The sequence below is a fragment of the Adiantum capillus-veneris genome, chromosome 22 (genome assembly GCF_014529385.1).
Source record: "Adiantum capillus-veneris isolate H3 chromosome 22, ASM1452938v2, whole genome shotgun sequence".
NCBI lineage: Eukaryota > Viridiplantae > Streptophyta > Polypodiopsida > Polypodiales > Pteridaceae > Adiantum > Adiantum capillus-veneris.
The window spans coordinates 111529456-111601544 of record NC_140952.1 but is presented as its reverse complement, the minus strand read 5'-3'; the positions used below and the strand labels follow the sequence as shown (position 1 = coordinate 111601544).

The window sequence follows — 72089 nt, the reverse complement described above, 5'->3', positions numbered from 1 at the left end:
ATGGTGGTGTGTTGTTTGCGTCCTAGCCGCTGAAGCTAGGTGGTGCCCCCTGTTTGCTTTACCATGACAGGCTCGAGGCGCGCCATTCGGTCCCCGGTGTTTTAGAGGCCGTCGGGGTTCGGGGTTCGCTTTGCTCCTGTCAATAGGAGACAAAGAGAGGCTGATGAAGAAGCTGAAAGACATAAGAGAGAGAGGCTACAGAGGGAAAAATTAGAGAAGCAGTAGCAGCAAGAAGAAGAAAGAGAGTTGTAAGAACCAAAAGCTGAGCAAGAAGAAGAATTCCAGCGAGACCCAAAAGCTCAGCAAACAACAGACACTGGGCAAAAGCAAGTGTACAAGTGCGCTAAATCACGATTTTATCAAGAGTAGGAGGCTCTATGCAGTTTTGTAACATTATGAGGAAAATTTGTAAATTGCCTTTCCAATGTTTGTAACTATTTCGATTGTCACTTCAAATAGTAATGATCAGATCCTGTACTATTCTTGTTTTGAAGACAATACTATGTGTACTATTGGCATCTTGAAAACATTGAATTTGTATACATTCTCGTTGGAAATCAGCAAAGGTATGCTAATTAGCATAACGTTGTCAAGAGTTTTTTGGAGCAAGGGATTGTGCATATGTACATACACATGCATGGTGCATCAAATAAAGGATTGCCCATTTTCCAGAGCCAGGTGGTTACGTGGGGCTCACATGTGTACAGGTAGGACAGTGTGTGCATAGTGCATCGATTTTCACTATCACCAGTACCAGTGTGTTTTTCCTATAATAATGAGGAGTTGGTAGCGCGTAAAACTTCTCAAGGAATCTATCCGCGGGCTGACGACATGAGGTAAGCAGGTGCGTCGGATGGCATCTAGTGGCGTCAGGAGGTCGAATGGGGTCAATACTTGCACGTGGATGAGTACGGACATGATGTGAGTGTTTTCTTGTGATAATTATGTAGAAAGGTCATCATGAGGACCATCTTTTGGGGCCACTTCACGTGGTGGCGGGATGCATTATTGAAAAAAGTTGAGTGCCAGGTGTGCGTATGGATGCAACAGGGTGACAACTATGCACTGCGAGGTCAGTTTTTGGCATGTTCGGGGTCCGTTTGAGGTCATCTAAAAGGCCAAGGGTGCCCAAGTAATAAAGTTAAGTGTGGAAACTGAAAAAACTGAGAGAAGACCAGAAAAAACGTGGAGAGAAGAGGAGGAACAACTGCAACTGTGTTTTTGGTGTTTTTGGAGCCTGTTTCGGCCCTAAACTGCTCATCCGAGGTCGGATTTGAGCACTTTAACATTGTAGAATGGGGTTTTGGGCCATTCCAGACGCGATGGGGCTGTCAATTTTTCCAAATTCCTCACTCTTTTTTTGCTATTTTGACTGTGTAAGTTTCTCCTATGAGCGAAGCTTCTGCTCCAATTTGTGATTGTATCTGGCAAGTTTTACCTATATTGTGTGAGCTATTTGCCCCATTGGTGTTGTCCCAAGCTCTATTGTATGTAAACATCAGAAATTATCCTCTTTTGAGCTGATTTTTTTGGGTGTGTGTGTGTGTGTCTCTCTGTGTGGAGTGGGCAAATGGCTAGTCTCTCTCCTCTCACTCCATAGGTGTGTTCCCTGTCTCGGCCAGGTGGGTTGTGTAAGCCGAGTGGTGCCCCATAGTGTGTAAGTAGATCATTCCAAGAGTGTGTGTTGGGTCTTTATAGAGGTGTTGTGTGTGTTTCCATCCCGCTCACATTCTTTTGGCGCCCCCACGGAGGATCTTCTTCGAGTACCTTCTGCTTCGAGCTTCAAGCTTCGAGATTCGAGATTACAGGTTACAGGTTACAAGTTACAGGGATAGGGACAGGTACAGGTGATTCACACAGGTACAGGTAGCTGGAGTAGAGTGATACACTGACAGTGGAAGTCACTTACAGTTGCCATGGGTATGCATCATTTGGCGCTTGTTTGAGCGCATTGTCTGCTGGTATTGTACATTACTTGTGGAAACTGCCATTGTACGCCTTTGTGGAGCCATATTTGGTTTTATTTGGCAGTCCCAACCATTTCTGAGACTTGACTATACGAGATTTGCATAAGCCTTCGTGTGAGGGTCGATAGCGTGAGGTTTTATTGAGCTGGGGGATTCTCAAATGTGGAGATCCTTTTGGTGATACAGGTAGTTGGAGCACCCTTTTCATGACCTTGCCATAGGCTATGTACTAGTGAGTCCTATTTGATGCTCGGGTTCTATTGTTGGCAGTTTATGCATACATATACAGTCTATATTTTGGGTTCCTACTGCTCTACTTCTGGGGAAACTCTGTCAAAATTTTTCCAAGTTATGATGGCTGGTTTTTTGGTCTTTTAAGCCATTTATGCTGTTATGTTGCTGAAATCTTGGCAACATCAGAGGATAAGACAAGTGTGCTTTCTTGGGAGTTGCATGGTTGACTTTAATGGATGATCAAAATGGCCCTTAATTCACTCCTTTTCATTTAACTCAGAGAATCCAGATAAATGTTCATGTGTCCAGGAAGATTTTTTTCCAGCAGCGCATAGTCTTTATGTTCGGGCCAAGAAGATTAAGAGAGATCCTGGAATGTCCTTTGCCTGTTGTAATTCCGATGATTAACTATGAAAACTCATTTGATGTGCACGTGTTTGTCCTTATCTAAAGACGAGCTCCATTGAAGTTTTTGGGGATTGGGTAGTGAAAAGTTTTGGGTTCTTGCACGTGTGTTCGAAGGGGTTCTCAAAGCATAGTAACTTAGGTAGCCATGGATTTCTCTTATCCGGAGTTTCATGGAAGAAGTGATGAAGATGTGGAAGACTTTTTGGAAAAGATGGAGGTTGCCTGCATAGCAACCAGATTCATGACCCTGTGTAGATGTTACGTCTTCTCCAGATTTGTTTGAAGAGTGATGCACGGGTTTGGTTCAAAGCATTTGAAGAGGAGTTACGTGTGGCTGATCCACTTGTGATCTTGAGTTGGGACAATCTAAGGCATGGATTGGAAGTGGAGTTTGTGAAGATAGAAGATCGTGACAAAGTGTGGCAAGAAGTAAAAGGTTTGGTGCAGAAGGAAGGTGAGCCAGTAGATGCATACATACGTAAGTTTTCATTGGCATGGGAGCAGATGTGCAAGGCCTTAGCACCACAAGTGTCCTCGCCTGACATGATGAAGAAGGATGGGTTCTTGGCTGGTCTTTGGGAGAATATACGTTGGAGAGAGTGGAGCTAAAGAAGCCTAGGACATATGAAGATGTACTAGAGGTAGCAAGGAACAAAGAGTGGAAGATGAGGAAAATGAGCCAGTTAGGGGTGGAGTCTTTGCCCATGAGGTCTGAATTTCAGCCTATGGACTCTTTACAAGGTCGCATGCCAGCGGTTCATCATGAACCAGTGGTTTCTGTTACTCCTCAAGTTATGCTAGGAGTGGTCACTATAGCAGTGCAAGATGATGGGCTAAGGAAAGACATGAGGCAAGTGGTAGATTTAATGAAGAATCTCAGCCTAAACATGCTAGGTCAAGTGGGAAATAATTGAGCTCGAGGGAGGTTTGCAAATCAGCCAGGAGGTGAAGAAAGACCTAGGAATGGTGTTGGACAAAGCAAATGGTAGGTTCTGGAGGCAAACGCCCACATCTTATAATTGCAAAGATTTGGGCCACATCAGCCTGCAATGTGATAAGCCACCAAGGATGGGGGGAGACATGTATCCATTGCCAAGACAGGTGACTGTGAGGCCGCACAATCAGACCACTCCCAATGTTGCTTAGGAGTGACACCCTCTTGTTGTAACCAGTCACAGTGTATCATGAAGCAGTGTTGCACAAACAACATGTCATGCACCTTGTCATTTGATATGAAGAAGTGGATGGTTTTGGCTACCTCCCCTGCGCTGCGGTAGTATGTTATGTGTAAAAAAATGGTTACTTGACTAGAGTGCCAATGCATTGACTGAATCTCATTTTGTTCCTTGAAGGCATAATTCTCTGCAAAATCAACAACTGACACGACGACATCATCCGAAAACCGAAGAAGGCAATCCTTCAATTGTTGTCCTTGCCATCAAGCCACATAATTATGAGTGATAAAGAGCTCCAACTTGGTCTTCAAGAGTTAAAGAAACTCCCAGCACTGCATTTCTTCGTGCAAAATATCTTTTCTTTTGTTACTATTTCCATGCTTGTCTTGAGCTTGTACATATGCAAATACTTTCACATTAATACTATTACCTGGCTTTGCTATCTCCAAGAAGTATAATTCCAACGTATTCACTCCACATGTTAAACACTCTCCCATCAGGCATTCCCTTCTATGGAAAACTGCATGTGCGGGCTTTGGACAGAGAACAGACTCCCACATATGTGTGACACCTTTGAAAGTGTGATGTGAAGCCAAGCAAACCTTGCTAATGTTCTCACCTAGGGCACAGATACTGCATATATAGTCACAACCTGCTCTATGCAGCCCAAAAGCACGAGACCGCATGTGGTTCAGTGTGTCCTTCAAAAAAGAAATTTGCACATGGTATTCGAAACAGCATGTGTATCTATCCTTCAGCCGCCTACAAAAGAATGGCTTCAACATCTCAAAAATTATCATGCCAATCTTGCAATCTGGATGTTTTTCCTTGAATCTACGAAATAACTCAACCTGCAACATCCAAATGATGATCAGTATTCAGATTGCTAACTAGGACATCCAACAATTTCATGAAAACAAATCGTAGTGACAATCAACCTCCTAATGTGCATGCAACAACGTATGTTAACTAGCATATATCTTGTGTTTACCAAGTAGCTCTGTATGCTAGGTAGAGCACAAGGCATGCTAACTAGCACAGACCATATGCTAACTAGCATACTCATTAGGACACCCATCATGTTGTTGAGCATAGTAGTGTTAACTAGCAAAAATTATGTTAATTAGCATACATCTTGTGCTGACTAGTTAGCTATGTATTCTAGGTAGAACACAAGGCATGCTAGCTAGCATACTCTATATGCTAACTAGCATACCCAGCCCAACTGCTAGTTCTAACTAGCATACTCCATATTCTAACTAGCATACCCAGCCCAGCTGCTAGTTCTAACTAGCATACTCCATATTCTAACTAGCATACTAGGTATGTTAACTAGCATACCATGTATGTTAATTAGCATACATATTGTGTTAACCAACTAGCTTTGTATGCTATTTAGGACCCAAGGCATGCTAACTAGCAGAGCCCATATGCTAACTAGCACAGTCTATATGCTAACTAGCATACTCCATATGCTAGATATCATAATCACTATGCTAACTAGTATACACATTAGAACACCCATCATGCTATCGAGCATACTAGGTGCTAACTAGCATAAATGATGTTAATTAGCATACATCTTGTGCTGACTAGATAACTTTATACGCTAGGTAGAACACAAGGCATGCTAACTAGCATACTCCTTATGCCAACCAACATACTCCATATGCTTACTAGCATGCCTAGCCCAACTGCTAGTTATAGATAACCTGCATAACCCTTGTATTAAATAGCATACCCATCAAGCTAGTGAGCATACTAGGTGTTAACTAGAAATAGTGGTGTTAACTTGCATACCTTTTGTGTTGACCAACTAACTCTGTATGCTATTTAGAATTGAAGGCCTGCTAACTAGCATACTCCGTATGCTACCTAGCAAACTCCATATGCTAACTAGCATAATCACTTTCTATTGGACAACGTATTTATCATGCAATTGAGCATACTAGGTATGTAACTAGCATACTATGTTTGTTAACTACCATACCAGGTATGTTAATTAGCATACATATTGTGTTAACCAACTAGCTTTGTATGCTATTTAGAACCCAAGACATGCTAACTATCATACTCCATATGCTAACTAGCAAAAGTCTAGAGATCAGTATGCTATTGATCAGCATATACAAGTTATTAAGCACTAGAGATACAATGCATAAAATGCATAAGTTATGATACAAGTATTTGATTGATCACCTAAGGCTCGTCTAAGAGGTGCACTGGGGGTGTTCTATGTACCTATTCCTCCCCATCCTCTTTCGATAAACATCCTTCTTGTTCGGTGAAACGCGAGTCTCCACTTTCCAAAATGTGTAGACAAATTCCTTAATTTCATCTGTGATAGGGCTATGACGGTGTTGCTTGTGACATGCAACCAATGAAAAAAGTCGACCATCAACATCGGGCTTCGCTTGTCATGATTTCGCCTTGGGCAAGGTGCGACAATTGACATTTAGAACCCTGGCAATTTTTGCAATAGGCATGTTTTCCTTTGAATTCAACATCATCTGCAATGTTGCATTCTTCAAAAACAACTCCTTATTGGAACCTAGATGCTTGACGGTATCCAGTGTGCTGCGGACATTGGAGACAATTGCGGTCTGTACAGTAGCCTCCTCCTAGAAAGACTCATCATGGATCGCCTGAACATGCGGATGCTGAGCAACAAGATTCCAAATTTCCCACTTTGCTTCTGTACTAAAACCTTCAATCCTACTCTTGAAATCTCTCACAATCTCGGGGGAGATTCTCTTTTTCTCCTCATCGCGTTGAGGGCATGATGTTGTCGCTCAAATTTCATTTGTTTCTGCTCCCATTGTTTCCTCTTTCTTACTCTCTCATATTCCCCGATTACAAAAAGATTTGGATCTTGGGAGTTGTAATTCATTGCCTGTAGTGGCTCTCTTCTGCTTTTTTGTGAGAACTATAGACGTGCATAATATGTTACTTACTTAAAATCACTTAAATGTATAGCTGTCAAAAGTTGATGTTGTAATACACACATACTATGAACAAATGCCCTCACAAAACTAAAGATGTGACCAAAAAAACCAATGACTTCCAGAGCTTAAGATCATCTCCATCTTTAAGTTTATCATGCTGGAGGGAATTAACCTCTTTATGGCTTTCAATGTTTAGGCTTCACACCTCATAACATTGGGTGGTGCTATTTTGTTGATGGCTTTGGTGCGCCATCTATAGTTTTGTAGCATGTGATTGAGTCTCACAATGTAAGTAAGTTGTGTTATCTATGGAGAGTCATCAAAGATTTTTCTTATAATTTATTCTTTGTATAGTTGTCATTAGATTATTAGAATGATATCATTTTGTACTTTATAACTTTGTGCTCACATAATCTGTTGTTTACTTACAGAGTCAACTTGTTTTGAGAGGACATGAGCAAGCAACCATGTGCAGAGATGGAAATCACCCTATTTTTGTTCCGTGAGGAACCTTTCACTACCGTGTTAAAAGATTTTGATAAGAATAGTAGGATTTTTGTAGAATCTTGAACCAATAGGTACTCTCTAGGAGCTCTTAGAAAAGCCATCCCTATAGTACTACTATCTTCCCAAGTGTCATAGACACACAAATACTCATGTATATGAATCTCTAGATGAGAAAGACAAATACTTGTAAGAGAAGCCTAACAGCAACAACATTGTCTCCATTTGTAATTATTTTTATGAGGCTGGATTCCTCTATAAATGCAATATAAATATTTCTTTTTGTTAAATGGTGTCGCACTGAGTGAGAGTATTTTATTTAGATTACTGGAGTTTCATACAGATTTGAGAAATATTGTTGATTTTTTTGGATATTCTGATTTGCCTGTAAGATGTTTGAAGTTTCAAGTCTTAATCATTCCACCATGAAGAAATTCATGCAATATTTTGATTTCAGTTTAATCACTAATGGTTATTCTTATTAAGTGGATCATAACCTTTGTCAAGATGTCCTCATTTGGGGATGTTGAATATATATCAATAGCAACATTTCAAAAGTTGAGAAAGCTAAATTCTTGCTTTCCAAAATGTTATTGCTTCCATACTATGCCTATGCCAAGCTTGACTTAGAGAAATGACAACTTGAGATGGAGGTGTAGATATATAGGGGTGACTTATTATTGATTCTTGTTTCATCATATATATATATATATATATATTATAAAAGCCTTTGAGTTTCCACCTTTTTGAGTAGTGTTGACAAGGTTTTGGTATCAAACCTTCTTAAATATCCCTATTCATTCACTATTGGTAGCTATTTATTTGGTATTGCTAAAGATCATACCAATAGCTATCACCTTGTGAAATTAATTGTTGAATTGCGGATTTGATTTTTACTATGTAGCTCATTTGGATAGAGAAAGTGTAAACATAAATTATAGATACATGCATTGTTAACATAGAAGATATGTATCACTCGAACCTATATAACTGCTAATCAAGGAACCTTTGGTCGGATACTATAACAATAGGGGTCACATGTGGTTTTAAATACCAAAGAAATGGCTTAACCAAAACATTCTCAAGAACACGAGGTGAACACAAGGAAGTAAAAATTGGCTCCTTGTTTGGTTGATTTCTAGTGCTAAATGTTCTGAGTGCACAAAATTTGTGAGGCCTTTGACCTTGGGAGTTCACTAAAGTATATGTAACATAACACATGTGTTCAACAGAAGGGAATTTATATTCTTGTAAAGTTACAGAAACATGTGTAGGTAAGGCCTATAAGGGCTACTTTCAATCCATTGTGGTGAACGCACATGATATAGGAAAATCTGACATAGTGAATACTCCGGACATCAAACACTACAACTCTATCTCATGGCCATACATTAAAACAAAGCCCCTATTTTTCATTTTGAAGCCCCAGGGACCCTCAACAAGAGGGACCACAAAGGCGCGTAGAATGCCCATCCAGGCACAAATAGGGACCAAGATATTTCCAAGAACAGGGGATGGACACAAGGAAGTAAAAAATGGTTGATAAGCATGATACAAGGTTTAGGTATCTGCCATTTGGGGGGGGGGGGGGGGGGGAGGGGTTGCTATGAACACATTAAACTGCACAGTTCTATGTCATGGCCATGCATTAACAAAAAGCTTGTACTTGTCATTTTAGGGGCCTAAGGACCCTCAACAAGAGGCCAGTTTGCGCGCCCTTGTGGCCCCTCTTGTTGAGGGTCCCTGGGCCCCTAAAATGACAAGTACAAGCTTTTTGTTAATGCATGGCATGATACAATGTTTAGCTATTTGCCATTGGGGGGGGGGGGGGGGGGGGGGGGGGGAGTTTGCTATGAATGTACATTAATTTGCCCAATTCTATCTCATGGCTATGCATAAAAAAAAATATTGTACTTGTCATTTTAGGGCCCCAGGGACCCTCAACATGAGGGGCCACAAGGGCGCGCAAATCAGCCATCCAAAAATTTTGGATGGCTGATTTGCGCGCCCTTGTGGCCCCTCATGTTGAGGGTCCCTGGGGCCCTAAAATGACAAGTACAAGGATTTTTTTTGGATGGCTGATTTGTGCGCCCTGGTGGCCCCTCATGTTGAGGGTCCCTGGGGCCCTAAAATGACAAGTACAAGATTTTTTTTTATGCATGGTCATAATTCAAGTGGTCAGTTTTGTTTTTATTATTTTAAGTGTTGAACTTTTAGGTTGTTTTCAAGAGCTTCTAGTGTTCAATTGGCTCCGAATCTGTCTGGGCTTGGCTCACATAAATTTGTTCATCTCGTCGCGCTCTTTGACCATTGTGTGATGCAAAAAAATCATATCCTACTCGGATTTTCCAAAAATCAACGTGCAAGTTGGCAAGTTCTTTAAAAATGATGTAAAACAGACATTTCTTACTTTTTCCTTAATCTACGGGCTCGAACGGGCATTAAAACCATGGAATCTGAAAATACTCAGAGAACCAATGTTTTTTATTGTGTTAAGGACTGCATTTCCTACATACAAAACTTTCTCAAAATCTCACCCAAACACCTTCAAAAGTGGCTTCCAAGGAGTGCCCTCGATCAAAAATTGAAACTGAAGGAAAACAATCAGAATGAACTCTTAGAATGTGTACAAAATTTAAAATAACCAAAATTTCCTTTTAAAAAAAGTTATTGCTAAAAATTTGAAAATAGACCACCCTTGGACTTCCTACAATGATAGAAATCAAAAGGTTCAAGGAGAGGTCTGGTGTCACAAGTGCATGGTAGGAATCTAATCGAGGCTTATTCCGTCAAGATCTCTTATACTTTATTATGTCTTCTCATGTACAATCTTACCAAACAAAAACAAACTTACACTTTAAATGACTACAAATTTTATTTAACTTATCAAACAATCTAAAATATGGTAGACCTAGAGTGCTCTTACACATCAACAAACAAAAAAGTCCAAATTTCTTCTCATTAACTTTGATAAACATACATCTGTGAACACTTTCCAAGGAGTAGTGCGGTCATAGTTCTTACATCCATTCCATGACATGGTATGCTCCTGGGGTGACCTATCACATAAAAATATCTTTGGTAGGAGTGCCCTCATGTTAGGAAAGAGTGTGTTGTTGCTGATGAAAAGTTTTTGCATTGTCCTACTAGGGATCTCTTCATGTCAGCATAATGATTTTTGGTGTAGTGGGAGCCACATTGCCGCTGAGGAGAGCTTTGTGCCATCGTAAAAGCTTCATGTTATGCCAGTTCCTTGAGCCATTCTTGCAAACAACGCCACTCAACTAGCATAGCAAGAGGTCACCTTGTAACAAAAACATGTATGAATTCAACATTTGCAAGCTATATAATGAAGACACTTGTTAAGTATATGTTGTACAAATTTGCAAGTATTTCTATCTAGCTGGGAATAAACAATACAAAAATATACATTATGATGAGACTACCACCCCTAATAAGCATGGATTTGAAGCACCTACCTGCAAGATGTAACAAAGAAGACTGTTTTAGAGGAAAAGTGGTGACACTTGGCCTCTCTAACCTGCAGCCTTTCACTATTTGTGCATAAAAGCAACCTTTGTGCCAAGCACTAGAAAACAAGTAGAGGCAACACCTTAGACTTCAAAGTTTATGATAAGAAGAACAGAATCAAAAGTAAGAAGTATATTGTTACCTTGCATAAAGGGGTGTTTTATTCAAATATGTGATGGTATTGGCAAGATATTGAAGAATCGTCAACATTCATCTCACCGATGGTACGACGTTCCTGGGATGACCTCTGCTCACCCTCGCGTGCGGCCTTCGGTGCAAATGTTGCGAACAAGCAAATATGTATGCATACGATTTGTGATGTCCTTGAGCACCATGGTAGCTGTTGCATGAGGAAGCAAAGGATGAAAAGAGAGAGGGGGAAGGGAGAGAGAGGAACATGGGAGAAGACAAGGGGGTAGTGGGGGAGGGTAGGGAGGGAGAGGGAGGAACATGGGAGGAGAGAAGGGGACAGTGGGGGAGAGGGAGAGAGGGGAGGAGGAGGAGAGAAGGGGCAGGGAGGGAGAGGAGAGGGAGAAAGAAGGGACGAGGAAGAGAGAAGAAAGGTTTTTTTTTTGGGGGGGAGTTTTTTTTAAAAAAAATGGACTTTTAGTGCTTGTAAGTTTAAAAGAATGTCAAAAAATACTTTTTTGATATGGATATATGTTGGGGGGCAGTTTTAAGTCAAAAATAAGTAAAAATAACTTTTTTTTTAAAAAGTCAAAATTTGGCTCTTAGTGATCCACGTTTTTTATGATGTGGCCACACCTCTTTACTCCCTTCACTTTCAAAAAGCTAGAGAGAGAAGGTGACCTCCTAGGTCCACATCCTACATGTGTCTAAAAAAAAGGCTAGAAAAGCCTACTCAAAACTAGCTTCTTGAATGCCCTTGTCCCCTTAACCCTGCACACCATTAGCCTTAATCCCTAAAAATTAGTATTCCTTACAAGGCCCATGCAAGGTTCATATTTCTCCTAATGAACTAGCATACCATCTCTGCTAACTAGCATACCTTCTATGCTAACTAGCATAACTAGGTTTGACAACTACCATACACAATATGCTAGACACCATACCCACTAAGATAACTAGCATACCTTCTATGCTAACTAGCATACACAGGGCTAGTGTAGGAATCAAGGCTAGGTAGTTGTTCCTTAACATTATCTTACCAGAACTCTGTGTGATTGGAGGTCCTTGCCCTATGTCCTTGCCACACCATTCAACTGGTATCCTCTGCTGGCAAGTGGATGCTCTACATTCGATCCCCAGGGAGCATGCAGCAACAAAGCAGATTCGGTGATAGGTATGCTCACATGGCATTTTGACCATTGCACTGATTTCATGTACTTCTAGTGGCAGACCACAGCCAGTACACACGTTGCTTGTTGTCCCATCTCGTTCCCCTCCTATACACTCTGTAAAAGTGTCCATAGCTATCTTGCATAGGGCAGTGGGGATGAAGGAGCCTTGTATCATCCTACTTATCTGCATGAGCAGCTGCAATTGACTATCGCAGGCGTGCACTTTCGCTTCCTGCACCTGCACTTTCGCTTCCTGCAATTGACTATCGCAGGCGTGCACCTCCACATTAATCTACAAACCAATCAAAATAGAGGCATGGTAAGTACATAGGATAGTTGTGTACATATTCAAAACATAAGGTTCAATCACAAAAACCATTGGCACTTACATGAAGACATGTTATGTCAATATCAACAGCAGTGGGGGTGTCCTCACTATGAGGAGACCCCAAACCATCCAATGTCTCCTTCAGTGTCTCGATCTTTACCTTGAGCTCTATTTCTCTCCTTGCATCCACACTGTCATTGAGGCCTAAACACCACAATTCATTCTCAGCATCATGAAGCTTATGTCTCATAGCAAGTACTACAGGGCTAACCATATCATGGCTTGCTTTCAGAACCCTCGCAGCTTCAAGCTCCTGACCCGCATTCTTGAGCTATTGTTTAGCATCCTGCAGTCGATTTCTGAGATGGTCATTTGTACTCATGATGTGCTGCAAATCAGAGAGCCCGAAATATGACATGCTTGCTGTCACTTTGTGAGAGCTGTTAATAGAGAGGGGTGTTGCCCTAGCAGTAGAAACAACGTTCGGAGCTACTTGGCCATCACAATCGTCCTTTGTTTCCGCGGAGCCCTCCTCTATTTTTTGACTTGAGGGGTGGGTATTACGCACCCTCCACTTTTCAACATGGGCATTGTAGTATCCTTTTTCTCGAAGGTCCTGCAAATGCTGGACAGCAAACTCAACCCAATTGAACTGCATGATTAAGCCACTGGACTGGATTGTTTTACAAAACCCTTCGCAAAAGCCGAATTAATTTCCATGTTGGTGGGGGGCTTCTGGTACACCCTGTAGTGCAGCTGAAGTACTTGGTCATACATGTCGCCATGAATGCTACTGCATTTGAAGCGATATTTGTTGCGATCCTTCACCTCTCTAAATACACTGAACCACTCCAAATATGTAATCTACTCCCACTTCACCAATTTGTGGTCATCACTGTCCATGGAGAGGCCATGGACAACATTAAACTCTTCTACTGTTACACAAAACTTTTCCTGTTGTGGGATGTTCATCTTGGGAGCTTTCCATCGGCCTGCACATCACATAGGATTATAAGATTAAAACCTTACAAAACCCCACTAGAATAGGGTTGCCAAGTAATTTATACACAGGCAATTGCATGGGCTCTCCTTAGATGCAATCATCTAAGCATGCACCTTGAATGCCTAAGGCAATGCACAAGCACCTGATCAGTGTGAGAGAATCCACAACTAGATTGTAGCCATGGGCTACTGCAAAAAAAGAATATAAGCTGAATGCATAGTCCTCTTTGTTGATTGCAACATATGCTTACCAACACAATTTTCTCATGGGTGAGAGGATTCACTAACAGATTAGTAGTCGGGGCATGCTGGAGAAATGTGTCATGCTTTCCTTGATTTACAACTTCCAAATGTGCCCCCCTCATTAGAGAGAGAGAGAGAGAGAGAGAGAGAGTACTTGAATCCTGCTTCCCCTCCCTGCATGCATGTACTTTGACATTGGGGATCCGTGGGAATTAGAAGCATTCAATCTTTTGCAGGGCGGAGGAGAAGCAACAGAACCTTTGCCCCTCGACTTCCTTCTCGGAGGAGTACTATCAAGATTCCTATCGGAGATGGCTGTTGAGCTATCCTCCACTTGGGCTGACTGCTGGCCTCTGACTGCAGACCTACTTGCAAGTCGCAATTGCTTTCCTCTCTCTCTGACCTGTGGCCCCTGCACTGTGCTTCCCTCCATGCTTCATGACTACACCACTACCTCAACGTAGCGACTGATCTTAACAGTTAGAGATTTTAAAAATATTACGATTCATTTCTTTGAATTCCAAGTATTACACTTTGTATATTTCATGATGGTGGCCCACACTATTGAAAAAACATGACTGTTCCATCATGTGTTATGCTTATAATATGTGCTTGTTGGCTATGTTAACTAGCACAAAAAGCGCGACACATTAACATGCTTTCACCCATTTCTTTGATCGGTCCTTCTTAGTCAAATTCACCTCTTGGTTCACGTGGTGGAGGAGATAGCTATATGTGGAGTAGTGCACACACGATGGGTGTTCTTCTTAGAGAGGTTTTTAAAGACTCTCAAAGATTTTGTGCCACTACGGTATCAACCAGAGGCATGTATGGCCAAAGGGTGGATTGTTCAAGAGGCATTTGCTTACATATCAGAGTATTTGGCACAAGTTGATCCTTCAATGCCTTGCATGTGGTCAGACGAGGAAGATTCAAGGATGACTTCACACATGACAAGTGGAAAGGGGAAACTACTTAACATGGATATGAATCTATCCCGAGTGGTCGATAGCTTTTGCATACTCAATGAAAAGATTATGACCAAGTGGGTGGACTTGTGGACAGTGGCAAAGTCCAGGCATTTGCAAGAGAGGGAAGCATGGAAACAAGCACATGGAGAAAGGAGGGCACCCCCAGTGCCTAGACACCTTGCATGTTTCCCATATCTCATTAGTGCAGAGTGGATCCATGAGAGAATGACCGAGGCAAAAGCGCGCAAAGAACACATCACCAACAAAGAATGGGAGTATGCACGAGGCTGCATACCAAAGGTAGAGTACTCATATACCTAAACCATATTGTCTCGCTATTTGTTGAAATTATCTTTAATATATATTTGATAAATTAATATATCTTTGTATTTTGTAGTGCATTTCCTTTAACTCTATGTGGTCAAAGGGTCGTCACTTTCGTACGCGCCACATTGACGAGCGTAGAACCACCATGAATTGTGCCATCATGGACAACTTTGACACAGACGATGATGAAGCCAGGTACTGTGGAACTATTGAAAGGATACTAAAGGTTAATTTTAGAACCTTTCATAGCTTCATCTTCGAGTGCAACTGGTTTGCAAATGTGTCTAGACGACATGAGAATGGCCTCTACATGGTGGACTCTAGTGTGCATCACACAGGGAGGTATGACAATTTAGTTTTACTGCGCAATCGTGAGCAGGTGAGTGACATGTACCTTTTTAATTCTTATTTATTTGTTGTAGCGTTAGTTATACCAATGTTACTCACTTTGAGCTTCTATTTTATAGGTCATCTATATCCCAACAATCCACCAACCAAAACTTTGGTTTGTAATTCCCGTAACACCTCGGGGGAGAATCATTTTTTCCACTAATGAAGTGGAGACTATCTTCAACCCTCTTTCACCTCCGACTTTGAATGAGGTGGAAACAAAGGAGAGGGAGGTCTATGAATCAAGTCCGGTGGCAGCAAGTCTTAGCGAGGATGATTGTCATGATGATAAAGATGATGAGATGGAGGATGACGAACTCGAAGATGATGAAGTTGGCAATGCATCCACAAACAAAAATTTCGTTTCTCTCTTTATTGATTTAGGATCCATGGGCTTAGAATTGGATGATGCTTCATGTAAAGATCTTTTGGAAGATGATTCATAAACATTTTGCAGTTATGAAGCTTTTTGATGATCGTGTAATCCATTCACCTCTGTCTCCCTCCTCTTCCTCTCTTTAGATTTGAGAATATGCTCAATTATGTCAATCGATTGACAATGATTATTTTAGTTGTAAACAAGGGTAATCTTACACTGGGTTCAGACGAGACTGGAGGAAGAAAGACTTTCTGCAGGTCTACCGCCGCCTCGTCTAAACGGTCTTGGAGGAAGAAGAACAAAAAACAGAGAGAGGTGGAGAGACGCCAACAACTCTTCCGAGGGGGGGTGCCGAAAGAAAAATGGCGGGCCCGGAGGAAGGTGATATCTACTGCAGCAAATAGGCTTTTGCCATGCAACTTAGACCCCCCGTGGGAAGCATTTCCACCATAGCGTCTGAACCGGGCCTTATATCCCCCACCTCCTTCTCCCCCCTATTTCTCTTTCTCTCTCTCTCTTTCTTTCTCTTCTTTTTTATATTTGAAAATTATATACAATACTCTTTAATTTTTATTGAGAGGAGGGAAACACCAAAATTTGAAGAAGGGGAGGGGGGGGGGGGGGGGGGGGGGGGGGGTAATCCAGAATTTGAAAGTTTAAGCGCTAAATTTGGGTAGCAGATATAACAACGGTAATGAACGCGATAATAACAGCGGTAATAATAGCGGATACAATCACGTTAATACTTTAAACACAAAAAACCCCCCTGCCCTCCTCTCTCTTGTTTCTCTCATTGAATTTACACCTTCTCTCAACAAAACGCGGTAAAACAGCATGGTAAACACTTGGAGATTTTCATAGTGTTGGTCTTTCTTGTACCAGTGCAGATCCACACTTGCGACCCCAGACGGGGGAGTTGCTGGAAAGACTATTAGGTGCCTCTGAGCCACTCACTTTGAGTGGCCAACCCCACTATTTTCACCTTCTCTTAATCAGTGCAACTCACATTTAGGGACTGCCTTTTCTTCAGGTTTAAGGTTTGACTAACCTTCCTCCTTGCAATTCATATGCAACCAGTTAATTGTTTACAACGTTATTTTGGATGAAAATCATTTTTTATGTTGTATATATTGGAAAAGGATCTTTGAGGCCTAATATACGTATAGGTCATTTGTATTACGAAATGTTCTATCAATCTGCAGGCTGGATAGGTAATATAAAGTCAAACTTTCTTGACTGGCATGATGACTTATTTATAGGAGTGGGAAGGACTTGTGGGCATTTGATATCTTCTGAATCAGATCCTTTAATGGAGTTTGGAATTATGGATGTGTTGGTGTGCTCACTAGGGACCAAGATTTTAATGCAACATGGGGAGTGGTTTAATTCAATAAGGCGTGATGAGTGTTGGATTCAAGAAATAAAGGGCTCTCAATAAAGTTAGGGGATTATATATGCTTGGGGCTCGGTAACATTTAGAAATCCTCTGCTAATCATGTTCTAGGGCCTTCACTATGCTAATAGCCTTGGTGCATCCAATTGTTAACCTCTCTCTGCCTGAGAAGATTACGATTTGTTAAAATCAATGGATCACATTTAAATTGGTTGTTCTTTTATTCAAGGGTTTTACTGGTTTTGTGGTTGGAATGGTCACAGCACCCCTAAAAGAAATAAAGGAAAAGGTCCTCCTACACCCAAATTGCACCCGAATGTAAGTCAGCAAGTCTTCCTCTATAAGGAGTTGAAGGTTGCTACCAACAATTTTTGACCTGACAGCTTCCTGAGAGAAGGAGACTTTGGGTGTGTGTTTAAGGGCTCGATCAACGAGGCTGCACATAATGGCACCATACTTATCACAGTTGCTGTGAAAGTGCTCAATTCAAATGGCCTTCAAGGTTATAAAGAATGGCTTGTATGTTTCTTTTCATAGACTCTCATGAGTAGTTTGCCATGATAAGTTTTCTCCATAGTTTGATTTCTTGTGGCTAGCCTTTTGTGTGTAGGCGGAAGTTTTCAAGTCTGATGTTGCTATTTCTTTTGCCATGTGTTTTGTACATATGTATTTGCTATTAGCATACACTGGCCTAGGGTATTTGAGTTACATGTGAAAATTTCTTACCATTGGTGCTCTCAAAGAGAAACAATGCTATTTCATCTGTATAAGCTCTTCAACAAAAGGTATCTAAGGCTATATCTTGAGATTTTCTTCATACACAGATTGGTCCTTTGTTTGAGGGTTTGGATGGAGGGCTTGTGGCAGTCTAATAAATGGAACTTTGTTTCTAATGTCAAAGGGATTCAAAAACTTGTACTTTTGAGAGGCGTCCATACCTCTATTTGTCCTTTATTTAAATGTTAATGTGGACGAAAAAAAAATTCGACCGTCTCATGTTGAGCATGACATTAAAATTTTGGCATGTTTATTTTTTGAAATTTCATGCTAGGAGAATATCCAAAATTTTTGGTTCTCATGAAAGTAGCAGGTTTTTCTTTCTACTTGTAAAATTCTTCTATGGGAAAACTGGTTTCTGGACTATTACAACAACTTTCATTACTCAATTAGGACGAATGTGAGTGCTCAAACCTTATAATGCATATTAAATTTATTTAAATTAATTTGTACATTAATAAAAGAAAATTTCATGCTTTAAAATTTCATTTGTTTAAAAGAAATTATGGTTTATGATGTGAAATTTCATTTTAAATTATGATTTTTTTTTTTGTTTATGAAAAATCTTGTTTTGAAGAAATTTTGTTTTGAATTATGTCATTTTTGAAATTATGCAATTGATGCGGTTTATTTTTTAGGTTAAGTTTAGGTTATAAGTTAAATTAGATTTGGTTAGGTTAGGTTATCTTATACGTTAGGTTATGTTAAGTTAAGCTATGTTAGTTTAGGTTATACATTAGGTTAGGTTACGTTAGGTTAGGTTAAGTTAATCTTTGTTAGGTTATGTTATATTAGGTTAGGTTAGGTTATCTTATACGTTAGGTTAGGTTAATTTCATTTACATTAGGTCAAGCTACAGTAGGTTAAGTTAGGTTAAGCTACATTAAGCTACGTTCGACAATACGGCAAGCCATCATATAAATAACAACACAATGGCGATCCATTCATCAATACGGCAAGCCATAAAGCTTACCCACAACGCGTATGCATTGTGGGCAAGCTCTGTGGCTTCCTATATTGCGAACGGCTCGCCATTGTGTTGTTTATATGTCCGCGAGCGGTTTTCAAGTCCTAAAATAGCTAAGTGGCCCTAAAAATAACACCATGGCGAGTCGTTTGGCAATATGGCAAGCCATAGAGCTTGCCCACAATGCATATGCGTTGTGGGCAGATCTATGGCTTGACATATTGCCAAACGGCTCGCCATTGTGTTTCTACATGTCTGCAAGTGGTTTTCAAATCCTAAAATAGCTAAGCGGTCCTAAAAACAACACAATGACAAGATTTTTAGAAATATGGCAAGCCATGGATCTTGCTTACAATGAATATGCATTGTGGGCAAGCTTTATGGCTTGCCATATTGCCAAACAGCTCGCCATGGTGTTGTCTATATGTTTGCGAGCGAATTTCAAGCGTTAAAATTGCCTGATGTCCGTAAAAACAACACAATGGCAATCCGTTTGGCAATACAAAAATCCATAAAGCTTACCCCCAAGGCATATGCATTGAGGGCAAGCTCTATGGCTTTCCATATTTCCAACAACTTGCCATTGTGTTGTTTTTATATCCGCAAGCGGTTTTCAAGCCCTAAAATAGCTAAGCAGCCCCAAAAACAACACAATGGCAAGTTATTTGGCAATAAGACAATCCATAGAACTTTTGCACAATTCATATGCATTGCATATGTATTGCCAAAAGGCTAGCCATTGTGTTTTCTATATGTCTGCCATCAATTTTCAAGCTTTAAAATTGCCTCGCGGCCCTAAAAACAACACAATGAAGATCTGTTTGGAAAAACGGAAAGCCATAGAGCTTGCCCACAATGCATATGCATTGTGGGCAAGCACTATGGCTTGTGTTATTGCCAACGGCTAGCCATTGTGTTCTCTATATATTTGCGAGCGATTTTCAAGCGTTAAAATTGCCTCGTGTCCCTAAAAACAACACAATGGCAATCCGTTTGGCAATAGGGCAAGCCATAAATCTTTCTCACAAGGCATATACATTGTGGGAAAGCTCTATGGCTTGCCATATTGCCAACGGCTCCCCATTGTGTTGTTTATGTGTCTGCGAGTGGTTTTCAGGCCAAAAATCGCTTCGCAACCTTAAAACAACACAATGGTGAGCTAAATCAGAAAGCCATAGAGCTTTCTGACATCGCATATGCATTGTGGGCAACCTGTATGGCTTGTCGTTTTGTTAAACTCGTGTACTTCTAAAAACGAAAACGGACTTCGGTTAGGTTAGGTTTAGGTTACATTAAATTAGGTTAGGTTTATGTTAGAGGTTAGGTTAGATTATGTGTTAGGTTAGAGCTAGCGTCAAATTAATAGTAGAAAAAATGCAATCAAACTTCAAAAGTGCACACAGACTTCAAGAACCTTAATATATAGTCATTGACCAATAAAGACAAGATTATTACCCTGTGGTACTAATCTATGTGCACCTCTAGACTGAGGTGTGTGGGGATTGGGCCTGGCTTCAGAATGTGAGGTTGTTAGAGCTAGCAGCAAATAGTTGAAAAATCGTAATCAGACTTCAAAATTGCACACAGACTTCAAGAACTTTAATATATAGTCATTGATCAATAAAGACGAGATTACTACCCTGTGGTCCTAATCTTCGTGCACCTCTAGACCGAGGTGCACGGGAATCTAGCCTGGCTAGAGAATGTAAGGTTGTCATGTATTGTCATGTACTTAGTAGCGTGTAGTTATAACAACTAGAGTGTTTTAATTATTTGTTGCATCATTGGTAGATAAAGTATGGACGATAGGATGGCGTGTCCTTGTGCGCATTGCAAGCATCAAATCTTTCGAAAATGAAAAATCTATGACCAACACATACGCAATCACGGTCTCTTTTCGATAGAGCAACTACAAGACCTGCGTTATCGATCTCATGGTCTAGATATTCAAGGTCAAATTTCGCAAGTAGATATTTCTCCAACTTCATCCCAGAGAAGACGATTTTCAAACGAGCAGCCATCGAATGAGTCCTGCCAACTAATATTTGATGCAGTATTTCAAGAAGTAGAGATGGAGCAGATGTTGGACGTGTTGTTGTCATTGATTGTCCCAAGAAGGTATAAAGCAAAGAACATGGACATCTATCTGGCACCACTTATAGAAGAGCTCCAAATCTTTTGGATAGAAATCGATGTGGTTGATATGTCCCAACCAATTGGACGAAGGAATGTACATGTGAAAGGAATTCTCATGTGGACCATGCACAACTGTCTAGGCTTCGGTGAGTGCTCAAGTAAGTGCCTTTAAAACCCTCACACACATTCTGATTCATGGCTATGCCAACGCTTTTATATTTTAGTTTTGTGATGTTTCAGGCTTGAGTTACTCGGGCAATCATGCATGTCCAAAATGTGGTCCTCGACTTGGCTTCCACCGCTTTGAGCATTTGAGCAAGATAGTTTACGAGGAGCATGGTAGATTTTTGCCTGACAGACATGAGCTACGTGGACCAAACATATGCAAACATGACATGCATCCAGTGAAAGCTAGCGATTGGAAAAACATGTGGCTGGAGAGGGGGATTGGATGCCACCTGGAATGAAAAGACTTTCTATTTTTCATGAACTCCCGTAGTGGAGTGACTGGCTAATTAATCATTTGTTGGACCCAATGCACATTTTCAAGAATGTGGGGGGGATCATATGGAAAATCATAATTGGAAAAAGGGAGAGTAAGGCCCAAAGACATGACCTGCATGTTGTCGGTCAAATGCCAGAGATGTGGCCTCGACTTAAACCCAATGGAAAGTTTGCTATACCAAAAGGTCCATGGGTTCTAAGTCATGCAGAAGAGCAACAAGTGAAGAAGACTATAGCTTCATTTAAGACTTCCATAGGGTGCATGCGATAGAAAATCTTAGTGGTCTTAAGTCCCACGATTGGCACAAATTTTTACAGTTCATCTTACCAATTGTCATAAAGGATTGTTTGACAGATGACATTAGAAGAACAATTTACAAAATCAGTGAGTTGGTACACTGGATCAATTCAAAAGAGATAAGAGAAGACAACATCGATGCAACACACTTAAATGCTATTGAAGCAGTGTGCATGGTGGAAAAGTAATTAATAACAAACATTCTTACCATCCAAATGCATGTACTTGTGCATGTGGTCGATGAAGTTGCAATTTTGTTGGGGTGGTCCATAGCAGGTGGATGTTATTCTTAGAGAGATTTATGAAGACTTTAAAGGGGTTTGTTTGTCAAAGGGCTCGTCCCAAAATTAGCATGGCCTAAGGATGGCTTTACAAAATTCTCTTGTCCTCATCAATGAATTTTTTGTCTCAATTGATCCAGAGATGCCCCGAATGTTGACTACTGAGGTCAACGTCAAGGTGAGAGGGGACGAGCCGTAGGGACAAGGAATTGTTAAGAAGATGGACATCACAATGCGAGAAAAGGTTATAAGATTTTGGCTTCTCAACTCAGACATCATGCAAAAGTGGCTAGAGAGGTACGAAGGGGAAAAGCAACAATGCTTGACAGATCGCCTTCAATTCAAGCGCAACCATGTCACTAGAAACCTTCCTTTTCCAGATCATCTTCAAAAATTGCCTGACTTTCCAAGTGGGTGGTGGTTAGATGTGACACTCTCAGAGGCAAAGAGGAATGGAGTGTTGATTACTGAAGAGGAATAGGAGATGTCAAGGGGTTTTGATTGGCATGTATATTTCACAACTTCCTTTTCAAGCTCCACATGAAGATTAGTTTGCTTTAATAACTTTTAGTCTGTTTCAATTTTGTGGTTGTAGTATCACAAATATGGAGCTTTGTGGTCGCATGGGAAACACTTTAGAGTGCAAAGGATCGACGAAAAAAGGGTCACTTTTGACAGTGTTGTTAGGGAAAACTTCATCCAAGAAAGTAGGAGTAGTGCCAAGGATAAGAATACAGAGACTAGCCAGCTTGAATACTTTAGCTACATCCAAGACATCTTGAAGATTAGCTTTAGAAAGTTTGATATGTTTATATTTGATGTCAAGTGGTTCAAAGTTATTACCAGCGGCCCTAATGCAACTGTGCATAAAGACAAGAGTGGATTGATTCAAGTGAACTCTAGGCGGATGTGGACAGATGCACGGGATACATTCGTACTTCCACAGGATTGTAAACAAGTTGTGTTCATACACAATCCACTATGGACAAAAAATGATGAGAATGATCTGTCTAAACCTTGTTGGCTCTATGTCATTCAAGTTGCTCCACGTAGCAAGCAAGTGTGTGAAGGATTGGACGTTGAGGTCGAAGAGGTGATTCATGAACAAAGCGCAGGACCGACTCCAACTTTAAGTTTAGATTTTGACGTGGATGTTAGCAGTGAGCAATTGTCTAAACCTAGAGATGAGGTGTCAAACACTGAAGCTGATGCGGAGAGCGACGAAGAAGTAGAGTTTGATGGCAAAGATGCAGAAGTACAGATTGAGATAGACATATTTGGTGCATCAGATCTTATAGAGGATGAGAGATTAACTAATGATTTTTGCTAGAAACTCTTTTGTAAAACTCTTTTTATTAGTCTACAATACACTTTAGATGTTGTCATTTATGTAGCAGTTTCGTTGATTTGTTATTTGTATTGATTAAGAATTTCTTCTGTAAACTAACGCATTTTGTGGGTGTTGTTTGTGTATGATTAGCCATGGCCAATGACGATGAGCCATACTCTCTTAGTTTTAGTTTTTCTATCACTCCAGGCGACATGTCACCCGAGCAGATCGCGATGGCACAACACCTTTGGGCAATAGGTCTCTCTAGACCTACTAGGACCAACCCTACGCCCGGGACTAGTGTAGTCCCTACACCAAGTGGTCCCACACCTTAGTCTAGTGTACCCCTACCAGGGATTTCATTAATGTAATCACGATCCAGTGATTACGTAAATAACTATAGTATTTACACAAAAAAATCACGTGATCATGTTAATTGTTAACGTGACTTGATTTTGACCTGCAAAAACCTATAGAGCCGAATAGCCCTCCGGGCTCTTTTATTTTCCCTGCGGTCCCCAACGGTCCCGCCTAGAATAATGAAAAAGCCTGGCGGGAGTAATTATATATAGTAAATAGTGTGCTAACCCCGGTCTTTTAGCTAGTCAAATCCTTGGGGAGTGTATTCGAGTGCCGGATATTTTCATCTCCTTGTGAATTGATCTAAGGTTACAGAGTCACTGGTCCTTTTTTTGGGCCGAACGTGATTCTTAATTCGGGAACCACCTCTAAAAAAATTTAATTCGTTTACCGACATAAAGGTACGAAACCAAAACAACTGAAAACTTGGAGAATTATGCTCATTGCGAAGAAGCCATTGGTCCAAATGAGGGATGTAATTGGTTTTAGAAGATGAGCATATGTAAATGACGAGTCGATAGTCAAGGGTCGGATGTCCTCTACTAGTGTACCGGGCATATAAAGATCCTTGAAGTCTTGCATTTGAGTTGATTTACAATATAAGAGCTATAATCCTTGATTGGGTTGAAATAGCTTTTATATATTGAATTGGTTGCATGGGTGGGCTACAATCCTTCACTGGGTACAAGTAGTGCCCAATTGGGTGATTATATTGAAGATTTATTTGCGTTAGTTCATGCATTGGTTTATACAAAGAGTGCATTATATATTACGATAGATTATTAGTGCATGAAATGACCAATCATATATTTTATTTCTTTCGTTTGTTTTCTTGTAGCAAATGAAATTAGATGTGTCTTATTGTTTGCAAATCAAAGTGGACATATAAATAATCATTATAATAATAATTGCATAGAGAGATTCATAGCATTGTTATAGTTATTACGCTATGTATAGACTACATTGCAATGTGTATGGTTGCTCACAATATAGGTAATTGATATGTGGATTGACTAGCGTGCATTGAAAATCTCATATTGTGCATCATGGTTACTTTCAAATTGAATGGTTTTTAAATTATAATATATATTGAAAATAAAAATATATTTCAAAACTGAACATCTTGTTCTTTTCTCTTTAGTTTTAATTTAATAGCAATGGAGAAAAATGTGGGCACAAGTGGTACGAAGAAGCCAAAGAATAAAAAAGCTCCTGGCAAAGAGTGGGATTATGCTCACAACATATGCGGCTGATATATGGAGTGGCAATGTAAATTTTGTCACACAACAAAATCTGGCGGTGCACCACGTATTAGGGATCATTTTCTGGGTAGCGCTAAAAACAGTTGTAAGAAATGTGAAGATTCTCAGGCACCTGCAGTTGCAAAGCGTTTGAGAGAAGAGCTCGCCAAAAAGGGTGGCAAGAGACGACAGATATATAGCTATGTGCCTTCGAGTCAAGAGTTCCCAGAGCCAAATATTAACTCCATAGATCCTGTAGTGACGCTAACTAACCTTGGAGAACAACCTGCACAAGGAGAGGAAATTCCAGGCAGTGTTCCTTTTAAACGTCACAATGAAGGTGGACTTTGTCAAATGCGTCAAAAATCATTACATCAAAGCTTTCGAGTACAGTCTCTAGAAGAAGCACAAACATCACTTGCCAAAGCAATATTCTTTACTGGAAGTGCTTTGGTCATGGTAGACAGCAATCATTGGAAGGCTGCTTGGAAGAAAATCGGTGAGTTTGGTCCAGGATTTTCAGCTCCTACTTATCACACGATAAGAAATGTTTTCTTGGACAAATTTTACATCGAAGTCAAAGAGCGTGTTGGCAAAATAATACTTGGAAATATTTCGCTTTCAGGATGTACGATTGTGAGTGATGGCTGGTCAAATGTTCAGAGAAGACCACTGATCAATGTAATGCTGGTTTGTCCAAGGGGAGAAACGTTTATAAAGGTGATTGATAGTTCTGGTGCAATTAAAAGTGGCAAATACATTTCTGAGGTCTTGATTAATGTAATCAAAGAAATTGGTGCTGAACAGGTGCTCAAGTTGTGATGGACAACGCAAAGAATTGTAAAAACGCTAGTAAATTAAAAAAGAAGTGCTTTTCACACATTTTTCCAATGGTTGTAATACGCACAGCTTGAACTTGGTGCTGAAAGATTGGTACACTAGCGAAGAAACCACATGGTTCGCCAAAATAATTGATACAGCACGTCAGGTTGTGAAATTTATCTTTAAATGGCAAAGAGTGCTCAATTTGTATAGGATGCGCATGTCAGTGATGCTGAAACTTCCTGCTGAAACTCGGTTCTGCACACACTTTTATACCTTGGAATCACTTCTTTGTAATAAATGTATTGTGATTGACACATTCAATTGCGTGGCCTTTGATGAATGCCAGCTTGAGCAAAAAGAAACAGTGAAAGATAAATTACATGTCTACGTGGCAATGTAGACAAGGTTGCTTGGTGGAGGAGTGTAATGGATGCATACCATGTAATGATGCTCGTTATGTTCGCGATCCGCAATCTTGATCAAAGGGCGACAAACTTGGGCAAAGTGTGGATGACATGGTGGTCAGTCCAACAGAGTCTTGAAAATCCTGAAGAGCTGAAAGAGTCTGTAGTAGAGAAGAAGTGGAGATTACCATTCTCTGGCAAACAATGGAAAATTTTGGCTAAGTATTTTCATGCAAGGTGGAAGAGCGCTCATAGTCCACTCCATAGCGTGGCTTACATACTCGATCCAGAGTATTGTAATTTAGATCTGATTTCCAATACAGAGGTGGTAGGCGATTTCTATCACGTGGTCAACACGTTCTACTTCAACGTTCAGGACCGAATTGATTGCATCAAAGAAATGAGTGCATTTAGATTAAAATAAGGTCCTTTTGCGAGTGATTTTGTACAGGTAATGGCAAAAGAGTAACCTACATGGAAGTGGTGAATGATGAATGGTGGAGAGCATTACTCTACCTTACGTCCTCTTGCAATGAAAGCATTTGCACAATGTGCAGCAAATTCAAGTTCAGAGAGAAACTGGAGTATGTACAAGTATGCTCACAGCACTATTCGCAACAGACTATTAGCAGACAGATAAGAGAAATTAGTGTATATGTATTGCAACGAAAAGATACTGAATCACATCAAAAGTGATGGATACGAGGAGGAAATGCCAACCTGGTTGTATGATTGTCAAAACAAAGATGAAGAAGATTTCAATGTTGGTGTATCTCAATGCACTATAGACAAAATAGAAGAGAATTTGATAATAGATGTGAAGGTTGAATTACAAGAAGAACCACAACACTCAGACTTAGAACCAGATAACAAATCAACTAATTCAATATAGCTTGAGAGTACAATGAGTATGTCAAAAACCATTGTAAAGACCTTGTATTCAAATGTGTTTTGAGTAATTACAATGCTTCATATTCTCGATAATACATAGTTTGTCGCGATATTACATAGTTTATCGATCTCAATTTTGTTGCCCCGAAGCAGCATCTTGCTCATCAAACAGATTTCTAATTGTGCTAGGGGTATCTGGGCGTGGTTGTTTGAATTTATATTCATTTGCCATGCCAAACATAATATATATTCCTTGTGGAATATCTTGTGAACAGATTGCACATCGACTACTGTTTTGCATCAAACGAATAAGACAAACTAAATGATAATAGTGACCACATGTCAATGTATAGTACCCACTCCATCCATCAAAATTCTTGTAGCAAACTGGACATTGGGAAGATGAGTATGAATTTGAAGTAGACGAGGGGACCAACTCCGGATGCAAGACAAGGTGGTTGATGTGTGTCCCTTGTACAAGTGTTGGATTCACTTGCTATGTCAGGTTTTGAACGTCCTGACTTAAGCGGTGAATGCTTTTCTCCATCCAGACTTGTGAGGGTTGCGGTGTCTGGGTGGCTATAGAAAGACGTGTTATTTCTGCATCTTTCTCTGCCAACTATGTCGAGTAAATATCCTTCTCTCTCTTTAACTGTAGGTCAGTGCCTTCCACTATCAATGCCAGCTCATCTCGGGTAAAAGTGACACAACTCTCCCTTAAATCATGAGTGGAAACAGTTGTCTCCTTTGACGAGAAGTCTACTGGTCACTGTTGCAAAAAGTGAACATATAACATTTTTGTAAAATATAGCGCACAATCTACATTGTGCAGGGGATGGCCATAAACCTCCAAATAAATCCTCTCAACGTTATCTTTGATCCATCATAGTTGCACTTTGAAACCTTCCACCTTCCTTTCTTGATCTCTACGTGCTCACAAGGCCATATTGTCTTGATCATGACCTTTGTTACTTCCTTATTGATCTCTTTCCACTGCATATGGTTTGGATTTTCCCACTTTGAGAGTCGGTGAGCAGTACGCGTTGCTTGTTGTGCCGACATGCCGTGTGCTAGAGACTTCATGCGCTGAAATGCATTAACAGCCGCTTGTTGTTGATCATCAGGCAATGATTGGGTGCCAATATCTTGTTCTTGATCGGCCATTTTCTCTTAGAGCTGCAGTCAATAGAGTGGCAAATATTCAATATCATTGGCAATTATATATTCTCACTGCGCGGAATCCACTAAATCAAACCACAACAAATGTGACTAATTGAACCACAAAGCAAATTTAAAATGACTAAAGATAATTGACTCAATTAGGTGAACCACTTCAAACCATATAATACACTTCAATAAAAAGAATACACTTGACAAGACATGTATATCATAGAAATGTTTAAATCGGATAAAATGATGGTGCAAGTTCAACAAGTGGACATTGGACAGTGTTAGGGTCTGTTTTTAAATGTTCTTTGAAAAATATCAACACGTCAGAAGCATTCCTTCTTTGGTCCCGCTCTTTTAACTTTTTCCAACAATCTACTTTAATTCAAATAGCCCTCATAACATCTTTGTCTGGGTGGTGAAAAACTTCTTCTGGAAAATATTTTTTTTGGGCTGCACTCCAAAAATCTGCCAGCATGTCGAATAGGTAGCCCAATGCATAAATGCAGCTCGCTTTTGTGTATGCATCTGCGCACGGTGGTTCGTATAGTTTGGGAGCAATCCATGGTCGCTTAGCCATATCGGCATTCTCTGCTCTCTGTGCATTCAAAACTGCTTCGTCCGACTGTGCGCTTGGAGATAGATAATTATGTGCTACCCACTTAGCAGGTGTTCTTAGCATCATACCCCAATCAATGATACCAACACGAGGTTTATTGGGCGAGTAAAGTCCAACATTACATTGAACGAGTGCAGGTCACTGTGCACTATACCAGCCAAGTGGGCAAGTGCAACGCCGTCGATTAAGGCATGACAAATTTCCGGCATCTTCTCGACCACTGCTTTGATCCGCACTGTGTCTATCTCGCTTACAGGGTTGTTTGCTACAGGAAATGACCTCCAGTCGTGTCGTAGCCTATGCATGTGTCGTCTAAACAATCCGTGAGCGAACGGTAAGCGGCACATCATGTCGTCCACGGTACCCCAATTGTAGTATGGGAATATCGTGATCCAAGGAGCTTCTATAATAAACTTAATGCACCTTACAATGGAGGGGTGAAGCATTTGTATTTCTTGCTCTATCTGAAAGCTGTCAAATTTCACCTCACTCCCTCTTTTGTAACATTTTCCCACATATGTAATGTGGTCTGGAAAAAATGAGATGCCTTTGATGGTGTACAATGTGCACACACCGAAGGAGCCTGCTCCAATCCTCATATATTCTACCAAGGCTTTGTGAGGGATGCCAACAAGATGAGCGCACTTTGCATTCAAAGCAGTGCGCATGATTGTGCCGATCGACCTCCCAAAGCTGCTTGCGCATCATGGGCCATCTTCAATCTCTTGGGTAAGGCTGCTTGGTCTTGCGCTTTCACATGCTTCATCTTTACCTTCTGTTCTTCCTACAATTTATCCCACAGCTCTAATTTTTACATGTCACAAGCAGGTGGGATATCTTCCTTTAAGTCTCTGCAACATACTTTCATATTGCCCAACACTGTCATGACCTTGTGGTGGGGGTCAAATTATCGTATCCCAGCTGGACTCAACAACTCGTATTGGCCTTCAAGTCGCAACCTGCGCTCTGTGTTCTCCCTAATAGCGTTAGTGATGTCTTTGATGTAGACATTGCTTTCATTAATCTGCTGTATGCGATCAGCTGCACATGATGAGATTGCTAAAAAACATTCTTTACGAACGACACGTTGTCATGCCGTGGCACGTGCATAATGGGAACGGAAGCTAAGCCCTATAATATTATGGATTTTATGTGTATGCCTTAAGTGTGCATAAGTATATGGATTTTCTATTTAGCATGCAAAAAATCTAGTCAAAGTCTGATGTGTCACTCTTGTTGGGAATGGGCTTTGTCCTATGATCCCATGCTTCTTTGTGAACCTCTTCTTGGAGCCATGATAAAATGAGCCTATAAAACATACCTTCTATCTACTAGGCATCCTAGGTGGCATATGACATGTGTAGCATGGTCAAAAGTGGCTTTAGTCATAGTATACCCCATGAGCTGTCATTCTACACATAGTAGGTGCACTTTGGAGTAATTATGGACCTAGAAAAATCCCTTAGAAAAATGGTTACGAGTTTGTTTGATGTCATCCATGATGTATGTCAAGCTCTCTCTCAATTTTTTATAAAGCTACTCTTGGAGGCTTGTGGTGGCAAGGATAAGATATTTGGAGAAAAATCTGGAAGAACCTCTAGATATTTCTTCAAGAGAAAGATCTAGAAGAACCTCTAGATATTTCTTGAAGAGAAAGATCTAGAAACTTTGAAGATAATTTCAAGATATTTTTAAAAAGGGAGATACTTGTCAACAAATCCCTTGGATATTTCTAAGCAAATATCTTCTTCAAGAGGCAACCTCACCTATAAATAAAGCCTCTTGCTCCTCACTTGGGCATGAAGCAAACCATCAAGCAATCAAGCGCTCAAGCAATCCCCATAATCAAGCCATCACCCAACCTCCCAGCCATCTCCTTGAGGAAAACTTTCTCTCAATTTCAGCCCAACACATCTTGAGCTTGCTACTTCATGCCTCAAGCTTTCTATCTCCTCACTTGTAATACTCATACACTCTATAAAACCTTCTTTCATCAATAAAGATGCATTGTTGATGGCTTGCAAACGGTGTTGGGGACTACTACGCATCATCTACTTCATCAAGTTGGCTACAATACCACAAGTCTTGAGGTGTGCTTCACTTCTTTGGATTAATCTTGTGTGGGTCTTTGTGTGTTGGTTGTCTCTCTTATCTCTTTCCTCCATTGTTTGACTGCTTTCTGCGCTTTCTTAGATGAATAACCCCAATGGTGTAACTTTTCAACCCTTTCACTTTGTGCAACATATTAGAATTAACGTTTGTATTAGCCATAAAATCCACTTCCAACAGAGAATTGTGTTACTCTTTGGGCGAGAAAGAATGCAAGAAATTATTCTTTCTCCACGTCCTCTTATTTTGCCACTACTAGACTACTCTAATTCTTTTGATGTGCACATATTTATTCTCCTCTAGGGGTTGAGTCTTGCTTTCTTAATATTACTATGAACCAAGAAGACTTGTACACACGGCTCACTCCTATCGCTAGGCAAAATATCTACATCTTTGTAAGCACTAAGTTACAATTTCAAAGAACCATTCGCAGTCTATTTGGAGCACAACGACTTGTTGTTATAAATGCATCAGTGAACCCTTTCATCTTACCTTTGATTAGATACGATCAAAGCCTTGATGTTTTCATCTTTGTTTTGTTTTGAGGGTTTCACGTGTGCGTATGTGTGTGTCTGCGTGTAAGATTCCAATGGCTACACACAATGTATTTGCTACAAACACTAAGCTTGCTTAAGTGAAAAGCTTCACAGTCTCCCCACAAACCCTCACAGCTAGAGGCCCAGCGCCTTCCTGGCAAGACCGCCAACTCTTTGACACACTTTTTGGTGAACCCGATTCGAAGTTTGTCAGGGTGAGTTAGTGGGGATCTGCAAGCTACTTCAACCATGGGTGATCATCATCTGCAGCAGCAAGGTATGCTTTTTGATCCCACTACAATGCAAATGTTTCAAGCATTTTCCTTGTTATGCAACAACAGCATGCTACAGAAAGACGAGAAGTGTCAGCAACCAAAGCTATTCAAGCAGTGGTGCACAAAATGGATCAGTTTAATGGGAAAGATGTGACAAAGTATGTTTGTGGCTATATAAAGGAGATAGAGTTGCATCGTGGTCCAGAAGATGAGATGCTCCAAAGCTTTGATCTTGTTGTGACTCCCGAGATTAGAGAGCATGTGAGAGGAATCAGGAATGAGCATGGAAGAAATTGGGAGGAGTTCAAGCTAGCGATGAAGGAGGATTATTTCATGGAGGACTCTGAGAGAGTAACAAAGAGAACTTTCTTGGAGTGGGTAGCCAAGCCGAAGGAGGGGCTCTCTCCAACACAGCTACTCAGGGAGCTTGATCGACGATATGATCAACTCACAAGGACAGAGAAGGCCACACTCGACTCTAAAAAGACAGAGCTCTTCCAACAAGAAATAGGAAAGGAGATCCAGGAGCAATTGGAGCTACTTCTTGAGGACAAATATGCTAAGCACGGATTGAAGACAGATTGGAACGAAGTTGAAGTTGCTGTTTCATTACTTGCCAAGCGCCAAAGGAGACGGGCTAAGATGGTTGTTAGTAGTGCACCATCTACCTCCGCAGCTTCTGAAAATATGGTGAAGCCTTCTTCCTTTATACTCCCAAAAGTTGATGACGTTGGAGAGGGGGAATGGGGGAACACTCCCATCATAAACACAAGGGCCTCTCTATAGCTCAGGGTATTCACAGCACCCCTATCCTCTCGGAAAACACCTTCAAACACACAACTCACACTAGCAGGCCACTGCCTGCTCGATTGCCACTGCTCACACACTCCACAAAACCACCACACAACGTACACCTGTTGCCATGGCCTGTATCCACCCTTACACACGCACATGGACACTCAATCTCACTCTCTCACTCAAAACACCATCGGTTCGGGGGGGGGGGCACACACTTCCACACAGCCAGCATCGAGGAGAACCATGAAAGCAGGAGAAAGAGAGGGGGGAAGGGGAAACAATAGCAAGGGAGGCAACAACGGCTCAATTACACTCCACCAAACACCTGTACAAACTCACACTGCCATCACCATGGCCATTTACACAAGAAAAATGCAAAGGGCTTTGACAGGCACACTCCTCTGTCCAAGAGCTCCACTTTTGACGCAATTTTGGCTTTTATGGGGTGGGGGGTTCAATTTGGGAAATTGCACTTTCATTGGTCCATGGGGAACCCTTTTTTGGTATCTCTTGGGAGGGGAGGCACCGCCTTATTCCATCTACTCTCTTTCTCTCTTTTGCACTTGGGGGGGGGGGGGGGGGGGGGGGGGGGGGGGGGGGGCATTAGCGACGTCGCTATTGCCCCCTAGCATTTTTTTATTTTTTATCTTTCATCCTTCATTTTTTACCCTTAAAGCCTCAACCTTATACAACACAATTGGCTTGATTTTGACTTATCCTCTCTACCCGACTCCTCCTTGGCCTTGGCCTCAACCTTTGCTCTTTCCTTTTGCCTGTCCAGCCTGGAAATGGCCCTCTTGCTCTTGCATTTTTGCTTTACCCACTTGGCCTTCCTTCAATTTTTGCTTGCCCGGATGGCCTCTGCCTTGGTTTGTCCTACCCCAAATGGTCCTTCGGACTTTGCTCAGCCCACTTGGCCTTCTCGGATTCTCTCTCCCTCTTCCCTTCACACTTAATGTCCGTGGGACACCCCACTTGGTTCACTTGGCCACTCGGCAATTCTCCTTCTCGGGCTCGCTTCCCCTGTTGTGAGACTTTCCCCTTACCTGAGGGGGGGAGGCAATAGCGATATCGCTATTGCCCCCTCTCTCTCCTTTAAAACTTCGGCGCCGTGGGAATTTCCCCCTACCGGGTGAGCATGCCACGTCATCACTGTCACCACAAGACCTTCCCGCGCGAGCGCGCCGCCTAGCCTCGCCGGCCACCGCCAAAACCGGCCCGTCTCCGCCCGCAACAGCGCCCACGGGAAGCCTACGCCCTACGCCATAGCCAAGGAGCTCCCAAGGAGCCCTTTTGCTTCACATGCTTCTAAGGGGCTGCGCTCCAGCTCTTATACCCCGCCACTCAACCTGCCACCTACGCATATGGGCCAATATCTCTGCCACGTGTCAGCCATGGGCCTCATGGCCCCTTAAGCCCACCAAAAATCTTCAAACATAAATATTTAAACCCCCCCCCCCCCCCCCCCTTTTTGGCCCTCTTCTGTAGGCTCCCATTCATTGCTCCCGGGCCCGATCAGCGAGCAGGAAAAAGTCTCTGAAGCTCCATATTCCCGGCCTCGACTACACTTGCCGTCTTTGCATTTCAATCCCTTGGCACCTTCGAACCAAGGCCTCCAAAACGGAATAAAATCATTTGCGATTGTTCACTGCCCAAATGCTCCCAACTTCATCTCGTTGTATTTGACTGGCCGAATATCCGATTGACGTGCCGTCAACTCGTGCTAGCTCCTCATGACACTTACCATCGCTGAGAACTTTGGCGAGGCCCAAAAGACGCCAGATGGTGCATCCTCCAACGCGGCCAAGTGGGCTCAGACCCGGCCCCCAGAAAATCTTCAACTGACCATATCTTGCTATCCAGAGCTCCGATTCGCATTCCGAAAAGACAAGCATGCTCCACAACTTGAGCACTACACACATATGCACTGACATCATCCCGGGCCACCTGTCCCCAGCTGCCCTTTTTGTCGGGGATCTGCTACACTCTTCAACTTTAAACCGCAATATCTTGAGCAACGGGGCTCCCTTTGACGAGCCGTCTGGACCGGCTTCTAGAGCACACTAATCTACACTATAGCACAAAAAGCCCACATCTCGGGCATAGTAGTCCACCAACCTGCTTGGCTCTTTGCAGCACACCTTTGGCCTAAAAAATCACTTCAAGCATACACCTCCGCTATCCTTTGGCTGCCTAGGGCCTTGGTACCTTCCCTAGCCTTCTGCACTGCACTCGACTACACCCTCTGCCCGGCATAGACCATCTCCTAGCTCAGACCAACTTTGGCTGCACCAACGCTGTAGTAGATGAGCTTGTGAAAGGTATGAGGGATTTAAAAGTAAAACTTACAAAGCTTGAAGAGAAGGGGCAACCATTGGCACCATCTTGTGAATCATTGGGCAAGAGCTACGACAGAGACAGTGGTCAAGGTGGGTGATCTTGAAGATCCATTTGTTGCCTTAATTGACCATGGCTTAGAAATAAACATAATGTCAAAGAGATTATTCAACAAGTGCAAATTACCAATGGACACAGATCATGGATGGATGGTTAAGGTAGCAAATAATTCATCAGGTGAGTTATATGCAGCTTGTCCAAGTGTGAAAGTGACTATTGGAGATGTAAAGGAAGAGCATAATTTCTTTGTACAGGACACATCTTCTTATGATCTCATCCTTGGACAACCCTACAGTGTAGGGGTTAGAATGGAAACAAAGGTAATGGATGATGGTTCTGCTTATGCTAGGATAAGAAGTAAAGATGGAAAATGTGTTGTTCAATTTCTCACTGTCTGTGTGAACCATGAAAGAAATCGTGACAGTCTCCGAGAGCGCCCATTGCCCAGATTGAGTAAAGAGTTTTATGATCATCGAGAGAGAATGGGTTTTGGCCAGGTACCATTGTAGAGCGGGATTACAATGGTACAAAAAGGGAAAGGTTCTCACATAAGGAGGATTTCTATACAGGTTTTGCAGATCAACAGAATATGGATATGTCTCTTTTCTAAAATGTGAGAACTTGAGTCGAGGTTCCCGCAAACATGTACATAGTCTACAAAAGGAGTGGAAAGAGCATGGTCTACTAGGTAACAATGAAAACATAACAAGTGTGTTTGAGGAGTTTTCTTTTGTGGACACATTACAAGATCTGCAGTATATAGTAGATTATCCTTCACGTGACCAAAATGAGATAGTGAAAGTGTGCTCACTTGAAATGTACAATGTGGTTGAGGCATTTCAAAAGGAACAGGAGGATAGAAAGCAAAAACATGAAGTAAAGGTGGACACCAAGTATAAGACTATGGCAAAGAAGGTAAAACCAGTGGCACTTCCTTGCCAAAGGACTGCAAGGAAAAGCTAGAACAGGCTTCTTTGCAACCTAGTCTCAGAGATCCAAAAGGGATTGGACACAGATTTACAAAGGAGTCTCTAAAGCAATTGAAGATTGGGAATGAGGACTCCTTGACACAGGTTGAAAGGGAATGTTTTGAAGAGATGCTCTCTAAACATGGAAAAGCATTTTCATTTGAGCCACACGAGATAGGATGTGTAGATCCTACCATTGTTGCTCCTATGGTGATCTTTACCTTCCCTCATGTACCTTGGAACTTACGACCAATACCAGTTCCAAAGGCTCACTTACCAAAGTTAATTGAGATGCTAAATGAGAAGATCAAGATGGGTATTTTGGAGCCTTCATGCGCTCCATACTCAAACAGGTGGTTCACAGTATCAAAGAAGAATGGCGCTTTGCGCTTCATCCAAGATATGCAGCTGGTCAACAAAGTCACAATGGCAGGAATATGGGTACAGGGCCAATTGTGGATGAGTTTACAGAAGCATTTGTAGGAAGGGCAATATATTCTATGGGAGATTTGTACTCAGGGTATGATCAGTTCCAATTAGCAATGGAAAGCAGGGATTTGACTACCATGAGGACACCTTTGGGTTTGGTAAGGATGTGTACCTTACCACAGAGAGAAACCAATTTGGTTGCACATATGATGAATGGTATGAATAAGGTCTTACGTGACTTTATTCCCCAAGTAACTATGCCCTTTCTTGATGATGTTCCTATTAAAGGATGTGAAGTAAGTAATAAAGATGAAGCTTTGGATTCCATGGGGTGCCACAACTTTGTGACAAGATCCTATCCAGACTGGAAGAGGTGAACCTTACCCTCTCAGGACAAAAGTCTGTGTTTGGAGTGAAGGAGGTGTTGATTGTTGGGCACATGTGTGGTCCCAATGGGAGACGACCTTGTCCAGAAAAAATTGATGCAATTCAAAATATGAAGAAGGTATGCATATCTGTGAGTGAAGTTTGCAGATTTCTTGGTGCATGTGTGTTTTATGTTATATGGATTCCACATTATGCACATGTAGCACAACCTTTGTACCAGTTGTTAAGGAAAAACCAAAAGTTTCATTGGGGAGACGCACAAGCAAGGGCTATAAGAAAGCTAAAGGATTTGCTACAACAAGCACCGACTTTAAGAAAGGTAAACTATGAGTGTGGAAAGCCAGTAATAGTGACAGTGGATATGAGTCCGACAGGAATTGGATGGGCAATAGGGCAGGATGACGAAGAGGGACATAGGTATGTGGTAAGGTTTGGAGACAAGGTTCTAAGTACTCGACAAAGGAACTACCCACAGGTAAAACGTGAGTTGTGGGGCATGGTTACAGCAGTAAAGTGTGAAAAGGATTACTTGATTGGAGCATATGTGATTGTGGAAACAGATTGTCTTCCACTCCTTGGAATGATTACAAGCTGCTCAACACCAGACATTGCCATGCTAAGATGGATTGCCTACATTAAGTCCTTGAGTTCTGAGTTCAAGCATATTGCAGGAAAAGACTATCCGGTAGCGGATATGTTGTCAAGGGCAAGGTATGAGGATGAGAAAGACATGGTAGATGATAGTGAAGATGTAGGCACAAGGTTCTACTCCATTAATCATGTTGAGCATAATGATGTTGGCACACCTAGTGCACTTGAGTTGTTTTTAGAAGATGGGTATGAAGGAGATTGGTTGCTTATTGGTCGTTATTTGAGTACTTTAACAAAACAGGGTGATTGGTCTGAGTATGAGTTTAAGAGGATACATAGAAAAGCATATGGGTACTTTCTGCAGGATTGTTACTTATGGAAACATCCAAAACAGAGGGGTGCTAGACCACAAAGGATAGTATGTAACAAACAAAGTCAAGTAAAGCTCATGCAGGAGTTTCATGAGAACCTATGGGCTGGACATCGTGGTGTGTGGGCAACCTTTTCAAAGCTAAAGGAAAGGTATGTACAAGGATGTATCCCACTTTGTGGAATCATGTGTAACATGTCAAATGTATTCAAACGTGCGACATCGTGATGGGTTACATCCTACTTATCCACTAGACATGCATTACAAATAGGTTGTGGATCTAGTCACCATGCCTTTAGGACTCTGGCAGATGAGGTACTTGGTTCTTGCAAGATAAGACTTAACTAATCAGGTTGAAGGGCGAGCTTTAAGGACAAAGACTACAGAGGCAGTATGTAAATTTCTCCTTAAAGATGTAATCTGTCGCTATGGTTGTGTGGGAAAGATAACAGCAGACAGAGGAGAGTTGGATACCGAGGAAGCAAGGGAATTCTTTTCCAGAATAGGAATTAAGCTTTCCCTTACCACCGCTTACAATCCGGAAGGCAACGGGAAAAGTGAAAGAGGGCATCCGCCAATCATCAAAGCCTTGGCTAAAGCTTGTGAAGAGAGAATTAGTGAGTGGCCAAAACTATTGCCATATGCTCTATGGACTGATCGCACGACACACAGCTCAGTAACTGGCTACATGCATGCAGAATTGATGTATGGTCAAAAGCCTGTAATGCCCATTGAAGAGACCATTCCCACATGGAACGTGCTACCTTGGCAAGATGGGCTTAGCAGAGAAGAGCTCCTTGCCTTACGTATAAGACAGCTACAAAGAAGGCCTGAAGACATTGAGGTTGCAAAAGAAAGATTGAAGAATGCCAGGTTGAAAAGCAAGGACTACTTTGATAGACGACACAGGCTAAGAAGGAAGGAAATTAAGCAAGGATATTGGGTTTTAGTGTATGACAGTAGTCTTGATAACCAGCATACTGCCATGCGAAAGGTTTCAAAAAGATGGTTTGGACCATATATAGCCAAGTACGTACATGACAATGCCACTTACACCCCGGCTAAATTGGATGGAACAAAGATAAAGATACCCATTGCAGGAAAGAGAATCAAGGTATTCAAAAGAAGAGAGGATAGCCATCTGATTGATCAAGTAAGCGAGAATGAAGGTTTGGAATCACCCAGTGAAGATGAAGAAGAAGAAACTCCAAGAGAGTCGAACCTGCAAACATTGGTTGTGGCATACCGGAGGATGTGCAGGTGTAGAGGGGGTGGATGTCGTGCAGTGGCACGTGCATTATGGGAACGAAAGCTAAGTCCTACAATATTATGGATTTTATGTGTATGCCTTAAGTGTGCATAAGTATATGGATTTTCTATTTAGCATGCAAAAAAGCTAGTCAAAGTCTGATGTGTCACTCTTGTTGGGAATGGACTTCGTCCTATGATCCCGGGCTTCTTTGTGAACCTCTTCTTGGAGCCATGATGAAATGAGCCTATAAAACATACCTCCTATCTACTAGGCATCCTAGGTGGCATATGACATGTGTAGCATGGTCAAAAGTGGCCTTAGTCATAGTATACCCCATGAGGTGTCATTCTACACATAGTAGGTGCACTTTGGAGTAATTATGGACCTAGAAAAATCCCTTAGAAAAATGGTTACGAGTTTGTTTGATGTCATCCATGATGTATGTCAAGCTCTCAATTCATTGGGTGCTAGGGAAGATTTAAGAGCCATGAGACGTCTCCCCCCTTCAGCCACGTCCCGCATGGGGGAGCGGGGAAAGATGATTCTCCCAAAAGCACCATGGATATTGTCAAAGGCAGACCAAGAGCGGACAAAGCAAGTTATGGCATCCATCCGAACTCCAACGGGATATATGCGGTCACTCAAAGGTGCTTTCACAAAAACCAAAAAGGGTGGCTCCGCTTAATTGTATGGATTGAAATCCCATGATTGGCATAAAATCCTTCAGGTAAGAGTAGAACAGTTTGTGGTGTCTATGTGTCCTTATATATAGGTTGACATTCACTAGGATGTTTTATTGTTTGTAGTTTGTACTTCCCATAACTATTAGTGGTTATGGAGACACTAAAGTGAAGGCAACAATATTCAAAGTGGGTGAGATTGTGAGGTAAAGGGTTTTTTTCAAGTACTATATCATGTTGTGGCTGCATGTACAATGGAATTTTTTTTCATCTACTATATTATTTGTGCCCTGTAGATTTGTGAGCTCGAAGGAGATAGAAGTGGAAGCCATACCAGTAGCCCATCAGCTAGCAGTAGAGGCAATGTGTGCTATTGAAGATGCATTCCCATGTACAATCCTTGTTAGCCAAGTACACCTATTGCTTCACCTTGTTGAGGAGATTTCCATTTGTGGGGTGGTACACTCTAGATGGATGTTCTTCTTGGAGAGATTCTTGAAGACTTTAAAGGATTTTGCTAGATTGAGGTCACAACCGGAGGTATGCAAAATGAATACAATATAGATAGCATTTATACGCTATGGAGTTACTAATAAAAATATGTGGTTTTAATGTTTTCAGGCGAGCATGGCAGAAGGTTGGGTGGTGCAAGAGGCATTTGTGTATGTCTCACAGTATCTCATCACAGTGGATCCATCATTGCCTCGACTGTGGAGTGAGGAAGAGGATCCTAGGAAGCACTCAACCATTCCCAGTGGAAAAGGCTCACTCTTGGTCATGGATAGAGAGTTTCATGCCATAGTCAACAACTACTGTTTACTCAATGCCACTATCATGACCAAATGGGTCAATATGTACTTGGAAGCCCGCGTAGCTAGAGAACAGGATAAAGATGCATGGAAGAGGTCCCATGGAGGTGGACGCGCACCTCCTTTTTCTAAAGAGCTTGAAAAATATCCTGATTTGATTCAAGTAGAGTGGATCCATAATGCCATGACCAATGCCAAAGCACAAGGAGAACAAATAATCCCTAAAGAATGGGAGTATGCTGGGAGTATGCGCGAGGATGCTTGCGCAAGGTGAGTGTGTATATGTTATGTATGCATGTATGAAAATCACTTAATGAAATACGATGTAACCTCTTATGCATTGTGATTGTAGGGTCTCACTTTCAACTCCATTTGGTCCGAAGGCCGACATTTTTGCACCCGCAAGATAGATGAGCGTCGGACCACTAATGATTGTGGCATGATGGGAAACTTTGACACAACAACAGATGATGTCAGATATTGTGGTACTATAGAGAGAATAATCAAAGTGGATTTCAGATCTTTTCACAAATTCCTCTTTGAGTGCCGATGGTTTGCGGGTGAGGTCAAAAGACATGAAAATGGGCTCATTATGGTGGATTTCACCCAATTCCATCGAGAAAAAACTGACAACTTGGTGTATCCTAGTAGTTGCGAGCAGGTAATTTAGGCTATGTGCAATTAATTTAAATTAAAAATTTAATATATGTATATCAGCTTATTCTTTGTGTGTGACGTACAGGTCTTTTATGTGCCATGTATATATCAAAGAAGACTTTGGTATGTCATTCCAGTCACGCCGCGAGGTAGATCTGTCTTTGCAGAGACGGACATTGAGCCAGTAATTGATCCCATCATACCATCACCACAAGATGCAGAGGAAGATGTAGTTGAAGTTGAAGAAGGTTAGCCAAGCCTTGCAACTAGTCATCTTGAGGAGGAGGAAGAGGGAGAAAGCGATGATGATTCTACAGGAGTTGATGGAGAGGAGGAAGAATCTCTAAACTTGTTTATTGATTTGAATACTATGGGTATAAATATGGATCCTAGTGCTTGTAGAGATCTTATACAAGATGAGAATTAATAAAACTCTCCATTCTTTCACTTGGTGTAGTATATGATTAATTCGCAAATGTTTCGTTATGTGCTTATGAATAGTATTTGTAATGGTTTTGTTGTGAGTTCAATGATTTATGTATAGAATTTTTAGAGTGAAAGAGAGATTAAGTGAAGTGAGCATTCTGAAGAGTGTAGGAGTTGTAGTGTGTAAATACATTTTGAGTTGTATTGGATTTAAATGGTAACCCGCGGGAGAGGGAGGGGGAAGGGGGTCTATGGCCTTAGCTATAATGGGCGCCGCAATAATCATGGAAATACTCGCGGTAAAATGCCGCATGAACAACAAAAGGGTTTCTCTCTCCTCATTTTGAATTCCTCTCTCTTGTTTTGCGGTAATGGTCCACGGTAAACACCACGATCTCTCATAGTGTTAGCCCTTGTTGAATGAGAGGCATCTGTATGGCTCCATGGCTTCACCAAAGGGTGCTAGGGGCCTCTTCTTATAGAGGAGATGAAACAAGGATTTTATTGGATTTGAATCAAGGTCTGAGAAGACTCTCCCTCCCTCTCTCCCTCTCTCTCTCTCTCTCTCTCTCTCCCCTACCTATAACTCGCACATCAGTTTTTTGACTTTGTCTAGATAAGTCGAGAGGTGGATCCATGATTGCTTTTTTATGGACATTTTTCTCGTCAACAATCAAGTATGAGGCCTATGGATAAAGAGTGGAAGAGTCCTCTAACTTTGCAAATTGAGAGAGAGAGAGAGAGAGAGAGAGAGAGAGAGAGAGCATGAATGATTCTTCTTATTCATGCTCTCTCTCTCTCTCTCTCTCTCTCTCTCTCTCTCTCTCTCTCTCTCTCTCTCACACACACACACACACACACACACACACGTGCGCGACAATTGAGCTATTCACTCACAAGAAAAATACCTTTCCTGTTGGGATGATGGACAACCAAAAGCAATTCCTCTCTCTCTCTCTCTCTCTCTCTCTCTCTCTCTCTCTCTCATGCGCACACATAGAACAATCGAACGCAACCAAAAGCACAAGGCAAGACATTGACGCCCAAAATCTCCAACAAAAATAGAAATTGTATGCCTGTGCTTCACCTCAAAAGAAAACGCTCCCAATATGGCAAGTCTTGATTCACCGAACCCCCTATGGCCATGCTATCAAATTTTCTCCCCACAGACCAGCAGTGCCAACAAAGGGAGATGATGTTCATGAAAAGGGAAACCAAATACTTATACAAGGGAGTTCTTGTTGACGTAGTGATGAGTAAGATATCCACGTGGGAGAAAACATTTCGACATTAAGAAGAGGGAATAACAATGCCACTTGGAAGAAAATATTCTAGATACAAATATAATACCTTAAATAGATACAAAGCCCTTTAAGGGAAACGACGTTATTTAACAGTGGCCTGTGGAAATATATGCTTTCAAACCTTCCAAGATGAAAGGTGATCCGGCTTCATTACAGCTTGACCACGACGTTATGTCTGGGAGCCATTTGCAGCTGCTGATAATGAGGAACGCCAAGGACTGCAACACACGCTGGCCCTGACCCAAGCACGACAAATCTGCAATGGCGTTGCATCCGTGAAGACGAAGGAACATCAACGAATCCGGCAGTAAAGGAGAGCTACAATGGCTGCCCGTGTTGTCGTCGACCACACTAGACGCTGATACAAGACCATCTCTGCGTCCTGTACTGGTAATGTATCTCTGCTGGGGACCACAATATGAGATTATACAAGACCACAAATACAAGACCAGAGATACAAGACCACAACTCTGAATTCCAGTTTCCTCTCCGACCAGCTCCAGAACGACGACGTCACCACCGTCAGGACTTCTCTGCACACCTTGCTTTTCAAACTCTAGGATGTCGCAGTGGTCCAAATCGAGCCATCTCAAGGCAGGCAGGAGGCTTAGCCCAAAGATTGTTTCCTGTTGCATAATTAATTGGAAACAGCTGTAGTCAGAAAATTTTAGTTATGATGATCCGGATCCATTTGCTAATTATGTGTCAAAGCAAAGGCTACAAATATATCTTTGATCAGTGATCTTTACCAGGCGGCCACACCGCGAGATGGTTATGTCCAAGAGACGCAGATGACGAGTGCCCAGACCAGTGAGCACTTCCAACGAGGGGAACTCCATCAGAAGTAGGTCGCAGAGGCTGACGGCGTGCTCGAGGGACATTTCTGGCACATTCCTGAACCTGGCAAGGTGTATGACTTCTACAAGTGGCAGAGCGCTAAGATCCAGATGTGAGAAGAGGTCAGTGTAACTGTTGGCTAGAGACTGTGCAGGAACGCCAAGCTTGAGAACTCGTAGCTGTAAGAAAGGTTGCGCCACGGCACCAAACTCCAAGAACCTGGGCGCTGACGCGCTTAAATCAATACTATGGGCCGGTTGCTCAATATCTAATCCACGTTCCTGATCAACAGAGGTCGTTTCTACATGGTTTTGCAACACCCAAATTGTCAAATTCTGCAAGCTGCACCCTACGTCCAGCTCATCTAGCCTCACGTCTTCCAATGAGGTACAGTAATATTCAGCTCTTAGCACCCTGAGCGCCCGCATGGACGTCAGATCTGGAATCCTTTCCAAATTACCACAATTGCTCAGATCGAGCTCCTGCAAGGCTGTCAGAGAGCAAATGCTGTCTTCTATGCGAGTGAGCACCGCACAACCTCTGAGATGCAGTGTCCGTAAGCTGCTCCCTTCATGCAGGCCTGCAGATCCTGGGAAGCTCGTCGGACCTATTAGGCTGTAAGAAGTCAGATCTAGTGTTTGCAAGGAAGGGCAGGGGTCAAACAATGGTCCCACCTCCTCCAGTTTTCCAACATTATGCTTATACTTCAGAATGCGCAGGTTGGGTAATCGATCATCAGCTTTTATAAGCCCGGTTGCGCCAGTACGCCTTGCATCATGAATTACTAGCGCTTGCACTTGGAGTTCCGGACAACTCGACACTTTCAGGCTCTCTAGCTTTTTTAAACTTCCCAGATCCCCGACTTGCCGTAAAGAAGCAAGCTCTTTCAAACAAAGCAGCACTAGGTTTGGCACTCCTTCCCAGCCCCGGAACTTTTGCACGTTACAAGGGACGCCCTCCAGCCTCAGAATTCGAAGAGTCACTAGGTGTCCCCCAATATTATAAATCCAAATCCAAGGGCCACTAGGCCTAGAGAAGCAGCTCTCGAGCCACAAGACTTCACGATTAATTCAGCCATCGCTCTCCATTAGTTCGTTGCACATCATGTCGTAGTGTCTACGGTTGATCAAGAACAATGCATGGATGAACTTGAACTTTGCCAGTTGAGCGCAGGATATCTGATCAGATGAATTATAGAAGCTTCTCCGAAAAAGTTGTTTGCAAAGTGCATTTGGCCCGCGGGCATCAGCTCTTTGTTCGGCTATCCTCCTTCACAAGTCATGTACTTTTATGGACTTTTTTATTTTGAATTTGTCTTTCCTAAAAAGCATCCTTGGAATTTGAATAATTTCCAGAAGCCCGTGATACTCGAACTTGCGGATCTGCGTTTCATTACACCAGCGAACAGAGTTGTATTATGGATGTTGTAGCTAGGACGTACCACAAGAATTAGAAGAATTAGACATTTTCTCATGTAGGAAAACGGAGTCTTTCTCATTGTTTTTCGTACAATGAATAACATCATGAGCTTTCGCTCAAGAGGCACCGCATACGTAGCTAGGTACGATTGGGGACAGGGAACCACCGGCCCGCTCACCCTCCCCTTTAAGTGCCACGGGGTCATAAGCATGGGATCAACGATGCTCATTCAAAAAAAGGGGGCACACACAATCTGGCCCGTCGATCTTTAAAAACTAAACTCGGGATCCCGAGTTTAGTTTTTTTTCCGAGTTTAGTTTTCAGCAGATTGAACCTAATTCAAAAATTGGAGAGGGTCTTTGAATTAGAGAGTTTGTTTATCAAAAGCGGGAACGTGAGCACACAGAGAGGAGCCTCAAGTTGAGAGAGAGAGAGAGAGAGAGGGAGGGAGGGAGGGAGGGAGGGAGAGTCTTCTCAGGTAAAGAAAGAGGAATCCCATGGTACTTACTAGGCGCTCAAACCGCTATGCAAGCACGCTGAAAGAGAATCCTGTGGATGGCTTCTGGCAAAGCAGCAACTCTCCATTGAATCTAGTGGAAGAAATGGAGGAAGATGACTCGCCTACTCTCATGGCGTATAGTAGGCGCTCAAACCGCTATGCAAGCAGGGTGAAAGAAGATCCCAAGGATGGATTTCGGCAAAGCAGCAACCCAGGATTGAATCCGGTGCAAAAAATGGAGGAGGATAACTCACCTTCTTCACATATCGATCCGCCGCAAGTGCGTGTGTGTGTGTGTGTGTGTGTGTGTGAGAGAGAGAGAGAGAGAGAGAGAGAGAGAGAGAGATTGTGTGTGTGTGTGTGAGAGAGAGAGTAAAGGTGTGTATATGAGTATTGGAGAGAGAGATAGAGATAGAAAGCACTTCTGTGTGTGAGAGAGAGGGTGTGTGTGTGTGGAGAGAGAAAGAGACTTTCTGCTGATTATCTAAATTTTGTTTATTGTGAAGGAAAATAACTATTTCAAATGTAACCAAGATGGTATCGGGAGGTGGTGGCAGTATTGTTTAGCTTCTGAAGCATGTATAAGAAAACGTCAGCGATTTGAGAAGAGAGTGGATATAAAACGTCACCTTGAAAGAAAGCATCAATGTGACAATGTAGTCATACCACCGCTTCCAATAGGTCGGCCAAAGGGAAACGCAAAAATTCACAAACCCACTTCTTCCAGGTCACGCATTCAAAGCAAGTCTCGATTTTTCAATGTTGAGCAAAAGATTAAGAATGCTAGAAAGGCATGCGAGAAAAGCAAAAGAGAACAGGGAGAGCGGGGATGGGCGTCTTGTGCACATAAGAAAAAAGGAAAAATAACAAAGGAGTCATAGATAGATGAATTTGTCAAAGATGAGCTAGCATCATGGGACTCACGCATCCAAACACGAGAGAAGTTGGTCATATAACGAGTTTCGGATGGCTATGATAAAGCTGTAAGTTTCAATATTTTTTACATATTGCATTTTTATATATGTGTTCTAAATTCTCATGAATTATAATGTTCAATAGAAGCGTATACAAACATCGGATTTCTCTAAAGGAAGCGAAAAGAGTAATTCTACATCAAAAACAGAAACCACACCGGTATAGTACTCACATACGTTGTCTTTTAAACAATACATATACTATTTTTAAATAACTTCTTTGAGACTACTCACCACCAGAATGCAAGCACAAGTCAAATGGAGATTCCTCCTGCTCCTCCGCAAAAGCTAAAGACCAAAAGAAAGCGTGACCCTGAGGCAATGGATGGATTCACACAAGAGATTCATCAGGTATTTTTGAATTTATATTCATACACACACTCCTGATTGTTGACTAGGCATTTTCTACATGTGGATGTTTGTTGTATCACCATTTCATATTGGTTACCTAGAGGGCATCTCAAATAAATAAATCAACCACACAACATTGTTGGCAGTCAATATTTGATGATAAGAAATCGCAACAATCCAAAGATGAAACCCATGTCGCAATTGAGATTCGCCAGGGCGTGATTGATTGTAAAAGCCCCATACTGCTAAGTCCAGAAGGAACTGTCAGGTAAGCTTATATCATGTTTTTTAGTGATAGGCTAGTTTCGTAACTTTCAAGTTATATTTTTTTTCTTATTCTATGATATTTTTACTATTGTAGTGGAGGAGTCATTTTCCACTTAAAGTCTGTACGTTTTAACCTTGGGGTTGACATAATTGGATCGTTCCAACAGAGTGAGCTTGATGTTGAGGCATCGACAATGGCTATGAACCTATTTGCTATGTATGAATTTTAGTTTTTATTCTTTCAAATAGTTAAAATGATATGCATTTGTTATCACATATTTATATATATATATATATATATATATATATATATATATATATATATATATATGTTTGGTGTATATAGTTGGATGGATCATACATTACCCACACACATTCTCGAGCAAGTGTGGTTTGTAGATAGCTTATGGTTGCCTTTTCTGCGGGAGAAGAAGATTGGAAAAAATGCCATGAAGAACTTCTTTGGTTCTCCAGATCTTGGAAGCCATAGTTTCACCTTCTTTCCAATTGTTGATAGGTAATAATAGGAGTCATCATCTTTTTGTTGTAATTGGTATGTTATTAAAATTTATGACACCCTACCTATGTTCAGATCCCATTGGACTTTTAACGTTTTGTACAACCCGCATCGTCTACGTCTCGATGGACTTCCTCGAAAAAGGTCATGCTTTTTAATGTTTGATTCCTTATCCATTCTACGCTCAGCTCACGAATATCGGGATGTTCTACAAAGGTATACTTGCAGAGGTTATGTATGCTAAATAATTTTAGTCTCATTGCATAAGCTTCTTGTTTTCCTTGTTTTAGAGCATGTGAACATTTTGGAAAATATTGTACGGATCAAGTTGTACAGTCAGAGCTATTGGATTCGATAAAGTCGATAGGTTATGAAACTATTGAGGTGAGTAATCTACAAAATCTCAATGTATCTTTTGGCATTCAAATGTATTTTGTTTTGTTTCTTGGTGTAGATTCCACAGCAGCCAAATGCTCATGATTGTGGATGGTATGTGATGAAATGTATGCGCGTGCGTATTGAGGGTGGCTTGGTCAGTCGTCTGCCACGTTCTTGGGTAATCCATTATGTTGTTTGTTTTGTATGTAGTTATATATAGTTGTTTATAGAAGCTTTTGACTACTTGTATTTATGGCAGCTTTCTAGAAAATGGTTTCAACATGAAGATGTGGAGATATTGAAAGAAGATCTTAGAGACTGGTTGGCCCAAGCACTTGGAGAGGTGCCATTGCAAAAGGAATAGACTATAGATTTTTTCTTTACATGTATCTTTTAGACTCGTGTAGTGATGGTATGACTTGCTCTATGTATGCTCTTCAGACACGACTTGGCTAACAACTCTTTGGAGTTAATTTTGATACAAAACCTTAGTATGGTTTATGGTCATGGTTTTCCGTTATGGTTTATGATCATGGTTATGTTTTTTGGTGTGGTCTCTAGTTACGGTTTATGGTCATGGTATCTAGTTATGGTTTATGTGTAGACATGTAGTAGTGTTAGTGTGTATACGCGCTTCACCAGGGGCACTATTCTCCCACTGGGTTTTTCCCCCTAGACATCCGGTGTGAAAGGACACCTTATCTCTTAGGGTTTCATATAAGCTTTGTAGCTCTGAGTTTGTATACAATTATTATTCTAATACAGAGAGAGAGACTACAGAGATCTCGTACACAAGCTCTGTGTCTTCTCCTTCTCCATCTTCTTCCTACTCTGAGTTGCTGTCTTCCTTCTGTTTCCTGTTTCATCATCTTCAACAATTGTTATCAGAGCAAGGTGATTTCCAGAGCCTCTACTTGCGTTTTCGCGTCCGCGCGCGCAATCGCAGTTTTCAGGCAGTTTTCGGAAAATTTGTTCGTGGGAGCATCCTCGACGTTCCGGGAGTATTCTGAATAGGTGACCTGAGGTTTTACCCCCCTTTCGAAGCCGTTCGAGCCCTCAGAATTTTGTTCTGAGCAGCGTAGCAGAAGTTACTTTTCGGAGGCGTTTAGATCAAGAGGGTGTGCTTTTTGACAGATTTTCTTCAGGTAAACAGTTCTTTTGGGAAGCAGCTTGTCTTAGCTTTGTGCTGAGATTTTGTGTAGAGTTTTGCTTGCAATGGAGAGGAGATTTGTGAATCTCTTGGAGGTTCTTTTGCTCTCTTGTGTGCATCTACAGTATGGCTCAATCTACGGAGAAAGAGATTTTTGGTGCGTTTACATCCGAAGACAAATTGGATGGTACCAACTATTCTCTTTGGTCTTTTATGGCCAAAAATGTTTTGGTTGGTAAAGGATTGTGGGATTATGTATCTGGAGATGAAGTTCGTCCAGGTAGCATTGCACCTGCCACGCCTGGTCGTGGTGCAGCTGTTGGTGCAGGACCCTCACAAGTCACTCCAGAGCAAAAGAGATGGGATACTAAAGATGCACAGGCTATGGCTGTGATTGCCTTAACCATAAAGAGGACAATCACACCACATATCAGATCTTGTAGAACTTCTGAGGATGCTTGGAACACTCTGCAAGCTATGTTTGGAGGAAGAAACGCTGCCAGAATAGAGTTTTTGAAGAAACAACTTGACAAAATACAGATGGACGAAGGTGACGATATTGTCGAGCATCTTACAAAAATCAGGGATCTTAAAGAGAAATTGCTTAGCATTGATGAAGTGATTCCAGAGAAGGACTTGGTTTCCAAAACACTCAATTCACTACCACCATCTTATTTGACTTTTCAGACTTCTTTGACTATGTCTTTGCGAGCTAATCCTGACCCTCTTCATTTTGAAGAGTTAGTGGCTTTGCTATTGCAGGAGGATCAATCACGTAAGAACAAGTCTTTACAGGTGGATGGTATGGATCATGCTCTTGTTGTACAGAACAAAAACAGGGGTAAAGAGAGTGCTCATTACTCCAAGTCTAGTGTAGGACAATCTTCAGAGAAGTCTAAAGGTGATTCCGACAAGTCCAAGAAGAAAGGTAAATGTCACTACTGCAAGAAACCTGGTCACTACATTAGTGAGTGTAAAAAGCGAATTGCTAAAGAAAAGAAGAAAGAGTCAAGTTTGGTTGTTTCAGCTTCTGGTGATTCTTCTACAGCTAAAGAAGAGTCTGCAAACTTTGTGCAGGATTCTTATGCTTTTGTAGTATGTTCAAATTTTTCTGCTTACAGTGTTGACAAGACACAAATGATTTGGTACTTTGATAGTGGTGCATCCAGGCATATTACTTCAAGGAAGGATTTGTTTTGTTCATTGGATGCAGCTCCAGTAGGAAAGAAGGTGACATGTGCAAATAATGCTTCTTATCCAATCAAAGGTGTTGGTAAGATTTTGATTACCATTTCAGATGGTTCAGATTTATGCTTGCCAGATGTCTTATATGTTCCAGGGATCAAGAAGAATTTGTTGTCTGTATCCTCTCTTGCAAAAAATGGTCTTCGGGTCATTTTTGAGGATGACAGATGTGTTGTACGAGATCGAGAGAATGGTTATTCTCTTATCACTACAGGTACGCTGGACAATGGACTATTTGTGCTAGATCGTTATGAAAAGCAGATTCAGGTATGTATTGCAGAAACAAAGACTCAGGCCATGCAGGATGCTGAGTTGTGGCATGCTAGATTTGGGCATGTTGGTTATGGCAGTTTGATGACTTTACAACGTCATAATATGGTGCATGATTTGTCTTTATTGGAGATGCCACCAAGACATGTATGTGAAGGTTGCGTTCTTGGAAAGATGCACAGATTTGCATTTTCGCAGGATGGTTCAGTTAGAGCGACACGAAAGTTGCAGCTTGTACACAGTGATGTATGTGGTCCTATGAGGACGCCATCTATAGGAAACAGCCTTTATTTTGTGACCTTCATTGATGACTTTTCCAGGTTTTGTTGGGTGTATCCACTCAAAGCAAAGTCAGACATGTTTGCAGTTTTTCAACATTATGTCGCCATGGTTGAAAATGAAACAGGTTGCAAAGTACAGACTCTTCGTACCGATCGAGAAGGTGAATACATGTCAGGTGCATTTAAGGATTTTTTGGGAAAGAAAGGCATTAAACACCAATGCACTATGCCATACACACCACAACAGAATGGTGTTGCAGAAAGGAAGAACAGGTCTTTAATGGAGACAGCTAGATGTATGCTCAAGGCTAAGAGTTTGCCTCATAAGCTATGGATGGAGGCAGTTGCTTGTGCAGCACATGTTTTGAACAGGTGTCCTACTCGTGCCTTGAAGACCATTACTGCATATGAAGCTTGGTATGACAAAAAACCTTCAGTCAGTTATCTTCGTGTTTTTGGTTGTCTTGCTTATGCTCACATCCCTCAGCAGTTACGTGGGAAGCTTGATGATAAGGCAATCAAATGTATATTTGTGGGGTACAGTAGTGGAAGTAAAGGTTATAGACTTTACAATCCTGCTACAAACAAGATTTTTGAAAGTCGTGATGTAATTTTTGCAGAAACTACTGCTCAACCTATGGTTGCTTTTGATGTACCTCATATGCAGACACATGATGTATTTGAAGGTTTGCTTCCTTCTTTTGTGGAGAATCAAGAATCACAACAGGTTGATAATCTTGATCAATCTTTTGATCAGCATGTGACACCTCATGATGTAGAGGAAATTGTGCGTGAAGAGCAAGAAGTTCTCAGGGAAGAAAGAACCTTGCCTAAATGGGTTCAGAAAACTTTGCAGGATAGCAAGTTGGATGCACCGTTGCCACGGAAAACACGTGCTGGTACTACTTTTGGCAGAGAGCAAGTAGATTTGGCTTGCTTTAGCACTCTTTGTGATGCAGATGAGCCTGATTCATTTGAACAAGCTTTAGAGTGTGTTCAGTGGAAAGATGCTTTGAGAAAAACCTTTGAGATGTCTGATCTTGGTTTGCTACATTATTACTTGGGTATTCAGTTTGTGCAATCAGAGGATGGCATATACATGTTGCAGGCAAAATATTTGCATAAAATTTTGGACAAGTTTGGTATGCAAAATTGTAAGCCAATCTCTACACCCGTAGAAACTGGATCAAAGTTGAGCATGCACGATGCTGGAGAACCTTTTGATGTACATACTTATGCAGCAGCGGTTGGTTGCTTGATATATTTGGCAGGCAACACTCGTCCAGACATTCAATTTGGGGTTTCACAAGCAAGCAGATTTATGCACAGCCCAGGTATGCATCATTGGCAAGCTGTGAAGCGCATACTTCGTTACCTTTCAGGTATCCCTAATCTTGCCATGTTCTTTCCAAGGGGGGATATGTATGGAAAGCACAGTTCTATGCAGCTTCTTGGTTACAGCGATTCAGATTGGGCTGGTGATTTTGACACACGACATTCCACAAGTGGCAATTGTTTTTTCTTGGGAAATGCATGTATATCTTGGCTAAGCAAGAAGCAACCCACAGTGGCTACATCAACTTGTGAAGCTGAGTACAGGGCAGCTTTCACGGCAACAGTTGATTGTGTATGGATACGCAGGTTATTGGCAGATCTTTGTGAGTGTCAACAGGCACCCACTACCATTTTCACTGACAATCAGAGCGCTATTGCAGTTGCAAGGAATCCAGTATTTCATGCAAGAACAAAGCACATAGAGGTTCACTACCACTATGTCAGGGAAAGGCTACATGCAGGGGAGATCACACTAACTTACTGTCCTACACAGGATAACATTGCAGATCTATTTACGAAAGCGTTATCACGAGAAAAGTTTGAAGCTTTCCGAAAAGCTTTGGGCTTACTTTCATACACATGATGATCTGCTACCTTGTACGGATTCACACTATCACTACAGGGGGGATTTGTAGACATGTAGTAGTGTTAGTGTGTATACGCGCTTCACCAGGGGCACTTTTCTCCCACTGGGTTTTTCCCCCTGGACATCCGGTGTGAAAGGACACCTTTTCTCTTAGGGTTTCATATAAGCTTTGTAGCTCTGAGTTTGTATACAATTATTATTCTAATACAGAGAGAGAGACTACAGAGATCTCGTACACAAGCTCTGTTTCTTCTCCTTCTCCATCTTCTTCCTACTCTGAGTTGCTGTCTTCCTTCTGTTTCCTGTTTCATCATCTTCAACATTATGGTCATGGTTTCTTATGTGGTTTATGATCATGATTCCCGGTTATGTGTTGCCGACTATGGTTGTGGTGAGTGACTCCGGTTATGGTTTATGTTTGCGGTATGGTTTTGAGTTACATATCCGGTTATGGTTTGTGTTTCTAGTTATGGTTGCCGGTTATGGTTATGGTGAGTATTTTCAACTCCGCTTATGGATTGCGTTTTTTGTTTTCGTTATGGTTATGGTTTTCAATTATGGTTATGGTAAGTGATTCCGGTTATGATTTACGTTTCCGGTATGATTTTGAGTTACATATCCGGTTAAGGTGTTTATGATTATGGTTGCCGGTTATGGTTATGGTAAGTGTTTTCGACTCCGATTATGGTTTGCGTTTCCGGTTATGGTTATGGTTTTGACTCCGGTTATGCTTTACATTTTCGGTATGGTTTTGAGTTACATATCCGGTTAAGGTTTACGTTTATGGTTATGGTTGCCGGTTATGGTTATGGTAAGTGTTTTCGACTCCGGTTATGGTTATGGTTTTGACTCCGGTTATGGTTATGGTAAGTGTTTTCGACTCCGATTATGGTTGGGGTTTTCGGTTATAGTTATGGTTTTGACTCCGGTTACGGTTTACGTTTCCGAAATGGTTTTGAGTTACATATCCGGTTATGGTTATGGTTGTCGGTTATGGTTATAGTTATGGTTTTCGGTTATGGTTATGGTTTTGACTCCGGTTATGGTTTACGTTTCCGGTATGGTTTTGAGTTACATATCCGGTTATGGTTTGCGTTTATGGTTATGATTTATGGTTTCCGGTTATGGTTATGATTTCGACTTCGATTATGGTTTACGTTTATGGTTATGGTTGCCGGTTATGGTTATGGTAAGTGTTTCCGGTTATGGTTTGCGTTTTCGGTTATGGTTATGGTTTTGACTCCGGTTATGGTTTGCCGTTATGGTTATGGTTATCCGGTTATGGTTTGCGTTTATGGTTTCCGGTTATGGTTATGGTTCTGGTTTCGACTCCGATTATGGTTTGCGTTTCCTGTTATGGTTATGGTTTTGACTCCGGTTATGGTTTACGTTTCCGGTATGGTTTTGAGTTACATATCCGGTTATGGTTTGTGTTTATGGTTATGGTTTGCGTTTATGGTTTTCGGTTATGGTTATGATTTCGACTTCGATTATGGTTTACGTTTATGGTTATAGTTGCCGGTTATGGTTATGGTAAGTGTTTTCGACTCTGGTTATGATTTGCGTTTCTGGTTATGGTTATGGTTTTGACTCCGGTTATGGTTTACGTTTCTGGTATGGTTTTGAGTTACATATCCGGTTATGGTTTGCGTTTATGGTTATGGTTGCCGGTTATGGTTATGATAAGTGTTTTCGACTCCGATTATGGTTTGCGTTTCCGGTTATGGTTATGGTTTTGACTCCGGTTATGGTTTACGTTTCCGGTATGGTTTGAATTACGTATCCGGTTATGGTTTGCGTTTATGGTTATAGTTTGCGTTTATGGTTTCCGGTTATGGTTATGGTTTTCGATTATGGTTTTGACTACGGTTATGGTTTTTGACTCCGGTTCCAATTTACGTTTTCAATTGCGTTTTCGATTCCGGTTTACGATTTCAACTGCGTTTTCGATTGCGGTTTTCAATAATACTTCGTGTTTTTATATAGATTCACCTGAATATATTCATTCTATAAAAACTAATCTCGGGATCCCGAGATTAGTTTTCTACAGAGAGACATCTACTCTCTGAAAGTTATAGTGTCGGGATCTAATTCCATCTGTAGGAGTAGTAAGACCAGAATGTATAGTGCTTATGCAAAAATCCCATCTAAAAAAACAACTCATTTGATACCATATTTGAACGAAACTATAATCAAATAAACTTTAACATAGTAGGTCCTTGTTCGGTATACATTAGAATGACTCTTAATTGAGATGCCTGTACACAAGGCATCTCCTCCCCACTAGAAAGTCGAAGAGTAAAGAACCTCTCCTCCTCATTTGAGGAACCATAGGTACAAGAGGAGATTTTAGCCCAAAAGCTATTTTCATCATCACATACTTGCACTACCCTCCCTAACAAGCAATCTGAAGTCTCTTCAAGAGCATGCTTTTTTGACAAGGGAAGTAAACCTGGCATGTATGACAGACAAAAGTGGTTTTGGAGTCGACCACCATAGTTGTGGAGCAGCAATGTGGACACCAAATCCGAGGAAACTTTTGAAAACGGACACGACTTCGTCCTCGTTGATGCTTTCGTCTAAGAACTCCGGTTTGAGATGTCGGCTTCCCTGGTATGAAAGTAGACTCCATTTGCACTCAGATTTGAGATGTCGGCTCACTTGAATCAGCCACTTTCTTCTGTGGCTTGCAACCATGGCCAAGTCGAGTTCGTGTTACATTTTCTTGTATTTGACGCACACTTCCTTGTGTAGGCATGTCTACATTTTTGGGACACGTGCTTGAGAACAATACATCTTTTGCTGTGGTGAGTTGGTTCCAAAGCGTATTCAATCCTTTTTTATCTCTTTCATGCAAGCTTTTTTGAATGAGACCCAGCATGTCTTTAAGACTTCCAATATAATCTGATAGATTCTCTGCAGACACCTTCTCTTTTCCATCTTCGTCGTCCTTTTCATCAACATTTTTCAATAAATTGTGATTCCAATGATTATCTACAGTAGGTAGAAGTCCCTTCAAATCTTCAAAACAATGAGATACTATCAATCGAACACCATAGATGTGTTTGCATTGGGAGCTCCAATCTACACAATCACAGTAGTTGCTTTGCAAGCTTACATGATACCATGAGGTTGGGTCTGATGTACTTCTTATTTTGAATAGCAAAGACATGTCATTCAATACTTGTAGGCTTGTTTGATCATGCTTGTACTTTTGTAAAATTTCCTCTCTTACTTGTAACCTTGAGGTGTGGCTCCTTGACGAGCCACGGATAGAAAAGCGACATGAGTCAGCTGCATAGACACAATATTAATACATAAAACTATGGCCCAACATATATCATAGAGTTAGTCTTGTACCTATCTCTTGCTTTTGCTTGAAGAAACGAGATAGTGTTCCACCCATTCGATTCCCTGTCTTAGAATCTTCCACAAGAGCGTGTATCAACTCAACTACTGATCGATTTATACGAGCATTTAGAAGTGTGTATTTAATGTATTTCCACAATCTTTCAATTAAATTTTTTGTATCAGCATTTCCATAGTTAAACAATCTTCCTCACTTAGGCCACATTGCTCTCCACATGCAACTATGTCCACACCAACCATTTGAAATGTATCGTTGAATATTGGGAAATTGTGAGTACTTGCTTAGGAATACTTGATAGCGTCCTTCAAAGTCGTCTTCTGTAGCACTATGCATAAGATTGGACAAGCTTGTATAGATGTCATTTCTTATCTCTTTGGGGACCTGCATATAGATAAATCTTAAAGAATTGATGAGAGGATGAGTAGGTCATGACAATAATGCATAAAATTTACTTACTTGTGGAAGAAGATTCTCCACCCATGCTTTCTTTACATGGAACCAGCACAACAACACTCGACAGGAGATTTTTTGCCAAGTTCCATCTTCACCAATGGCCCAAGAATGAGGATCCTCATTTATTGCCGCTAAGCATGCTTCTAGTTCTTGCTGGGATTTATAAATTACAATTGCACTTGGACGGATACTACCCATTCGAGAGAAAATTAGACTTAACATCCTTTCTAAAGCAATAACCTCATGGCGAGACCCCTGATCACATGTGCTCATCATAAACCATATGAGTAGGCCATTTCCAAGTTGATTTGGTAAGACAGCAGCATATAATGGTAGACCATATATGTTCGTTTTGAAAGTACTATCAATGGCCCATGCATTATTATGTGAAAAACGTATCGCCATTTGCAACATCCAGTCATCTTGAATGATAAGTATAAATGGCTTATCTTTATCATCAAGAGCCTCTGGATTATAAGGTTGACAATATAAAACCTAGAATATTTCATGATGTTATTTTTCACAAAAGGACGGCAACAAAGGAGTAAAATCACAGAAAACGTGTACATACCTTATTTTGTTTCTTGAGATCCAAAGTTTCCTTGTACATTGACTCCCAATCATCCTTGGACACGTCCGATGCACGTTTATAGGGATTTATGATCTAAATACATCAATCTTTCTATTTCCAAGAGAAAAAGTAAAGATATATACCTGCATGGCGTACAAGATACGACAAAGAAGCAATATCTTGGGGAATCATGAAGAACCTGAAAATAGTGCACTCAAGGAGAGATGCTTTTTGCATATGGAGTTTTTCTTTGGACATAGACATTTGAGCTACATGTCAAGAGCTTCCCACATCAAATAAATCTTGTATACAACTTTTCAATACGGTGGATCGGTAGATGGTATAGGTCATTTCTGGTTCCTGGTTCATGACCCATATGGTGAGGATGAAGAAATATTTGAACATTGTCTAAGTCTTGCTTATACTCTACTTGAACTTTGAAGCTACAACCACACTTCTTGGATGTACACAATCTCTTCTTGCCTCCTTTTCGTCTAGGTTCACCTCCCCTATAGTATTTATAGTCAACAATGGTTTTCAAAGAGCCATAAGTCTTTGCTGAACGTACTCGGAGCAACCTTGCTTTGTACTCAATCATTATACACTTAAGCTGCTCTTCCACATTGGTCCTTGTTGTAGTGAGTATCATGGGAGGCTCACTATTGAGGTCCATCCTTTGGCGCTGTGATTGTGGAGCAGTTTGGTTCCTAGTGTGATTGCACTCGCATGCATTGACAAAGTCCCTAATGTAAGTAAGGGAAATGCCATGCTTTTGAATACCAACATACCATTTTGACTTCACCTCCTCTATCATGTCATTAACATCACGATGTCTACCTTGAGTCTCATCAAGATGGGCTTGTTGGACAATACTTTCCCAATCTTCAATGCATGCAATCCGAAGATTGGGAGCTATCTTAAGAAAAAGGCAAAGAACATTACCTTCTTTCCTTGCAAGCTTTAAATTATCCTTTATTCTTCTCCATTTCTTTAAATCCACCAAATGGGTACAACTTTTGAGATGTTCCAATGTTACACATAGATCTCCTTGCAATGCTTCAATCATAAGGTTGTATGTGTCTTTGTTGAAGTAGAAATAAACATGTGACACGTATGAGAATGGATCAAGAGTACCTCTTTGAGAAGTAGAATGGCTAGCTTCAAGACTTTGAAAGGGTCGCAAAGACCCCCGGTGCAACCCATCATCACTTGAGGATTCAATTGATTCATAGCTGAAAGAAGAAGAGGAATAATCACTAGCTTCTTCTCCAAAAAGGGGTTCCATTTTCTGTAGACTCATGCTCCATATCATGCATATAGATTTTGGGTTGCTTGATTAGCCATGAAAAGTAATGTGAATCCAACTCGCCCCGTCACTGCTAAAAACTAATCTCGGGATCCCGAGATTAGAATCACCTCTTGAGTTTAGTTTGGTAGGTGGTGCCGTCACATTTATGATGTCATTAACTCCCACTTTTGTAACGTTATGGGAAAGATCTTTTATTTTGGGAGAATAATATCCTTAAAAGTCTATGACATCATTCAAGTCATTAAGAGCGCCGCCATCCGTAATCCTTCTTCCCAAAATTAAACTCGGGAAAAAAACTAAACTCGGGATCCCGAGTTTAGTTTTTAAAGATCAATGAGCCAGATTGCGTGCGCCTCTCTTTTTGAATGAGCGCCATTGATCCCATGCTTTATATGACCCCGTGGCACTTAAAGGGGAGACCCCCCCACCGGGCCGACGATCCCTTGCCCCCAATCGTACCTAGTTAGGTATATGCTGCCTCCCTAACAAAAGCTCTCCGTGATGTTGAGGTTAGTTCACAATGTGGAAATTATTGTGAGGATTTGTCCAAAACTTATTGTGGGCCTTATAGTTCATAAAATACAAGCCAAAAGAAAGTTTACTTACTTGACATCTCACATCATCTGCTGATGTGCGGCCACCATACATCATTGCCAACCACTCGCAATTTTCCTCGAAGCTAGGCTGCCTTGCAGTATCCATTAACCAATACGTCACCAAACCAAAACAATCTTGTAGCTAGGGGGTCAATCTGTCTAAACCCTTCTGAAGAACTTTCATTACAAGATCCTCGACCTTCCCGGCCTCTAAATGATTCTCTTCACCGATATTCCCTGCAATATCCCAACCCACCTGCAACTTCGAAATAATACTCTCCAGATCTCCATCATTCAACCACTCTCTTCCTTGTTCTCAGAGCTCGACTCCCCTCACCTTCACAAACAGAGGATAGAAATGTTCCCCAATAAAACAGGAACGTGCAAGCCTGGTGAGTAGATGTTGGGGAGGTAGCATATGAGAGCTCAAACAACTGTAAGAGATGAACGCCTCCACTACATCGTCCTCGTTCATGCTGGGAACATGCACTATGTCTAAAGCATGGCTATTTGGAAGGACCCTTTTCAAGATCTCTCTACTTCGGCTAGTCACCAAAATTTTGCTTCACGGCATACGCACCATCAGCACAATTCTTCTGGCAACATCCAGACCACCAACATCTATGTCCCAAACATTTTCTAGGGCCAAAAATACTTTGTTCTCTTGTAGACCAACCTCAAGGTCAGCCATAACCTGTCAAAATCATAGGAGGTGAATCAAGAGAGAAAGGGGAAGGAACCATATTTCTAATCAAAATTCGCAAAACACAAGGAGATTGATTGCATGAAGTTCTACCTGCTCAACATTGGACGCGTAGCTTGGTGAGGATAATAAATCGAGAATGGCTTTGATTTGTTCCACAAGGTTCATACAGCCCTCTGTGACACTGCTGGGAAACTCGAGCCGCCAAGATTTCCCCAAAAACTCGCGAGCAAAGAAATCAGCCAAGCTCATGCAAACAGTGCTCTTCTAAATCCCCCGATGCCATGGACGCCTACTTTTGCTACTGCAATCGCGATATTTGAGTTGTTGTGGCCTTGCGACTGCCTCTCAAACAACTCAACTATCTCCTGCAATAATTTAGTATACATCATAATTGTGTGAACATTAATGCACAATATTGAAGCAGAGAATACTCCAAGTCTTAATATACGAATTGGTATATGACGACTCTTGAAGTAGTTACCTTGCACATCCTGTCCATCCCTTTGATCTCCTCACCCATTGAATGAGGCCGGGGCGGCGGAAGCTTAGCACATATAGTGGATACAATTGCCTGGACATAATCCTTCCTTCTCTGGTACAAGACTCGATCGTTGCTAGCATGGATGATGCCACGAACTTCTCCGCTTCTGTATTGCAGTGTCCTCAGGTTCTTTCCCACTTGTTGATGTCCAATCTGATTTGGAGCCCCTCAGGGCCCTGCAAATTCTCCAGATCCACCATTCTTTTTTGCCAGTGGTGCCTGTTCTTTGACCAATGATGTTTCCAGCGCTTCATGTTTTTCCCATTGGAGAGATCAGCAGGCCGGAGCTTATAAAATAGAGGATAGATCAGACGCTCGGGATCGTGAAGGAAGAACTCCTGCAGTTCCAGCATTGGCCAGAGGTTCTCAATGTAGTCGTGGGAGAGGACTACCACGGCCATCTTGCAACGATGGCAAGCTTGGAAGATCCGGTGAGAGAAGTCGCGGCCTGGGGGCAGAGAGCGGGTGGTGTCCATGTCGAAGAAGGGACAGTGCCTGACACTTACGAGTGCATCATAAAGGTCTGTCACAAAGTCCTTTTGTTTGCCTGAGTGGCTAAGGAAAATGAAGGGGGCTGCCTCATAGTTATGGCGAGCACAGATCACAGCTGCTGCGGCCCGTGATCCCTCACCCCTCTCCATCGATGACGGACATGCCGTGAGGATTAATTGGGATATTGAACAGATCACCAACAGCTTCTAATAGCTGATCCTAGAGACGAATCACAGCGCCTAGCTACACATGATGCAGAGAGAGCTGATCGATCGTGCTTGACCAAATGAAAAAACGATTCTGCACTGCACAGCTCATGACTGAAGGTGCGGATTTGACTTTTTCAAGCCCGGCTTCAGACACGCTGGCGGACGAACAAGTCTCGACTCTGAAGATCCTCTAAATTCCTATCATGTCGGGAACCACACGTTTTGGCCTCCCATGAGGAGCGCCTTCCCATATTACTACTACAAGTGCTTTTTCTGTGACTAGCCTATAAGGCCCTCTGAATTGAAGAACGTGGCCCCATATCTACCACTTTCACCGGCTGTCAACAGCCTAGCATACAGCCCCCCTCTCGTGCGTGTAGAAAAGTCTCTCAACCCAGGACTCAACAGGCAATCGCCAGTTGGAGGCCCTTCTTCAAAAAGGAGCTTTAGACCAATTGCCACCTAGTAAATAGCATCCCATTTTATTGTTTTGCTGGATTGAACTAGCAAATCTTTAGCAATATAGCAGATGCAACTAGCAAAAGTGAGGCCTTGCTATGTAGTTGCTAGATAGAACTAGTTAAATCATGCTTCCTACAAGATCGCTATATAGTAATCTAATGTTCTTGCTAGATAGATCTAGCAAAATGGAGTTGCTTTGTGGTAATTAGACATGGGGTGCAACATTTCCTACATAGTAATAGTTGCTACACATTTGCTCTCTAGTAATTTAGTGTAAGTGATTACTATATAGTAACTCATAGGTTGTAACATTTTCTACATAGTAATAGTTGCTACAAATTTGTTATCTAGTAATTTAGTGCAAGTAGATCAATGGATATAAAAAATTTCATTTTCTATATAGAAAAATATGTGTGAGTTAAATGCTCCTCGCTCTCTCTCTCTCTCTCTCTCTCTCTCTCTCTCTCTCTCTCTCTCTCTCTAGATTTCCAACATCGAGTGGGTTCACTTGTTTTCCTCATAGACATGGGTCCAACAGAGTGGATTATGTTTTGGAAGCCCAATTTCATACACTCTATTCAAGACTTTATAGTCAGACCCATGCCTATTGGGGTAGCGATAGATCATGCTTTCCTCACCTTTATTGTCTCATTCCAATTCAGCATAGCTCGATTGGCACAGACACCTACACATACCCGATACACTTTTTCTTCAAAGACTGATTCTGTCTACATAGATGGTATCTACAGACGCTTATGCACAGATGATCCGAGGAGACCTTTAGCCGGGGAGCTCACTTATATATTGACAAAGACATAGAGGCACACCCACACATTGAACCTGGGCAACGACAATGTTCTGGTAGCACACTCCAAAATAGCTGGTATGATGAGCAGTGTAGAGAGATTTGAGCCTGCCTTCAAAGGGAGGTACTTCTAGAAGTCATTACTCATAGACAGTCAAAGATTGTTGCTCGGCATTTGGTACGACGGAAGAAGAGGGAATTTCTAGCTCGATTAGAGCAGGATTTATGTTAGTTGTTTTTGAGCCAGGATTCAAGCGAGGCATGGCGACTCTTCCATGAGCACTCCCCCCCACCGGTCATCACTTCTACAGAGGTAGGGGGTCAGTATGCATCATCTCTTTACACAGTCTCGGGGTAGCCACCGATTCCAAATCCACTAGAGCCATGCCCACACACATGTGCTTTCTTTACCGTTGAGATGGTAAAGAAATCCATTGACAAGATGAAGACTAGGAGAGTATATGATCACCATGGCCTAGTAGAAGAGCATTTTATACATGCCAGAGATTTGCTTGCAGAGCTTCTAGAAATGATGTTCAACCATGCCATGTGCAAGGTCCTACATGATACTTGGAGTTTGTCCATGACCGTACCTATCTTCAAGTCAGAGGACCCTATGGAGCCTGGGAACTACCACACTATTATGATTGGACACACATTGGCACGATTGTACATATCCATCCTTGAGCAACAATTTGGGTAGCTGGACAGAGAGAGGGGATGTATGGGCAGCAGGATAGATGGGTTTCAGGAGAGGTTTCTCTAGTCTTGATCATATTTGATACTCAGAGCCATTATTGAGGAGGGAAGATTACGTGGGAGACTTCTCTTTTGTTGCTTTGTGGACTTCCGCAAAGCCTTCGATACAATGCCTAGAACTAGATTGATGCACATATTGTAGGAGACGGGGGTACCCAAAGAGTTGATTTGGGGGATCATGGCTCTATACAAGTCACTAGTGGGGCATGTATGCACTCCAGAGGGGAATTTTGATTTGGTTCACTCCACTGTTGGGATGAAACAGGGTTGCCCGCTATCTCCTACACTATTTGACATGTATGTGGATGAGGTTGCTAAGTACATTGAGAGGGATGGTGATAGAGGAGCACAGATGGGAGGGACATGGATCTCACTATTGCTATATGCTAATGATATTGTGCTAATTTTTTACTCCCCGGAGGGGATGAAACGTCATCTAGATGCTTTATACACATTGGCCCACAATAGTGGATTGTCTGTTAACCTGAGAAAACCAAGGTTATGGTGTTCAACACCACACCACAGTGGGCCATGAGGTGTGCACCTACTTCTACATATAGCCAGGAGATGGTGGAGTATACAGATGCATACACCTATCTTGGGATAGTCTTCAGTGGACCAACGTTTTCATTGAGGAGAGTAGCAGAGACTTGATTGACGAGAGCCTATGCAGATTTGGGAGAATTGGAGAGGATGTGTTTGTAGGTTCAATTTCAAGAACCTCGAACAAAGCAATGCCTTTTTGACACTCTAGTGGCTTCACCTATGCTCTATGAGGTTCAGATTTAGGGACTTGGCCCTTATTGGACCACTAGAGAAGTTATGGTAGCACTAATGGATGGAGATGTATGGAGAGGCTTCTAGTCTCTATGATCTCTCAAATGATTCGGACTAAAGCCTCAGTGCCACATGAGATTACTCGAGCTGAACTAGATACCAAAAGCACATTAATGCAGCCGGTACAAGGGTTTGTTCAATAGCACTCAAGGGGTTTTCCTTAACACTGTTTCAACTTTGTTTGTTGTACTAATTTGTATAGCTCTTGTTTGGTAAGCTTCCAGATTTGGCAGCTACCTTTTTGCAATTTAGCACTTATGAAGCCTCTAAGTATGGCCTTGTGTACAATTCTAGGCTCCATTCACTAACAAGCCTAGCAAATGTGTGGTTATGCGCATAGCCCATTTCATTTTTTCAACTTTATAGGAATTAAAAGTAAGAAAAAAACAAAAATCTCCTCTAATTTGTGGAAATTCCCAAAATACTCCTAAAATTAGAACATAAATTCAAATACCCCCAAAATTTTAGTCTCTATGATCTCTTGAATGATTCGGGCTAAGGCCTCAGTGCCACATGAGATTACCTGAGATGAACTAGATACCAAAAGCACATAAATGCAGCCGGTACAAGGGTTTGTTTAATAGCACTCGAGTAAGAAAAAAACCAAAATATCCTCTAATTTGTGGAAATCCCAAATACTCCTAAAATTATAAAATAAATTAAAATACTTTCAAAATTTTGTCATAAATTCTTAAAATGCCCTTCAAAATTTCAAATTTTCCAAAAAACCCCTAGTTATGAGATTAAAGACTATTGTCAATCAATACAAGATGCTAAAACTAGAGTTTGAGTTGGTTATGTAGGCTTAGGATTTAGCGTGGCAAATATCACGCTGCCAAGAAACTGCAGCTGCTCCCGCCACGCTCGAGCGATGGAAAAGATCAGAGAGAGAGAGAGAGAGAGAGAGAGAGAGATCGCGTTGTGGTCTGCAGAGAGAGAGAGAGAGAGAGAGAGAGAGAGAGAGAGAGAGAGAGAGAGAGAGAGAGAGAGAGAGAGAGAGAGAGAGATCGCGTTGTGGTCTGCACAGAGAGAGAGAGAGAGAGAGATAGAGAGAGAGAGAGAGAGAGAGAGAGAGAGAGAGAGAGAGAGAGAGAGAGAGAGAGAGAGAGCTGCTGGCGCACGTGCGCTGTCGAGACCAGCTGAGAAAGATCGACAGACGCTGCTGCTGCTTCGACTCAGAGCGCTGCAGCCGCCAACCCTCATTTAGCTTCATTCGGAGAGAAGCTGTTCTTGCCCCCTTTGCGCAGCCTTACTCTGATCGAGAGCTCGCTAGCTAGTGCAGCTGCATTAAGCGCGCCGGACAGGTAGATCGAATCTTTCTGAATCTTTTAAAAGTGAATCTTTTAACACTAATCTTGTAATTTGTGGAAATTCCCAAAAGCGCCCCCCCCCCCCCCCCCCCAAATATTTTGTCATAAATTCTAGAAATACTTTTAATATTTTCCAAAATTCCCCCAATATTTTGTAATAAATTCTAGAAATACCTTTAATATTTTCGAAAATTCGCAAAACAAACCTTGTTTTTGAGATTAAACATTTCCAAAACTTGAAAAATTCATAGCTTTTAACAAGAAGACTGTTTGTAATACAAGATGATAAAACTAGATTTTGAGTTGGTTATGTAGCCGCATTATTGGAACTTGTCAGTGGCTACTTGGGTTCTTGCGGGCCCTAGTGTTCGGGAAAAAAATGTGTTTTAGCTTAATATCGTGCCATTTTCAATTTCAAAAATTGCCGATTGAGGGCAAGAGGAAAAGGAGAAATTTCGCCCCAAACTAGAGAAAAATAATGTAAAAACTCTAAAAAAGATCTATATTTTTAAAATTTCCTCTTGGCAAATTCAAAAAAAAGAATTTTGTATGTTTGGAAAAATGATTTTTCTCGAACACTGCTGCAGCCCCTAATCTTTATGGAAGTGTCACCCCCTAATGTACATAAGTATTGAAAAATTTGCATAGCAATGGAATTTGTTATGAATAAATTATCCCTAGGCAGGTCACACAAGTTTATGTAGCGCTGTCAATTTGATTATATATGGCACTCAATTTTTTTTAATAGATGGCACTCATTTGGAGCCATCCATCATAACTAGACACAAGGGTATTTGGTGGTGGTGGTGGGGGGGGGGGGGGGGACACACACATACACTCATTTGGAGCCATCCATCCAAACTCTGCCACTCACTTGGCTAATTGTTGAAATTGTTTTAATTATGGGGGACACACACACACACACGGGTATTTTGACACTAGGGTCATCCATCCAAACTACGCCACTCATTTGGCTCATTGTTGAAGTTGTTTTCATTATATATGACTAAAAAAGACTAAGCTATGCAAGGGAAAAAAAATTGGGGGGGGGGGGGGGGGGGGGGAGAGAGATCAGAGACACACCGATTTAATTGAAGCTATCCATCCATCCCTATTTGAGTGTCAATTTGATTATAAATGGCAATCAAATTTCTTTAATATATGGAACTTATTTGGGGACACACACACACACACACACGCGTGCGCGGAGGGAGGGAGGGAGGGAGGGAGGGAGGGAGAGAGAGAGAGAGAGAGAGGGGGGGGGGGGGGGGGGGGGGGGAAGGGAGGGAGGTATTTTGACACAAACACACACACACACACACACAGAGAAGAGTATTTTGAATTTATGCTTTTTGTTTTGTGGTAGCTAGGCAATGGTTGCAAAAAAAGCATCGTATAAGGTGAGTTCCGAGCTGGTGCAAAATATTGTGGCCAATTTGGGGCACAATGGTGCGGAGTATGATCCATGGCCAGAGAAACGGTACTTTTTATTTGGACACACAAAACCCCCAACCATAGGAGTCACCATTTTTTTGGACGATCCAAAGGACTGGTACCTTAACCTAGGAATCACTTTAATTAAAGAGACACTAGGTCTCGTTAGTTTCTACAAGATTTCTTCTCGTGGTTGCAACATTGTACCCACCTATGTATTGGGCCTTAGGCTGAGCTATTTGATGACTATGCTACCCGGGAGAAAGATAATAATTTGTGATCTTCCCCCATTATCTCCTGAAATTGGGAATAGCTGAATGTTTTTATGAAATCAACAAATTTTTGTGAAGTTAAAGTATTTTGTGCCTTTTTATATTTGTGTATCTTTCATTGGATAGATGTGCTAACCGTTTTCATGGATATAGATTTTTTTTTAATGAAATGGGTTAGTCTCTCTTTGTATCTTGGATTGGAAGCGCCTTTTCATGTAAACCATTGAGTAATTTAAACATTTTCAATCAAGAAAAATCTAATTATTCAACGCTATGATTTTAGGCAAGGATGGCTACAACAGTAGGTAGTATGGAGACCCATAAGTGTCAATGCAATTACAAATGCAAGCACTCAAGTGTGGGATGGGAGTTCGTAACAAGGAGAACCTTTTACAATCATCAAGTTCAGGACTCTTTAGGAAAAGTTCAACCATAGGTTGGTAAAACCCAACCCACACACATACAGAGCCATGAGGGAGATACTACTCCCTTGCAAGGCGGCATAGAAGCAAATGTACACTCGATGGGTGGTACCCAAAATGCGACCAACAAAACTGCTTTTTGTACTTGCAAAGCGTACTATCAAGGTGGACGACATGTTCATCTATCAACCTTTTATAGACATCAAGCAATCATGCACAAATTTGATGTACTGAAGAGTGGATTTGGATTGCAAAACACCGTGCAAGTAGACCCTTTTCCTTCAAATATGCAAGGGAACCTAGAACAGATGACGCAAATTAACCAAGTTTGTGATATTGCCATGGATGATAGTGACAATTTGGATGACCACACTACGGAGGATTGTGATACTGACATGAATGTTCATGTTGACTCTAATGGCCCTGAGAATGATGGAACAAAGGGCCATTTCAATCTAGTTTCTGAGCTAGTTGAAAGAATATTAGAGCTTCAAGCTTTATGGGACGAGAACAAAATACCTATTGGCGTTCAAGACAAAATGTTGCGTCTATTGTTTGGAGGCTTCGGAGGTTTCAGAGTAAGCAACAATTGCCTGAAAAGCAGTTTGGCAAAGTTATTGTTGCAGCTATCCCCAATGTGCGATGGTGATCTTAATGGCATTCAAGTGCCTGCTTGTTGGGACCAAATGCAGGGTATGCTCAAGGGACTTGGCATGGTATGTAGCCAACGGCATCCTATCTGTATAGGTACTTCTACTGCAAGTCACGCACCAGAGATTTTATATCCAAGTCATGAAGACAACTATGTTGGGGAAATGCCAGAATGTACATGTTCAAATGGTCGCTCTTGCAGAAAACTAAAGAGAGATGTGCAGCATGTTGTGAGAAATGCAAGGTTTGTAACACTCCTAGAAGAATGATGCTTTCATTTGACTACATTCATATTGGACCATAGATATACCTACATGTTCAAAGCAGAACCTTTTGCCATGAACTATTAAGCATCTGGCGTAACAAGGAACAATGGCTTGACTCCGATGCAATGACAAGCGGGAGAAGTATTGTGGACTTCTAGGATGGTGCCAAGTTCCAAGAGGTTAAAGACTTCTGGGACCCGCAAGCATGGTATTAATGCCAGTAGTTTGCAGCACACCTTCTTGCAAGAAAGTATACACAACATTTCCAAAATGCAAGAGCCACCCTATGCTAGAAGATGCTTGGAATGAGGAAACTAACAAGTATCAATTTCTATGCTCTGAATGTAGAGAAGTCTTCAGAGAGGGTACTTTGTCAGGTGTGCTCTTCTTTTTCTATTTTTTTCATAGACTACAAAGGTTTAGAGTACTTACAAATGAATATTTTTCATTTAAATTGTTGTATATATACTTGTAAACAGGGCGACCCTCGCAATATTGCCTTGTTGCTTCATTGGGATGGTTTTCAAACTTCTCGAACCACTCAAAAGATTTGTGCAGCTATTGAAATCATGGTCTTGAATACTGGAAAGTGCTCCTCTATTGGTGTATTACCAGTAATGTTTATCCCATCGAGCTGTAAGAAAATAATCAAGACATGTGGAGATGTCTTTGGGACATTTTTGAAGCCTTTAATAGATGAGCTGGAATCCCTCTTTCTGGAAGGTATAGATGTGACCTATGACTATCCTGTTGACAAGATATTTGGTGAAGTAGCACAGATGACAAAGGATTGCAAACTACGTGCCATGGTGATGATGGTTACTGGAGATCATCCTGCCTAATGTAAAATTGGGATGTTCAAGAATGGTGGCCAAGAGTTTTGTAGGAGAGACAAGGCCCAAGCCTCCCTAACACAAAATGAGAGAAGAAGAGAAAGAAGATATGTCTATGACAGAAATCGGGAACAATCTCGATACAAGCCCATCAAGAGAAGAACCCAGGATATGCTTATGGCATTAGATGAAGCCAAACGTTGCTCTACTAATGTAGAGAAAGAAGCAGTTTGGAAAAGAGTTGGTCTTTTAGGACAATCAATCCTTTGGAGGTTGTATGATCTCTATGGATTTGATGTCCCCATTGACCTAGTGTATGATGCCATGCACACATTATCACTAAATGTCTTCAAAAAGTATATCTCCCACTTGATGGAGAATGCTTCATCAAGCCTCAAGAAGGAAATTGATGATTCTGTGACAAAGGTTTCTAAGCCGGTGCCTACATCAATTCGATCCGATCGATGGCCAAACTATCCTAGCATATATCATGATAGCTTCAAGGCAGAGGAAAATCAAAAGTTCATACAATGGTGCTTGCCCTATGTTCTTAGAACCGTAAGGAACATCCCTTCTGACATGGAGATATTGGGTGTTTTGTTAATAGACATAGCACACCACTTTTACAACTATAGTAGAGATCATGGATGGTCTCTTCATAGTATTGAAGTTGTGATTAAGCTCTTACAATCATGGTGAGTACGAAAAGATGACATGGCGGGTGCAACTTCCTCACCACTTGAGCATGTTTTTGGTGCATATATGGACCCAATATGCTAGTGTGGTCTATTATATGTTTCCAATTAATGTTCATATTCTTTCATGTCTTATGAGAAATTTTCCCTACTTACAGGAAATGGTGAGCTGTTAGATGATGTCTTGCGGCATGGCCTACATGATCGCTTTTGGTGCTACATATTTGAACGAATGGTCAAAATTTATAGTGGCATCAAGTCGAATAACCTTAACAATGAGGCAACTTTTGTGCAGTTCTATTTGAGGAGTGTTTTTACAAGAGCATTCCAAGTGATCCAAGAAGACAAGGATGGGCTACTACCCAATGAGCATTTCATTCAAGAACTCCATGGCTCATTACGTCTATCTTGTGAAGTGAACCGTGAAGATCTTATTGCAACAGTTGTGTTCCTTGGCACATAGATGGATTACTAGTTGTTTCTTCAATTGGGAAGGCTAGATCCATCTGGAATAAATTCTTGATATATGGAGATCATGGGCCTTGTATTGATAATCTCTCAACAAAAGGGATTGCAATATCAAAGAAGAGACGTACATTCAGGGAGCCAAGCATACATGAAGCTACATATCTTAGGTCATTTTGGCATATTGAGTCTCAGTCGTTTTGTATAAATGACGTTACAATGTATAAGAAGGTGCTTTTTAGAGGAGAGATCTATGGTATTGGGGACCATGTGGTTGTGAAGGTGGACCAGAATGAAAACCTTAGCAACTGCAGAGGGCATTGGAAGGCAAGAATAACTACAATTTTTTCAATGCAACGTAGAAATGAGCACATGTTGTTTTTTGGTGGAGAATATTATAAGCAATGCATTGTGGGTGATGAGACATCAAAGAATTTATTAATTGATAAGATTACATCAATGAGTGTACTTGAGAATAATCCTCTTCCTTTGAATTGGGATTCTATCAGACCCATTTACTCTTTACTCCACAAGTTTGTTCCTTTACAAATACCTAGAAGTCAAAAGTTGATTGCTTATGAGGTAAAGGATTTAAAACCAAGAGAGAACCTTATTGAGGAGGGATCCTATGGAAATCCTCCTTTGTGGTTGGAACTCCATGACATAGTGAAAGTACTTGTGAAGGATGGAGACATGCAATCCTCACAATATGCTGTAGTGCGAGAAATAGATACTACAAAAAAGGAAGCAAGGTTTGCATTTTTGAAGACAGATATGCAAAACTCAAACATATGGATAGTTCGTGTAGAAGGGAACGCATGGCAAAGCTGGAATGAATGTGTTTATCTAGCTCAACATTGGCTTGTCTTGAAACGAAAGAAGATCAATGAACATGGATAACACATCAAATTTATACCTGTCATGTGGAAATCTATATGAAGACTTAAATTTTAAGTGAAATTTTAAACTAATAACATTAAATCTTGTAACTATCATTTATTTACTTAAGTACATCTTATTTCTTCTTATGGACAGGTACATAATTGATTTTCCACAATCATTGTTGGATAGTTTGCTCTCAAAGCCTCGAGATGATGCTTTGAAGATATTAGATTTGTGGCGGGCCACAAAAACAGAGGCTCAGAGAAATGTGTCTCATGAGCTTAGCAATGAGGAGCGTAAATCTATGATGTACGCTCAATTGTTCCGTGCTCCACCGTTAGCTCATCGAAATAAAAGTAAGCTTTATGGAAAAGAGTTTTTACGGAGACATTGTGATGACCAAGTGAGAGTATGGAATGCAAACCATAGCCTTGTGGGGGAGTGGTTTGAGAATGTAGAACCTACAAAGGATCTACGAAACAATGCAGCAAAGAAGAAAAGAATATAGAACATTATCAAGGAAAACATAGGAAACATCAAGCCAATAGTTGTACATGGAGAGCCCTATATTTGGGAGGAGGTAGATATCTAAAACTATTGTGTCAAGTCTCTTGCAGCAAAACGAAAGTGGAAGAAGAGAAAATCTAGTGGATCGACATCATATACTGCTACTTTGGTAAGCTAATTTCATTGAAAATTTATATGTTTATTCTCTCAAATACGCTAGGCTAATATCTCAATGCTTTTAGGTTGT

The 72089-nt window shown here is 41.4% G+C and overlaps 2 protein-coding genes and 1 pseudogene across 7 annotated transcripts; all 3 read right to left on the bottom strand.

Moving 5' to 3' along the window:
* Nucleotides 1–42864: 42864 nt before the first annotated feature.
* Nucleotides 42865–60228, bottom strand: LOC147430022 (uncharacterized). Of its 3 annotated transcripts, XR_015185917.1 has the most exons (6): nt 60091–60228; nt 57390–59988; nt 56822–57313; nt 56643–56746; nt 43636–45105; nt 43374–43512 (listed from the first exon to the last, which is right to left on the bottom strand). XR_015185917.1 is itself a non-coding variant. In XM_086496217.1 (4 exons), the coding sequence occupies exons 3-4, from the start codon at nt 44149–44151 to the stop codon at nt 42973–42975; spliced, it is 1056 nt and encodes a 351-aa protein (XP_086352343.1). In that variant the 5' UTR covers nt 44152–45105; nt 59305–59988; nt 60091–60228; the 3' UTR covers nt 42865–42972. The 3 variants fall into 3 exon arrangements, 2 of the variants coding, with proteins under 2 accessions (XP_086352343.1, XP_086352344.1); XM_086496217.1 differs by lacking the exons at nt 56643–56746; nt 56822–57313 and having other exon boundaries at nt 42865–43512; nt 59305–59988; XM_086496218.1 differs by lacking the exons at nt 43374–43512; nt 43636–45105; nt 56643–56746 and having other exon boundaries at nt 57177–59180; nt 59305–59988.
* LOC147430023 (uncharacterized) lies at nt 52086–56669 on the bottom strand. Of its 3 annotated transcripts, XM_086496221.1 has the most exons (3): nt 56356–56669; nt 56114–56289; nt 52086–56016 (listed from the first exon to the last, which is right to left on the bottom strand). In XM_086496221.1, exons 1-3 carry the CDS (start codon nt 56399–56401, stop codon nt 56011–56013), a joined length of 228 nt encoding a protein of 75 aa, XP_086352347.1. In that variant the 5' UTR covers nt 56402–56669; the 3' UTR covers nt 52086–56010. The 3 variants fall into 3 exon arrangements, with proteins under 3 accessions (XP_086352347.1, XP_086352345.1, XP_086352346.1); XM_086496219.1 differs by having other exon boundaries at nt 52299–56289; XM_086496220.1 differs by having other exon boundaries at nt 52300–56016; nt 56114–56669.
* On the bottom strand, nt 60090–61434 carry LOC147430021 (uncharacterized; annotated as a pseudogene). Its single transcript, XR_015185918.1, has 2 exons — nt 60482–61434; nt 60090–60365 (listed from the first exon to the last, which is right to left on the bottom strand). The product of XR_015185918.1 is annotated as an uncharacterized LOC147430021 (transcript).
* Nucleotides 61435–72089: the final 10655 nt, after the last annotated feature.

Excerpts from the sequence above, each read along its gene's own strand:
- LOC147430023 (XM_086496219.1), bottom strand. The coding sequence starts at position 56,401 with ATGGGTGGAACACTATCTCGTTTCTTCAAGCAAAAGCAAGAGATAG. Across the intron at positions 56,290-56,355 it reads CAAGCAAAAGCAAGAGATAG|CTGACTCATGTCGCTTTTCT; the intron begins GTACAAGACTAA and ends GTGTCTATGCAG.
- LOC147430022 (XM_086496217.1), bottom strand. The coding sequence starts at position 44,151 with ATGCGGGCGCTCAGGGTGCTAAGAGCTGAATATTACTGTACCTCATTG. Across the intron at positions 43,513-43,635 it reads TCTCGCGGTGTGGCCGCCTG|GAAACAATCTTTGGGCTAAG; the intron begins GTAAAGATCACT and ends ATTATGCAACAG.